Source organism: Vanellus vanellus (genome assembly GCF_965231255.1).
Source record: "Vanellus vanellus genome assembly, chromosome: 1".
Classification (NCBI taxonomy): Eukaryota; Metazoa; Chordata; class Aves; order Charadriiformes; family Charadriidae; genus Vanellus; species Vanellus vanellus.
In genome coordinates, this window is record NC_138905.1 from 87641737 (window position 1) to 87704749 (window position 63013).

Here is a 63013-nt window from a genome sequence, read left to right on the forward strand (position 1 = left end):
AAAACAGAGCTTTCTAACCTGTTTTAATATCTTCCTAAGGGAGAGTTTCAGTGGGTTTTGAACCCATTTGTTAAAAATGCAAGAACAACTGATTAACATCAGGGAAGATGGAAAATTGCTAGCTGAATTTCAACAGAAACCTTTGCATAAGTGGGATTGACAAATGAGTATCATGATTTAGTAAGTGCAGCCAACAATATACTTCTTCCATTTGGATTTGTGTGCCTTTGTGAGATACCTGTTTTCAGCTATGACAGCCATTAAGACCACGTATCAAAATAAACTGAACACAGAACTTTGAATCAGTGTATCAAAAAGTGTTAAACCAAGATTTTAAAAAATAATGAAGCATATGCAATCACTAAAAATAATTTTGCTCTCACTAAAAATAATTATTAGTAATTTTTTTAGTGAGAACAAAAAAAGGGTTTGTACCATTAATAAAATAAAATAAAAATTATTTTTTAAATATTGATTGTTTCTTCTTTAATCCTTTTTTAGTTTCTAGTTTTGTGTGTGGTTACACAATAAGCACATTATAGAAGAGGCCGTGGTAAGTATTTCTCATGAACTCAGAAGTGATAATTGTGCAATTCAGGGAGAGGCATCAGATACAAAATACAAATATAGGCATGTAAAGTGGGACATCAGACACCGGCATTCAAAACTGTAGTTGTAAAAACAGTTCAGCTGCTGCATAACCCCAGACATGTCTGTATTTCATAGCGTTAGGATGGCAGTGTGTCTGGTCTGTCACCTCTTCCTCTGCTAGTGCTAAGGAAAGTACCTGGTTTCCCAGTGATTATTGAATAGACACAAAAGAAGAAAAGGAAAGAAAATGCCTAAATCTCTCTCAATGGAGTGAAACAGATGTAGATACTTTCCCATTCAGAGTATTATTCACCTTGAAACACCTTTTCAAGGTAGAGAGAGATTCCTGTTCTTCTTGGTAATGTCACCTTCAAATAATTTCTGAAGTTATAATGGCTTTTTGTCACAGGAAATGAGGGAACGTCCCTGTATCTTTTTGCTCTACTATATAGCAGTTAGGACATTTAACTGAAAGTTGGAAGGCTTGGCCAGATTCTCTTCTGACCGGGGTGAGCAACCTATCCTCCAGCCCACTATGCTCCAGCATGGTGGGTGAATAAAAACAGGGACAAGAAGTGGGCTGGCAGCAGTCAAAGCAAAGAAACAAGGCAGTAGATCAGATCCACACCATGACATGTTAATCAGGAAGTGCAAATTGTGTGCTTGCTTCATCAACTAGCTGGTAGGAATGAGCTGCCAATCAGTGTAAACCATACCTTTCTTTTCAGTTGGCTTTGGTGTGTTTGGTCCTTAAAGGTATAGTTAGCCTGCTGGCTGCAGAACCAGAAGTGCTGGCTAGCACTTCTGACTGGTCAATACATAAACAAAAACCCATAGATTCAGGTTCCCTGATGGATGGGATGGTCTCCTTAGATAACATCAAGTATTCCATTACAAGTCCATAAGTGAACTTGAACCAAGGTCTGTATCCTTTGTTTTGTTAGGAAAAATCAAGCATATAGTAGCCAAGCTGTGAATGGTTTTTTTCTGCAAACTTAGGACCCACAGTGAGAATGGTTGTGAAACAGTTACAGGACTGAGGGAAGAGGAAGAATGTGAACTGCATGATGGCCAGATGTGGAAATCGGATCAGGCTCATCAAACAGTTTTAACAGACTTTAGGCATTTGGGTACAAAATTTAGCTCACTGAGTATTTTCTGATGTTGAAATTATCTTTCTGTCCCCCCAAACAGGGGTATGGGGCCCAATCCTAGCATGAGAGAGAATACACACATTTGAAACTCTTCACGGAATCACGGAATCACAGAATTTTCAGAGTTGGAAGGGACCTCTAGAGATCATCTAGTCCAACTTCCCTGCTAAAGCAGGATTGCCTAGAGCACATTACTCAGGACTGCATCCAGGCGGGTCTTGAAAATCTCCAGAGAAGGGGACTCCACAACCTCCCTGGGCAGCCTGTGCCAGTGCTCTGTCACCCTCACCGTAAAGAAGTGTTTACGTGTATTTGAACGGAACTTCCTGTGTTCTAACTTGTGCCCATTACCCCTCGTCCTGTCACTGGGAACCATTGAAAAGAGCCTGGCTCCATCCTCCTTCAACCCACCCTTTAGATACTTGTATGCCAAGTCTTCTCTACCTTTACGCACATAAACTCAGAGGGTTCTGTGAAAACTGGATGCCAACACATTTTTTAAAATGCATCTGAGCCCTTTAAATGCAAATCCTTTCTCTGAATTGAAAAGACTGAAATTGAATCTTTATCCAATTTGCATGCTTTGAGAAAGCAGCTGAGCTATTAATAATCAACAAAATGTAAAATAACATGAATATTAAATTACTTATTATCATACTTCTTCCTCTGAGATAAGTAGGTGAGCATATGCTGAAAGCAGCTAGTTGGGATTGGCATTGCTATGGAAATTTAAGGCTTCTAGGAGCCCATGAAAAGCTGAGTAAAAATTGTGAGTTCTTGAGTTGCTATGTCCACGTTATCTTCTCTCCTTTTTCTAACAATTGCTATCATTGAATCCATGGCAGGACTTCTAGGAAATGGAACTATCTTGGCTGTCAGTTCAGCTAACTGCATCAGGAGCAAAATATTGTCCTCATATGATATGATAATGATCTTTCTGAGTTTATCCAGATTCTTTTTGCAGTCCTGGATGATGCTGGATTTGTTCCTAAGTCTGTTTTGTGAAACCTTCTTTTATGAGGAAAATTTGTTTGTGATCTTCAAGACGGTTTTTATGTTTCTGAACTACTCCAGCCTCTGGTTTGCTGCCTGGCTTAGTGTCTTCTATTGTGTCAAGGTTGCTAGTTTTACTCAAGCTTTGTTCATCTGGCTGAAGAAAAGAATTTCCAGTCTCATGCCCTGGATGCTGATAACATCATCTCTTTTCTCCTTGGCAACCTCTCTTCCTTTCGTCTGGGATATCTACAACGTACACGACAACTTCACTGCTCCTTTAACAATGACAAACTCTTCAGAAAGGAAAGTCACAATGAAAGCTAGTTTGTTTTTATTGGTTCTTCTCTGTAATGCTGGTATGGCTTTGCCTTTAATAGTGTTTGTTGTTTCGAGTGTCCTGCTGATTAGGTCTCTGTGGATACACAGCAGGCAGATGAAAAATAATGCAACTGGCTTCCGGGATCCCAGCTTAGAGGCCCATATTGGTGCCATCAAGTCAGTCTTTTCCTTCCTTATCCTCTACGTTACATATTTGATTTCTCTGGTTCTCATTTTATCCAATACCTTTTTGCCTTTAAGCACTGAGGAAGCCATATGTATAGCTGTAATGTCTGCCTGTCCTGCAGGACACTCTATGGTCTTAATCTGGAGCAACCCCAAATTTCGAGAGCTGCCAGCTAGGATTTTGCACTATGTGAACTGTCGTGTCAGAACTAGATACACGTAAAAGACGCTGGGGTAGCCTGGGCTTTCTAGTTTAGATCCAAATTAATTAAATTGAAGTCACCAGAGGTATAAAATGGTAGAAGCATGAAGGAGTGGATTATGGCCCTGATATGGAACCATGAAGAAGCTGGGAATATGCTTTACGTGGATGTGACAGCAGAAAAACGAGGCCAAGGCTCAGACAATAATGTAATCACTTGAAAAGGTTTATGTTACAAATCAGACTGTCATGACACTAAGAGAACAGACCTGCTCGAGCACAGGCATGCTCAAATTTTATATCTGAATATGAAGCTTGAAGGCTGTTTCTGGTTAGTACAAGCACATAATGAGAATGCTAAGGAATTCCCAAGGATTTGGGAATTCCTTACTGATCATTTTTGACTGCTTGTTGATTCTATAAGTTGAAAAATATTTCTTGATTATGAAAGCATCTTTAAGATTCCAAAATGATTCAGTAAAGAATGACGCGGCCTCTTGAGCTTCGTGCTATTTCTGAACTATTAATCAGTATCTGTGCACCCAACAAAAAGATACACTGGAAGACTCTCCAAAATCCTGTGATTAGAGCTAATAGGAAAAAGAATTTCTTTAATAAGAGATTTTTCTGAAGAATTAATTAAAAGGTTACTATTTCGGGTTTTGTTAAGGAGAATATATTCCTCAAATCAGAAGCATGGATTTGTGTCATTCAAATATTGTGAAATATGTTTATATTACTAAAATATTAAAATTAATTAGTTTGTATTATTGCGAAAATAGTTCACCAATGTTTAAATATATTACTTGAAATTGTCTTTAAAAGTTTCTAGAAATTGCACATCTCCATGAAGTGCCTCAATTTTGACAAGGTGTGCCCTGTAATATTTTCTATACAAGAATTCCTTCAGCTTTGGAAATAAATTACGTTTTCCTCGACAAAGCACATATTTTGACAGAGTCCAAAACTCAGCACATTATTGCTACATTAGAACTGGAACTTTATGATCCTTTTCAGTATCAGTGGGAGTTTACATTCCTTTAAAGTGATCATCACTTGAAATAGATACATCTTGAGCCTTATGTTGATTAAGCCCATTCTGATTGAAAATATTCAGTTTTGATGTTGTCGGAGTCAATCTCTTTGAAGTAATGTATCTATTTAAACTGAATTTGTGCCAGAATTGGATTTTTAAAAAAATTAAGAATACCAAGTTAAAGAATTATTTCTGTTGGAGTCTTTCTTCCCTTTATGACATAAACTGTTCTACAGGTGACAGCAGTGGCTTGCAGAAGAATTTTATACGGCATTTAGCAGAGCTGGTGAAAATTCAGGATATGCCAACGACATCATGTTATGGTATTTTCACCATCTGTGAAAAATAGTGAGAGGTTTGGTCTATCTTCTGCCCCTCCATGGTGTCCCCCCATGGGCCTTAGGGAAAAAAATCTCAGATCTCTCTGACCACAGGAACAAGCAAGACACATGGGGTATGGTCAAGCCATAAAACATATTTTGTCCTGCTCCAGCCTGAGCTATAAGGTGCGTGGCTGCTCAGCAGGGATACCCTGAACAGCCTCTATCACATAATTTGGTTTACATTACATTATTTCTTTTCCATTTCCCCCCTCATGAATAAACAACCTAACCACATTCCTTAGTGGACATGAGATTTGAAAGAGGTCCCTGTGTTATTTTTCAGACTCTTTAAGTGTGCCTTCCCTCCACAGCTTTCTTTGCATAGAGCTAAAAGAAAACGTTACCTGTGCATCAACACGCATTTTGCAACCTAAGAGGTAAAGTAGACAGAAATACTGGAAGGCACCTTATAGGATCAGTCCTCTGGTAGACCTTTCTGTCTGTAACTGACCAGCTAAATGACTTGTCATATTAATAAAAATATCTTTAAAATTAGTTTTATAAACAGTCTACTAAACCCTTGTTGTTCTATTTGATAAATTATTAAATAAGATTGATAAACATTTGTTCTGGGAAAAAAAAAATGTACTAGTAGGAAAATAATAGTTACTAGAGTTATGATTCTTCGATGTCATGCATCTTATCTGACAGTAGGCATTTTTCTCTTTTCTCTGTTTTGTTTGTAAGCTGGAAGTTGGTTTGAGTCCCCCATCTTAAACTGACCAGTTTGCAACTTGAAGAAAGTTTGAAATTCATCTTATCAGACCCTTCTAAAACATCCCAACTATTTACACACACACCAATTCTAGCACTGGCAGCTCTTTTTAAAATTTGGTACAGTAAATTGGATCAGGAAACAAGTTCAAAGCTCATCCTGTTCTAACACCAGCAGAATGAAATGGTACCAATCATGTTGTCTTGTACCTCTTTTCATTGAGGATCCAGAAAAAAAATTACAAGATTTTCTAGAAAACTGCTCAAACGTAGCATAAAACAAAGAAGCCAGTATTTGACACAAAGCTTTTTTCCACTAAAGAGACTTTTCTGGATTTCTGTAATTTACTAGTTTAATTAGAAGCCTTTCTTTTTGCCTGAGGAGCAAATTCTTTGTAAACTCTATGTGATGTTATATCTGTTCCCTGAAGGAGAAGTATTATAAAATTGCAACATTATGACTATACTTTAACAAAGTATATGGCCTTTACATTCCTTTGTAGTGGACAGAGAGAAAATTAGTTGTGTTATACTTCATGGGACTATGTACTATCAGATACTGATGAAGCCATACACAGAAAAGGCCCCGAACAAAATGTTTAAGAAATGGGGTCACAGTCAGAACTACAGTTTTGTGATAATATCAATATATTGTATTAAGGTAGCCTACAGATGACTGGTAAATCATAAAATCCATCATAATGATTAAAAATAGCCAATGAGTGATTCAGAGAAAAAAGGACAGCAGTCTTCATTTGTTTTCTAAACCACAGTCTGGCCTCTTTTCCAAGTAATGAAACAGTAATTTGACTCTAGTCATTAGCTCAAGGCAAGAAATGCAAAGGTGTGCTATGTAATTGACAGATCACTACAGGATCCTTCTCAGATTTGCATACCTGTAAGCACAGCTGGAATTTTCATAACTGAAATTCTAGAAAACGTGCTATAGACTCTATTTTCAGTGCCCATCAGAACACAATTTTAAGAAACAGGAAAACCTATCAATAATACACAGATACAGCTCATTCCTCCCACATCTTCCTGAAATGAACACTACATATACACACCAACATACACATGCACATGTACATACTGGCAACTAGGCGTCTTGTATGATGGTTCTTTATACCTTTGCATGTGTAGATAAAAACATTAAACTGGATAGCTACTTAAATCAAAATATACATCTTTTAAAAGGGCATAGTTTATTCATTAGACTTCATTTTCTTTCATCTTCATGTGGCTTAATTTGCAGACATATGTAAATGCAGCTGTTACTCATGCCTAAAACAGCATACCTGATATGGCAGGTTGAGAGAGTCTTACACAAGTCCAATTTTGCTGTTTATTTCAGCCAATTCACTGAGCACTCTTTGCATCCACCTTCTTACTTTTTACTTAAGCAGTGATACCTCTTAGAACAGTATTTTTGTTGCATGAAGGGGAGTTAAAATGATGATACCTACATTTCGCATTGGAAATGTTTTCCTCTATCCTATGAAATGGAATTCTTTTCTTTTTTGACTCCTGAAACACTACGCTAAACTCAGAGATGAAGAATGGGCTTTCTATTATCTTGAGGTTGTTGCAACGATATATGTTTAATGAAACTAAAATACAGCATGGACAGAAATTCCAGTTTATTGGGATAGTATGTATGCGTTTGTGAAAGTCCAGGAGCTGTTAACATCAGTTCCTCCAAAAAGTAAGGACTGCTGTAACTGCTGTTATCTGGTGTAGTTCATCTGTACTAACACGTTAATCAAAACTCTTACAAACTGTTGTATGCACCTGCTCTCTGACCAGAGTAAGAACTCAGAGGTACCAGGGCTACAGGTACTACAGAGAGCTACATATTTACAGAATCACAGACTCTCCCAGATTGAAAAGACCTGTAAGATCATCTAGTCCAATCATTAACCTAACACTGACAAGCCCACCACTAAACCATGCCCCTAAGCACTATATCTACATGACCCTTAAATACCTCCAGGGATGGGGACTCCACCACTGCCCTGGGTAACACGTTCCAATGCCTGATGACCCTTTCAGTAAAGAAATTCTTCCTAGGAATTCACTTGAGAAGCAGTATTACCGGTCTCATGTATGGGCATCATTATGCAAGCAGGTTTGCTATTCTTGAGGAGTAACTTTTCTCTGGTTATTGTTGCACTTCTTTACATTTTTGTGACTAGCCAGCAATAATTCATCCGAAACAATGGTAGTGTCAAATATAAAGATAAGTCATTGTCACTCTATTAGGAGCAACAACCATGCTATTTCTGCAAGCCAGATGAGGACTTAACCCTTACTATTTCCTTTATATAACATGTTGTAAGAAAGCCAGATTTCAAACAGAAGTCCAAAAAAGCACTGGAAGAATCTCCTAAAATTTTCTAAAGTCTCTCATTACTTATCTTTGAAGTTTATTAGTGCCTAGAGTTTCAGTTCTGCAAGCACCAAGAAGTAATCTATGCTATTTCTGACTTGAATTCTGGTGGAATAAAAACAAAACAAAACAGGTAAAACAGCAGATACATTCACCATGCATTATGTTTGCCCTGCCCATATGCATATCACTAGAGTTGAGCAGCTTCAAAGATCTTTGTCACAGCTGCCTTATTTTTGTTAGTAGTTAGTAGCAGAGGAATGTGGTTCTCCTCCCTTTCCTTGCCTACTGTCTAGAATGCTTCTTCAAAGAAGAGAGCCTGGATTGAGTGTGTTGTGCAACCTGATAACATGCAAACAAACATACCAACAAGACGTTACTAGGCGGTAAGCATGAAGGGGGTTGGGCAAGTAGGAGGTTCTCTCCACTCGCTTAGTGGAGATGCTTCCTAGTATAATACCAATTGGACACAACAGAGAAAGTGACTGCCACAAGAGGCAGAGTCCTTGTTTCCAGTTCTTTTTCTATGCATGGATTAACAAATTTACATGAAACATTTGTTGGACAAAAAGCCAGTAGAGATGGGGAAAAAAACCTCAGATGAAATCCTACACATAGGAGCTGAAGTGTCTTCCTGGTAATCGAATGTCATGCTCATGTTTGGGCTACAAACGCTTGGCCTATGTTTCTCTGTAGAACAGTCCTAGGTGTTCTTTGTACATGGGTTATCATTTCCCTATGGGGTTCCTATCACTTTGCTTTACCAAATCAATTTCATACAACCTCCAGAGCCTTGGTTATTGATATTAGCTAGGTCAGCTCTATTCTAGGTGTATGATACTCAATTTTACTTTTATAGATTGTTCAGGCAGCAGCTACACAGCAGAGGCAGTTTAACTGGCACAGCTTGCAACGAATTTCTAATTTTTTTATTGCCTGTACTTTCTGGGTGCAAGATGGAATTGTACAGAAAGATGATACACAGGTATCATCACACACAGGTATCTCACATAGAGAGAGTGAAATGATCCAAACATGATATGCAAACAACCATTTACTGTAGTTTGCATTCTTGTGATTGGCCTTTTACAGTCAAAACATTATTTCCTGAGCTAAGACAAATGGAAAAACCTGTTGCATCTTCGAGGCTTCCCTGGAGATCCACAACTTCATCTTTATCTGGGTATGTATGTCAAAAGCAGTACTATCATCCTGATTTTAGTTTGATTAGTATCCATGCACAGATGGTACTTGTGAAAGGTGATAAATAATTTTAAGACGGTGTCTTGAAAATATGCCTAATACATATTGTATATAATATAAAAAAAAACTCTAGAGATTATTCAAAAGAGACTAATCATAATGATGTGAAAATTTTCACTGCTGAAATTATTTCCTTGAAAAGATATAGGCATTCTTCTATTCTCCAAACTTGAAAATGTAAGGATTCAATCAGGCATACATAATAGGAGCATTTAAAACTCTTGAATAGATTTTCTCCTTCTGTATATCAATACATGTGACATTAGGGTAATTGCAAATTCCACTTCCCTTGACAGAAGATTATGCCACACAGAAAAATATTTACTTTAAAGTCTTTAGGAATTAAGCCGCTATTTTTTTAGAATACATTTTGCATTCACACAGTACATACACTTCCCTCCACAGTTCCCTCTCTCTCTCTGTTTCTGTCTCACATACGCACCACACACACCCCTGCATATATTCTCACTTGTAGTAACCTGGTCAGAATAATGGCTGAGACCAACCCCAGCTGTTTATTCAACAGCTGTGCAACAGTAGCTTTTAGGTTGGTGTTCAGAAAATTCCTAAAAGGTTCCTTTGTCTCATCAAATATACATATATATGTATATGTATACCTGTATATGGGGAACAAACAAGAGGAGTTAGAGATGTGCACATGCCGGCAAGACTATGATCTAATTGGCATCACGGAGACATGGTGGGATGGATTCTATGACTGGATCGTTGAAATGGATGGATATAGACTCTTCAGGAAGGACAGGCAGAGGAGAAAAGGAGGGGGTGTCGCCCCCTCCTGTCAATGACCAGCAGGAGTGCATGGAGCTCTGCCTGGGGATGGATGAGGAGCCGACTGAGAGCTTGTGGGTCAAGATTAAAGGGAGGGCAGGGACTGGTGATGTTACAGTGAGGGTCTGCTACAGGCCACCCGACCAGGAAGACCGAGTGGATGAGGACCTCTATAGACAGATAGGAGCAGTCCCATGTTCAACAAGGCAGGGCTGGTGGGGAATGTGAAGCTCAAGGGCAACCTTGACTGCAGTGACCATGAGATGGTGGAGTTCAAGACCCTTAGGGCAGCAAGGAGGGCGCACAGTAAGCTGATTAACCCTGAACTTCAGGAGAGCAAACTTTGGCCAACATGGCTTCACTACGGGCAAATCATGCCTGACGAGCTTGGTGGCCTTCTACGACAGCGTTACAGCATTGGTGGATAAAGGGAGAGCAACAGGCTCCATCATCTACTTCGACTTATGCAAAGCTTTTGACACTGTCCACACGACATCCTGGTCTCTAAATTGGAGAGACACGGATTTGACAGACAGACCACGCGGTGGATAAGGAATTGGCTGGATGGTCGCAATCAAAGAGTTGTGGTTAATGGCTCAATGTCCAGGTGGATGCCAGTGACAAGTGGCTTTCCTCAGGGGTCAGTACTGGGGCTAGTATATTTAACATCTTTCTTGGTGACATGGATAGTGGGATTGAGTGTACCCTCAGAAAGTTTGCTGATGACACCAAACTGTGTGGAGTGGTTGACACGTTGAAGTGGAGGGATGCCATCCAGAGGGAGCTGGACAGGCTTGAGAGGTGGGCCTGTGCCAATCTCATGAAGTTCAACAAGGCCAAGTGCAAGGTCCTGCATGTGGGTTGGGGAAATCCCAAGCACAAATACAGGCTGTGGGAAGAATGGATCAAGAGCAACCCTGAGAAGAGGAACTTGGGGGTGTTGGTGGACGAGAAGCTCAACATGAGCCAGCAATGAGTACTTGCAGCCCAGAAGGCCAACCGCATCCTGGGCTGCATCAAAAGAAGCATGGCCAGAAGGTCAAGGGAGGTTAATTTGCCACTCTACTCTGCTCTTGTGAGACCCCACCTGGAATACTGCGTCCAGCTCTGGAGCCCGCAACATAAGGACATGGACCTATTGGAGTGAGTCCAGCAGAGAGCCACAAAGATGGTCAGAGGGCTGGAGGGTGTCCCTGCCCATGGAAGGGGTTTGGAACTAGATGATATTAAAGGTCCCTTCCAACCTAAACCATTCTATGATTCTATATTTGTATATAATCTCCTAGACTTTTTATATAACAGCTATTGTCTCCTTGGCTATGCTCTGAGCTATTCAATCTGCTACTGACACCAGTGTGTGCTGGTTACTGCACACCCATTCAGCAGTCTTCTTGTGTTCTGAATTTATCAGTTCCTGTGGAATCAACAGTACCACTGGTCTCTGGAGTGTATCAGTTTTTGAGAGACTTTCTCATGATACCTCTAAGCATGTAGTTTTCAGGTCTTCCACCTGTTGTTTTCTGGTAACTATTTTTCCACCTATGCCCTACACAAACTCACACAGAACAATTTTATCACGTAATGATGATAATTTTGTAAGAAGATCTTGTGCTAGAACAGCGAGCATGAAGGGATGCTCAGATCTTTTTTGTAATTTTTGTTCCCACTCCTTTGACTTCCTTCTTTCCTACAGTACCAGATATAATTGGGCGCTTTTTTTCTGTGTTTCTCGTGTACAAGTAGGATTCGCTCACACGCTCCTAATGTAATTACAAAAGGAAAGCAAAATTAAAGCATTAGCAATAGTCATTCACCAGCACTGAAGGAAAAAAATATGCAAACTTTGTGAGCAGCACTAGAAAGCTGATTATTGACTGATTTGCATCCCTAGGATCACCATCTGAAATCACTTTCTTAAGGTAAAACTGAGCTATTTTAAATCTCACTCTTTTTGAATCTTTATTTGATATCTAGGGAAAAAATCCTGAAGAACAGATGTACAATCATGCTCAAGTAAAACTTTTCAGCCCAGAATAATTCCTGCTGAAACTCTGTAGATTTTATCCAGGAAAAGGCTTCCTCCAGATAATCCAAAGTGCATTTCAAAATTCCTGCTGCAAAGTAAATTCCTGTCATCCCTAACACATCCTGAATGTTTACTTGAATCATGTAGAAACCTAGACACTGTGACTGTGCTAACAATGCTACTCACTTCAGACTAGAGGCTCCTTTAGTGTGATTTTAGCTGTGACCCTAAAGAGGTTCTAGTATGGACTGTGACTTGTAACAAATGTCATAAAATATTACTTTCATTACCACAGAGCTCCAAAGACACACTATTATAAGTTTATGGAAAGTTAACATTGAAAAACAGTCATTCTTCATTTTTCCATTTGTGTTCATTGGCTTTATTTCTGTTTCACAATTTTTAAGACTCATATCTACCATTCTCAATTAACCCAGGTCACAGCATGTTTTAATGGCAACTTGGAACCGTGGTTCCTTTTGCCCCTGGTGAATTTCTACATCTCACTTTTCCCATGTATGAGGTGTGAGGACAGTATAGCCTCCAGCACTACAGGGGGTAGTGCTTTCCTTCCTCGACCCTACAGAAGGCTGTTGCAAGTCTATAGGAACACACAAGACCATGTGCTTGACCCAATCTCCAGCACAGCCAGCATCAGCAGCCCCAGGTGCCTGTCTATACTGCTTTTCTGTGTATGTTTGGGGAGGGGTGCGACAGAAAGATATACATGAACTTTCCGGTGAAATTAAGGCCTTGGGTTCAAAACTATGAAGAACTTGCAGGAGGTTCGTGGCTTCCCATTTAAAGATCCGGCCACATGAGCCACACTGCTCACCAAAAATTGAGGTTATGAGCTACACATAGCAGTGCTGTCAACTCATCCATTCCCCACAAACTGGAAGGACAAGAAGCACATCCTGAGGAGGATTTACTTTTATAGTATATTCAAGATTGCTGGCAGATGTGGTAGGAGTTGCTCATGTTAATGCTCTTTCCTGTCTCTGCTCAATATTCAGCAAGACAGCTGTCTGGCAAGCTTCTTTTCAAGGGATTTGGGGTGGCTGATGGGAATTTGCTGGTGGTTTCTTGCATGTATATACCATAGTACCATGTGGGTACCTGAAAGAGAGTTCAGAGTGTTTTGGGGCACGGCTATCTCCACAATGGTCTTCAGGAGACACAGAAAAGATGTTCAGGACCACCCACCAGCTGGCAATAGTTTTGTGCAGTTGTTGGCCTGTACTGAGGTTCACACTCATATGGAAATGCTTCTCTGTAGTGAACCAAACTCTGGATATTCAAATGTGAGATGCCAAGGTCCCCTTTCAATACACTCCTTCACGTGTCTTTGAACAACTTTAGGGATCTGATGGGACTTCCTACCTTAGACACCCTTAATGGCTTTGGGGTAGCAGAAGTGAGGGTTCTGGAACCCCTGTTGTCAACGGTTGTCTGGAATTTTCCAACACTAGGCTTTATGTTATGCCACAGCCTGGTGCTTTTGGGTACTGCTAGCTTCTCCACCATACCCAAGTAGCTCAGGAAAAGAGTTTAATGCCACTGTCTACCTCATGCTTACTGGCTTTTTGGAGCAGAGCTGTCCCTGGGCCGGTATCCTTGTTCCTTCAGAAGGAAGTTTGCATCCATGAAGATGCCCCTTCCCTGGCATTTTTGGGCACAGATGATTCCACTTCACCCCCAGGAGGTCCACAGTAGTGTTTTGGTTTCAGCAGCTGGCTGACAAGAATTCTTATGCTTTCGCTGATTTTTTTACATTTAGGGGTGGTTTGTAGCCAAATTTGGCATTTTTTAGTGTGACACCACCTAGATGAAGATAGAAGTGATCATGGTTTCTTTCTCCCTTTAAGCCTCTCTGCCTCTTTATGTAGGGTCATAAGTCAAATCTGAGAAGTACTGAAGGACTGATTGTTTCTTTCAAGTCTTTGGTGATGTGTGTCCTAACAATAACGTTCTAGAAGTTCAAGAGTGTGTGCTCATTCAGAGTTTCTATATTAGTAGTAAATTTCAGAACAACTTTTTTAACCCTTTTAAGGATCAAGAATCCTGAGACACAACTAAGTTCATAGGATACGTATACTTCAGATTAATAAATAAAAATCTGTTAAGTATATCTGGCTAACAGCTAAACAAATACACAGAAAGCAATCAGAACAGTGACAAATCAAGTACTTTACCTAATCCCTCTGAATCAGCTACTGCTAAAACCAGTGAAGATCACTAATTTAGTAATTACCCCTGTTGTAAAACACTCAACGGTGATTCAGTTCTCTTTGGAATGCAATGCAAACAAAGGCAGACTACTGCATAAAGGAGTACGGAAGTTAAAATGGGGAGCTTGGGGGAAGAGGAGAATTTTGGGATTAAACAATGGAATTTTGGGAATGGAGAGGGTGAATTAAGGGATGTTTACTGGGAATGTGAAGGATCATGATATAGAGGAAAATGGAGGACTTGGGAAAAGGGAATGTAATAGATGTCATTGAACATAAGCAGTAAACTTGTCTGATCACTACAGACTGTCCTGTCTTCTTATTAAATTCTAGCTGTTTTTATGTGAGTATGATCTCTGTTTCTTCTCTGTGTGTGGTCTGCCAGCAAACTTCAAGCTGGACTTCCTGATGAGCAGAGTGAGAACTTTAGGAGATAGGTACCAGAGGCCAGTGAGACCTGATCCACTGTTTTTTATCTGTGCCTTCAAATTCATGGATGAAAGGTTTAAATATTTAGAGAAAAAGTTTAGAAACCTTATCTTACCAAAAGGGACAAACACAGACATGGACACATCACCTCCTTCTCGTTGAAACTTGAAAGAATCATTTTGATCTTCAGAATTGAGATCCTACCATTTAGTTAAAAACTAGAGGTGACCTCACAATTCTCTGAAGGTCATAGCATAATGCTATGCAATCATTAATGCAACTTTTCAGAAGCCATTGGATCAGTTGTTCTGTCATTAGTTTGTTCATCATGAAATCCTGGACAGTTACCTCAAGTTAATTTTACCATATATGGCCTGAATAAATAGTGATTTCATGACTACTTAGAATTAATAAAAGCTGGAGGGAAAAAAAAGTAACAGAGAATCATATCAAAAGATTATTATTTTTAAAGGAAAAATGGTACAGAAAGAAATAATAGCCACAAAAATAAACCACCAAAGTTTCCAAGTACCAATTAAAATGTCTCAAAGCGCACCAAAAATATCTGCCTTGGACCACAATTCAAAGATACCACTAAAACTTTACTTGGGGACAGGGTCATTCAACGGATCATAAGATGAAAATACAGTTTATTCTGAAGCTGAATGACATCTTAACTTTTCTTACAATAAATATCATATTGGCTTGCATGTGAGCCCTCCTTAAAAGCAAGTTTTGTCAAATATATATATTCCTTTAAAGTAAGCTTTCTCAAGTCTTAATTTTTTTTGAAAATTTCTGACTGCCACTTGTCCAAAAACATTTGGACCCACAAAACAGTAACAAAACATATGATTAGCTTTTGGAAGTTTTGGAAAAAATACATTCATAAAGATCCACAAAGGTAAATACCACTCCAGATTACTTCATTTGAGATGTTTGTTTAAACCATTGTCAGTTTGAGATACAGAGATTAGTCATTCTAAGAGCACAGGTTTAACTTAACCACAGGATACATCTTATTTCTCTGAAACTCAAAATCCCTCCAGCACAGCCCGAGTAAGGAAGAAAGTGGTTTCCTTCCTAACTGCTTGTTTTCCTTCAGACACCCCCATCTTTACCTTAACATCAAGTGCATTAGCACCATCTCTTAGCTCCATCTATGTTTTATTTCAAGATAACAACAGTTCAAAGACATATATACTTACATAGCCCCAAAACAAGTTTTGAAGTAGCCTATATTAACTTTGGACCACAAGACATGTGTTTGTTTGCGTGTTTATCTTCCTCACCCATTTTCATAGACCTATGGGACTGAAGGTCTTAAGACCTGGAGGAAGCTTTTAGAAATGTGTACAGCCTTCTGTACAAAAGGTTCATATTCTGGTTAAATCCATTTAATAGCACTGTAGGACAAATATTTAAGATACAGTGTTACCAACTTAGATAACTAAGATCACATCCTAGGATGCAGTGACTTCTGTGTACAAAGATAACATAATTATATACACACTTGCTGAAAAATGAGCCCTCAAGGACCTTTCTGAGGTCAGTTAGAAGCCCCTGGCATGACAGCCCTTTGCTTCTGGGACGGGCCTCCCTCTTCTTCTTCTAAACAGGAAACTGCCAGTGAGTGCCTGAGTGTGAGGCAATAATTGAGCATACATGGTACATAGTTATCTGCTATTAATAATGACAGCTTGATTCTACTAACATTTTAACTAGTAAAATATCATCTAACAAACATTGATTGTGATCTTTTTCTCCCCTGACTTGAACACCTATGAGGAAAATTTACAATTCTACTGATGAATCCATCCTGTCCTTCCTTGAGTCTTTAGGATTAGCACAGACTAATCAGTAGTTGTCTGCCTGAGTCCCACCTGTACCTCATTTGACCAATAAATATTCCATGAATACTGCTCATTCCCTGTTCACTGTCTTGCCTCCCTTGCATTTTGTTGGTCACGGTGTAGGAAATCTAAGATTTTGCATATCTACAGGGGTGAGTCCGTTGTCATCGGGTGAAAATGCTACATGGTCACTATGAAGGTCTTTTTGTCTACTCTACAGCAATCTTTTCTTGATAATATTCAGATTTACTTCTCTGGATAGTTCCAGGAAACAGGGGAGGTTTAGTTCTACCACATCTTGCACTATGTATTCTCTATGTTTTTAGAGCAAAAGTATAATTTATACAGAAGGTCTACTGTGGTAATTCCTGAATTATGGAGCAAGGGATTTAGGGTGATCACCTCAGTCATCAAGTCTATGTTTGTGTTAACCTTAAGAAATGGGCCCAGTAATTCCATTCAGTGATTAAGACCTTGGTCGTTACTACAAAAGTTTCTTCTATTACCATTTTTATTCAAAGCTTATTTCAGGACCTCATTTTTCCGATTGTTATAGAAGCCTCCTTGTGACATCCAGTCTTACATGTCTTCACAGCATCTTTATACTTTTCTTCACATTATACAGTCCTTGTTCTGGTTAGCGTTAACCTGTCTGAAAATACTTAGAAGCAGAAATTTGTTTTGTTCAACCAACATTTTTTGTTAGTCTTTTCATCGCCCTTTGACTGTAAGACAGACTTTGTATTCCTCTGATCATCCTTGAAGGCCTTCTTTGTATTGTTACAACCCTAGAACATTATTTTGCTACATGTGAGCAAAACTGTTAACTGTAGAAAACACTCTGTAGAGGGTTCTTAATAATCCTGATCTGTACTGCAAATTCTCAACTGATACAACCTAAAATTGCATTTGCCTATTTTTATAATGATATGGTTCCTGTTCATTGATTACAGAATGACAAGATCTAGGCATTTTTATCCCTTTTCTGTAGTAATGTGTTTCATCCAGTCACCTTACCCTCATCCTCAAGTTATCATCTCCTTCCTTCTTGGTACTGTTGATGCATCCTAACTTTGCATCACCAGCCCAGATTGCTCTTCCCACTGTCTTAAGGGAACATCATGCTTGTTTCAGTAGACTATCTTGACCATTTTACCTTCCAAAAAGTACTTTTCTTCTATATGGAGTTGTAACAGATCTGCTTTTAAAAATATTTCTTCAGAAGAACAATCTGAGAGCCAACACAAAGGGCTGTTGGTATCACATGGGTGTCTTCTTCATGAGAAGAAGAAGAAAGCCCAGAGCCTCATAACTGAAAAGATTTTGAGTTAAACTAAAAAACTCAAGTCCTAAAATCCATAGTAGAACAGAGTTTTGAAAGGGTTAATGTTGCAGCAGAACTGGGGTATGACATGACCCAGAAAACAGAGGTAAAATCTGAAATTAGGAATAGACAAAATTTACAATCCAAACAATTGCAGGGAACAAAAGGACAGGAGCTTTAAGGGAAAGGAGAAAACATAGCTCACTGTAGAAGAAGAAACTACTAAAGATTCAGAGTTCTCTTTAAAAGAGAACATAGAGAGCCTCTTGAATATTTAAAGCATGCCCTCTACCTTTGCTATACATACAAGCAGAAGTAACAGACAGCATATTAAACACAGCATAGTTTTCTTTATCCCTAATTCAAATAAACCACGTATTTTGAACAGAAAGGGAGATTTGGAAGAACTAGGACAAAAGATAGACATTTAAAGACCTGTGATAAGCTGCTTCTACGAAAGGAGGGAATTAAATGAGATTCACTATTTATTTAAGAAAACAAACATAAGACAGACATGGAAGCTGCCTTTCAATAGTCTGTTTACCATCAAGAAAAGAAAGAAAAACAACACAAAAGAAAAATTAAAAAAAGAAACATTTGAGTTTGGAGAAACTGGAAGACTTGTTCTCTAGACCCTTCACCAGCTTCATTGCTCTTCTTTGGACATGCTCCAGTACCTCAATGTCTTTCTTGTAGTTAGGGGCCCAAAATTGAACACAGTATTCGAGATGCAGCCTCACAAGTGCCGAGTACAGGGGGATGATCACTTCCCTAGTCCTGCTGGCCTCTCTATGCCTGATACAGGCCAGGTTGCTACTGACCTTCTTGGCCACTTGGGCACACTGCTGGCTCATATTCAGCCGGCTGTTGACCAACACCCCCAGGTCCTTTTCCCCCAGGCAGCTTTCCAGCCATGTACACTCATCCAAGTACACTTGTCCAAGCCATGGGCAGCCAGTTTTTCCAGGAGAATGTTGTGGGAGGCAGTGCCAAAAGCTTTACTACATTCTAGGTAGACAACATCCACAGCCTTTTCATCATCTGCTAAGTGGGTCATCTTGTCATAGAAGGAGATCAGGTCACAGTATCACAGTATCACAGTATGCTAGGGATTGGAAGGGACCTCAAAAGATCATCTAGTCCAATCCCCCTGTCAGAGCAGGAACACCTAGATGAGGTTGCACAGGAAGGCGTCCAGGCGAGTTTTGAATGTCTCCAGAGAAGGAGACTCCACAACCTCCCTGGGCAGCCTGTTCCAGTGCTCTGTCACCCTCACTGAGAAGAAGTTTCTTCTCAAATTTAAGTGGAACCTCTTGTGTTCCAGCTTGAATCCATTACCCCTTGTCCTATCATTGGTTGCTACTGAGAAGAGCCTGGCTCCATCCTCATGACATTCCCCCTTTATATATTTATAAATGCTAATAAGATCACCCCTCAGTCTCCTCTTCTCCAAACTAAAGAGACCCAGCTCCCTCAGTCTTTCCTCATAAGGGAGATGCTCCACTCCCTTAATCATCTTAGTTGCCCTACGCTGGACTCTCTCCAGCAGCTCTCTGTCCCTCTTGAACTGAGGGGCCCAGAACTGGACACAATATTCCAGATGCGGTCAAGCAGGACCTGCCTTTTATAAACCCATGCTGACTGGGCCTGATCACCTGGTTGTCCTGTACGTGGATGGTGTCACTGCCACAATTTTGGGGTTTTCTATAATGAGACGGGCTACGCAGTGCCAGGCTTGTTAACATCAAATGGGGTTTGCCTTTCTGAAAGGGGCAAGAGTGTTTTTGCTCACCAGCTAGCAGAGCTCATTCATAAAGCTTTAAACTAGACTTGATGGGGCAGGGGGGCAATATCAGGCTTGCGCATGACAAGCTATGGGATGACAGGCAACGGTTAGAGGGACGGGGTGCTAGCAAGGGCCTGCAGCATGTTGCTCTGAGGTGTGCTGGCTACTCTTCAAGGAGTTAGTCAATAGGATCTCCTGGGAAACTGCCCTCAGGGACAAGGGAGCACAACAGAGCTGGCAGATCTTAAAGGACGCTTTCCGTAGAGTGCAAGAGCTCTCAATCCCCAGGTGTAAGAAATCAGGAAAGCGGGGGCAAGAGACTGGCACGGCTGAGTTGATACCTGCTGGTCAAACCAAACGGCAAGAAAGAGATGGACAGGAAGTGGAAGCAGGGACAAGTATCCTGGGAACGGTATAAGGATGCTGACTGGTTGTGTAGCGATGGGGTCAGGAAGGCCAAGTCACAGCTAGAGCTGAACTTGGCAAGGGATGCAAATAATAATCACAGAATCACAGAATCACAGAATTATCAGAGTTGGAAGGGACCTCTAGAGATCATCTAGTCCAACTCCCCTGCTAAAGCAGGATTGCCTAGAGCACATTACTCAGGACTGCATCCAGGCGGGTCTTGAAAATCTCCAGAGAAGGGGACTCCACAACCTCCCTGGGCAGCCTGTTCCAGTGCTCTGTCACCCGAACCGTAAAGAACTGTTTCCGTGTTTTTGAACGGAACTTCCTGTGTTCTAACTTGTGCCCATTGCCCCTCGTATATATAATATATATACATATATATATATATATAATAACAAGGGCTTTTACAGGTATGTCAGGTAGAAAAGGAAGGTCAAAGAAAGCATGCCCCCTGATGAGTAAGACTGGCAAACTGGTAACAATGGACAAGAAGTGGGCCAAGGTACTCAACAACATTTTTGCTTTAGTCTTCACTGGCGAACTCCCTCCCCACACCTCTTGAGTGGGTGGACCACAAGGCAGGAACTGGGGGAGAAAAAACCCTCCCACTGTAAGAGAAGGCCAGGTTCATGATCACATGGGGAACCTGAACATACAGAAGTCTATGGGACCTGACAAGACACATCCCAGAGTCCTGAGGGAATTGGCTGATGCACTTGCCAAGCCACTCTCCATGATATTTGAAAAGTCATGGCAGTCAGGTGAATTCCCCAGTGACTGGAAAAAGGGAAACATTGCACTCATTTTGAAAAAGGGTAGAAAGGAGGACCCTGGGAGCTACCAACCTGTCAGCCTCACCTCTGTGCCTGGAAAGATCATGTAACAGATCCTCCTAGAAGCTATGCTATGGTGCATGGAGGACAGAGAGGTGATTCAGGACAGCCAGCATGGCTTCACCAAGGGCAAGTCCTGCCTGACCAAGCTTGAGGCCTTCTATGATGGAGTGACTACATCAGTGGACAAGGGAAGAGCTATGGATGTCATCTATCTGGACTTCTGTAAGGCCTCTGACACAGTCACCCACAACATCCACCTCTCTAAATTGGAGAGAGGTATGGATGAATGTGTGGACTGTTAAATCAATGAGGAATTGGCTGGACGGTTGCACCCAGAGGGTAGTGGTCAGTGTCTCAATGTCCAGATGGAGACTGGTGACAAGTGGCGTCCCTCAGGGGTCCATATTGGGACCAGTACTGTTCAATACCTTCACCAATGTTATAGACAGTGGAATGGAGTGCACCCTCAGCAAGCTTATGGACACCACCAAGCTGAGTGGTGAAGTGACATGCCTGAGGGATACGATGCCATCCAGAGGGACCCGGACAGGCTCAAGAAATGGACACGTGTGAATCTCATGAGGTTCAACAAGGCCAAGTGCAAGGTCCTGCACCTGGGTGGGGGAAATCCCCGGTATCGATACAGGTTGTATTGAGAGCAGCCCTGTGGAGAAGGACTTGGGGGTACTGGTGGATGAAAAGCTGGACATGAGCTGACAATGTGTGCTTACAGCCCAGAAAGCCAACAGGATCCTGGGCTGCATCAAAATAAGCATGGGCAGCAGGTCAAGGGAGGTGATTCTGCTCCTCTACTCTGTTCTCATGTGACCCCACCTGGAGTACTGCATCCAGCTGTGGAGCCCTCAGCATAGGAAGGACATGGACCTGTTGGAGATCTGTGGCCCAGACGACAGCCATAAAAATGATAGAGGGCTGGAACACCTATCCTATGAGGACAGGCTGAGAGAGTTGAGCTTGTTCAGCCTGGAGAAGGGAAGGCTCTGGGGAGACCTTATTGTGGCCTTTCAGTACTTAAAGCGGGCTTATAAGAAAGATGGAGACAAACATTTTAGCGGGGCCTGTTGTGAAAGGACAAGAGATAATGGCTTTAAACTAAAAGAGGGAAGATTTAGACTAGATGTAAGAAAGAAATTTTTTACAATAAGGATGGTGAAACACTGGAACAGGTTGCCCAGAGAGGTGGTAGATGCCCCATCCCTGGAAACATTCAAGGTCAGGTTGGATGGGGCTCTGAGCAACCTGATGTAGTTGACGGTGTCCCTGCTCATTGCAGGGGGTTGGACTAGATGACCTTTAAAGCTCCCTTCCAACCCAAACTATTCTATGATTCTATGATATGTGCCATGTGATGACACTCAAGATGATCTGCTCCATAAAACATAACATCATTTTACATGAAAGAAAATATGCATGCATTAGTACAGGTAGTATCCTAACCTGCTTTGGCAACCTTCACAGATATATGAGAAAAGGGTCCTTTTGGTGTATTGCAGCAGTGGACAAGACCTCCAAGGAAATCAATGTGCATCTGCCTTTCATACCATCCTCTGGCAACTCTGCAGTGTTGCCATAGCAGTCCTCTTGTCAGCCCCTGTGATTGCACTGGACCTTTCCATCAGTTCCTGAACTGGTTTCACTTTCTATTTCCTTCAGATTGGTTCTGATGAGGCTGCAGGTTGGCACAGGCAACAAAGATGGCAACCCTGCCTTCTTTTATCATGTCCCCACATATGTTCCAGATACCATCGGCCTAAGCCACTGCCTGGAGGAGCAGCTTTTCTCTCACCCCATTGCAATCCACCAAATGTGTGGATCTCAGTGAGGCAGCTGACATGATTCCAGGTGCTCCACGAGGGACCAGGCACTTCCCAGGGAGGTGATGCTTGTCTGTGCTCCCTTGTCACCACATGTTGCCGTCCCTGTGCCTTGAGCCACCCTCGGGCTACCCCTTTGGCTATGACAAGGCTGGAAAGAACTAAGTGCTCCTCTGCAGCAATAGTTTGGAAATTGCAAGTGGCAGGCCTAGCAGCTCACCTTTGTTTTTGAGAGAAAGTTCCTCTTCTAAATTTCTGCTGAGGCTGCCACTGGGTCTGCTGTGTGAAAGGTTCAGCAAAGTCTAGTACTGATTAGCCTAGAGCTGAGGAAGATGCTGGCATCTCTGTTGCTCCCTCACTACCAAAATTTCTGGCAGCAATAGCCTCAGAAATGGTGTGCATAAACATCTCTGGTTTAGCCCTCTTGAAAAGCCCTGAGATAGAGCTTGAAGCAGTTAGTGATAGGAGGGCTTCTTGGTATGCAGAGAACAAACCTGCCAGTGGTGAAGACAGAGACACCAAGCTTTTTGTGACCCACAGATCTGCTGATGTCCTGGATCTCCTGTCCCCATAGGTTCCTTGTGTCTACCTGCTGGAGAGTAGTATCACAGTCCTCTGTCAGTACAGCTGAGGCACCCATTCTGATTCTCTCCTGTCCCTCTAACTATGACTTTGCTTCACCTCTGTTTCTCAGAAGATGGTCTCTAACAAATGTTTTCCATGTTTCCTTTCCCATCCTCTAAAACAGGCTGTACTGCCTCCTTTGTTGCTTACCCTGCACCAGTATGCATGCCTGGAATCCTGCAAAGGCCCCTTTGTAGTCCAGGTGATGCAGCAGAGAGTTTGCTAATGGGTATTCTTAGCCATCTCCACTACAACTGCTTCCTAAGAGACCTTCCTCTAGATAGCTCTCTACTGCCAGGTTTTGAAAACTCTTCTAGAAAGAAAGTTTTTTACAGACTACAAGGACGGACTTTTCTTGCTGACTTTCTACTTTATATACCTCATCTTCATGTGCATGGGGAGGGATTCCCCGTGCTGCCATGAGGATGAATTCTGGGGCAGGTGTCAAGAATATCAGGGAGGTCTTCAGCTGGTGGAGAGAGAGATGGGAGGGGACCCTGTGGGTACCCCTACACTGCACAATAAGCAAGCAAAATCAAGCACTTAACCTCTGTCCATGGTGCAGGTTCTGGTTCAGTCTCTAGCTTTGCTTTGGCACACTTCAAGGGAAATACGATATAGAGGGAATTAATCCTATGCCATACAGGTGCAGGCCAGTCTGTGCCACTTGACACCGGACCCAGGAATCAGTCCCTGACCAATTTTTACTTAGAGCTGTAGGCAACACTTGTGCTGACTGCTTCAAAAATGAGATGAGCCTCTAACCACATCCTTTGCGGTTTGCTCCAGATGAAAGCCCCAGTGTCTCCATGGCACTTGGTGAGTCTGTGTGAAAACAGTCCCTACACACCTCTCATCTATGGGGTCCTGCCACATGAGTTTCCAACTACTCTCACGGCACAACCCGGGGGTGGTACCCATGCAGCCCGCTTCAAAGCCATGCTGCAAGAACATCGTTATGTGTGTCAGTTCCCTATGCTACATTTCTTTGCAAAAGGAGGAACACCAGACGGAAGAGACAACCCTCTCCTCTCTTCTACCCTACTAATCTCTCACTATACCTATGACAAAAACTGGAGATTTCCTTATGAAACAGTGGGCTGTTTATTGGGCTGCTCCCAACATGTGCGCCCATTTTGCGGGAAGGTAAGTATCTCCTATGTATGGACAGATCCTGAGAACAACAAAACTTCACTCTGTTGTGAAGTTTTTCGATATTTGCTTTTCTTCTTCCTTTGTTGCAAGCTGGAAAACAGTGGGCTCTGACACCTCTTAATTTTTTCTCATACCAAGGAAAACCGAATCAACATCAGATTTTTCTTACAAAAGAACCAAGAAGTAATTCTTAGCCAGTAGGTACCCCTAGAGCTGACAACAGGAGCCCCTGGAAGAAGGTGCTGCTTGGGGAGCAGTATGTCTTGAAGCATCTACTTGTTAAACATAGAAACAGCTGTGAACCAGTATCCTCAGACCTCATTTTCATGTCTGTGAAGAAGTATACTTCACTCCACTCTCAGAATGTACAATAGGGAAGTCAGATAATTAATACCACTATGACGTTTCTCGTGCAGCCCAGGAAATTCTCTCTTTATTTTCTTCCTGCATTCTCATGCAATCTAACTATTGGCTGCAAAATTTCACAGTTTATTAGGGGTCCTGTGAGGGTCTTCTATCTCTTCCAGATTTAGACACCAACACCTGTTACATCTTCCTGTCCAAGGGTGTGTGCTAACCAGTGTCCCTGCAACTCCATATGCAATATGATTTTTAGTTACAGAGTTGTAAAGTCTGTTCTCAAGCACTCAAGGCTGAGTCTTGTCCCCAGCACATTCTATTGTGTGCCTCCAGACCAGGATTGGGTTTTGTGCATCTTCCCAGACTTTTCTGTCTGGGAAGCCAATTCTAAAAGAACCTTCATCAGTGACACAAACCATCCAGAAGTCCCAGAACTCACGTGGAGTGGAAAAAAGAGCACCAAGAATTCAGAAATATATGTTTGCATTGGGAAAACTGAACCTAAAGCAAATATACTTCAGTATTTCTTCATAAGTCCTGAAGTCGTTCCTAGTCCTCCAAACCCACTCGACTACCTGCTATCAGCTGTCCTTGTTTCCAACTTTCAGTTCCTTTTTTTTGCCTATTTTTGCTGTGGTGGTCAATTCCTTGAGGATGATAGGGCATCTGCTTCTAAGGCTAACAGTGGGAATATAGTGTGGAAAGCATCAGAGAATACTTCTGAAAAGGTGAGGGATGAACCTCCAGAGGGATGAAACTGATGGCAGAGAAACCTTTCCAAACAGGTACTCAGTTTATGACAGATGAACTCTGCTTTAAAGACAAATGCAAGATTCCTGCGCAGCATCCCTATTTCCAGGAGAGAAGAGACAGAATTCTCTGCCTGTGACTAGCTTATAAGTGGCCAGGGAATGAAGTGAAGGGAGACAGTCTGACCGGGTAGGGCAGTAGGTGGGTTTCTTAGAGAAGAAGGAGTTGTTTCATCCATCTGAGGAAGAAGCTGAACTTCTGGATGTGTAGACCAAGATATTTGTGCTTAGTGGAGATGGTGCTGGTTTTTCTTCTGCTATCTGAGCATAGATGGTGTCCCAGAATTCACCTCTATCCAGAAAAAGGATACAGTTATGATGGGCTGTGCAATGGTAACCGATGGGTTACTTTTCCATATAGGAACACTCCGTATCCAAGCCTAGTGAGAAGATCCTTCACAAACATTGCTAGCTGGATAAGGCTGGATGACAGACATGATGTCATGTTTCCATTGAACTTGTCCTTGAATAGAGGTCTTCTCCTGGCCATTTAACTAGAAGCACAGCCTAGTGTCACCTGAGATATTCAGGACTTGTTAAAGTCATCATGGGGACTGGGGTTCTTAGGTAAGTCCCAATGTCCATTGGGCACAGGAAATCCATGCTGCCAGTCCCAACCCAAGTGAATACTGATCCTGATGACATCCTTGTCTGCAATGGGAGAGGTAAGAAAAGGAGAGCACCAGCTTCTCCCCAGCTGAGAATTCTGGACTTCTAACATCCTTGGACGCTGGCATGTACCTGGTTAATTGGTCATAGTGCCTATGAAGGAGACTTTAGTCATCAAGGGTCAGGATGCTGAGAAATAGGTCTCACTCTTAGACTTCCTAGAGTGGGTTTAAAACATCAGTAACAATTCTATTGATGGCTACTAATTAGCAAGGAAAAGAGTGCTAAGTGAAACCACTGAATTTCAGTACAGGAACAGACATTATAATGGATATCTTTTCTATCTCTCATTAACACATCTGTAGTGTTTTTTTCACCACCCTGACCAGATTTCCAATGGAGTGGAAGTGACTTCCTGTTTTTCAGGGGTCTGTATCACGAAGCAGAAGCAGGCTGCTCTGCAAGGGAAGGTCAGCCAGGAAATGAAGATGACAGCAAGCCAGGCATGAGGCAGGATCTGCACTAAGGTGTGCAACCCCATAGTACCCGAACAAGAAGACCAGAATAAGTCCTGTGACTGTAGCCAGGTTAAGTCAGCAGTCCAGGCAATCCAAACAAGACCACACTAAGGTGGTAGGACCAACATCAAGCCATAAAGTCAAGCCAGCAGATCAGCTGACTAAAGTCAGTCAGTATCAGCAAAGTTCATGGCAAGGCCCAAGTCTGGTTGCCGTATAGCTCTAGCAGAGACCACAGGCAAGCGTCTGAGCTCCTGAGCAAAGAATGGGCGGCCTCTAGCCAGACTTCTCTCTGCTATTCCTTATGCAGTGCTTTCCACAGCAGCGTGGCCCGAGGTTACACTGCTGCAAAGTTATACTGAATAGGCAGTAAAAGCCCAGTGAGAAGGGGAAGAAGTTGCAGAGCTTATTGGTGTACTAATGACCTAACAGTTTGGATGTCACTGAACTTGGTATTCTGGATAAATACCAGATAGCTGCCATCAGACAAAAAGAGCGTGTGTCAGTGTCATAAAGAGGATTGTGTGTCCAGACTGGTATAAACAGATAGCACTGTTCCAGTTGCCAAGAATGAGTCAAGTAGCCACAGTTTGATTAACAGCAGCTTTTATTTCCCTAAATTCATCATTCTGGAGTGAATGAGACAGCGAGAAGAACTACCAGCAATGGTCACACATAACCTGAAACAAAAAGAAACTCAGCAGAGGAAACAGGAAGTCCTGTAATTCGCATCCTAAGGAAGATGGTCTTTCAAGAGCTTCTGCCCATACAGTTCTCATGTTTTGACCGAATAAGGAAACCCTAAGCAATGCTTGCCTCAAAGACAGGGCTGATGTCAACTACATCTGTCGATTTTAAATCGCTCCCAAGGAGACAGATAAGCTACAAATCTAGGGATTTTCTTTGCCCTTTTCTCTTCCAAAGTGATTCGTAAAATGATCGGTGTTATGTGCTTTCACATTGCTTTGTCAGGTGAGAAATAACCATTTTGCGTACTGCTCTGCCTGTACTACCAATGTTGGTCCCATAGTAAAATAAGACAATACGAATGATGACATCAGAAGCGCAATGATCCTTCATATATGGTCACAGGCACAATTTTTGAATTTTATTGGAGGTTTTGGTTCTTTCAGATTTGAGATTAATCTGTTGATAATGTCTAAAAAGGTGAACAATATTTCTATTGGTTCCTTCATGTAGTTCGTGCTATCATGTGAATCTATATATTTCCTCCTTTGTAGTCATTTGTGAGACACAGAGAAGCCCTTGCAGAGTTTGGTCTAGGCAGTGCCTAATAGAGAGTGAAGCTTCATCTGGCTACGATCAGAATGGCAACAGAAGGACATCTTCCTACTCCAGTGTTGTGGCTGCTTCTCCTCTCCATTCAGGTCTCCCTGGGTAAGTGCATACTTTATTTCACATAAGGCAGTGAGGTAGGAAAATAACGTAAATTCAATATAAATAGGTGTTATTCCATCAACCTGTAAGGTAAAATGTCAAGAAGGTCTTTAAATGCATTTCTGTCTTTGATTCAATCTCCTTGGTGATCCTGAAAGAGAAGGGTAAGACATTTGTAATAGTTTTGTATTTTACGCAGACATCAGTGACTGGCCATTCTCATAGGAATTCAAGTCCAAGTTTAGTAAACGGCCAAGTTGTAATGGAAGCCAGCTGGGTATTCTTACTACTGTCTTGCCTTCCCTGTTGAGCTCTGTGTAGACAGAATTAATAACTCCAGGTCTTTATTCAACACCAGTTAAAATTATGTTGCTGTGCTCTGTGTGTCCGCTGGAGTTTGGCTGGGTAACATACCATGCCCTCAGTTGTTCCAGTATATCCGAAGCTTATTGCTATTTGTCCCTCTGCTTTTCTAGAGCTATGTGTACATGTTTGAGGCTGATGATGAGAGCCAGATTCTGAAATCCCCATTTTTGACTCTATGCACATGGAGGTGGCACTACGGCATTGTGACTGGTGGTTGCATCCTCATATGATGAGAACAAGACTTCATGGTTGATACTTTGATGTAGCATCACCCTAGTCTTAAAGGTTCTTACCAGTTGTGTGGATGCAGTCACACTTCAAGTGGATGGGAAGAGAAGGCACAGGCCTTTCTGTGCAAAGGAGTGTGAAGAACAATATTAAATATTTGTACTTAGACATCTCTGTAGCAATGTTTGAGTGTCAACTGAGCAGTACTGTAGAAATAAGAGCGAGTTTTCTGCCAACTTCTTTTTAATAGCAGGGAGCAGTACCAGAGTGACACATTGGCAGATGCAGACAAGAGCAGCTTTACCTTGACACTATCGTCAGCACTGTCAATCCACGTCTCTGCTCTGGCAGTACTTGCACTCTCCAAGCTGCCACAGCCCCCTGCTGTTCCCCAGGAAGGGCGCAGCTCACAGGCAGTGCAGAAGGAATAGCCCTCAGGGAGTGAGTGGGCAACCAGGGACCAAGGCAGCACACGGGCGCTGAAAACCTCCACTTAAGGTCTGGGTAGAGGGGTGCCATGGCTCATTCTCATCCCTGGTCTATGAGGGGAGCCAGATCTTCAGCTGGAGCAAGCCACAACCTGATGCCTTCTTATCCAAGCAGAACCTCACTCTGTGACTAGTACCACCGAATTCAATGAAGGCACTTGTGGGACATGCTATGGAGTGTGAGGAATACAAAGAGTGTGCCTGTCAGTATTAGAAGAAAATCACACAAGATTGATTACAGCAAATGATAGTTTTGATGAGAGAATATTTAAACCTGTTGATCGGGTTATGCCTACCTCTGCATCCAGTGTTAGCAAAGAGGTAAAACTTTTGCCTGTGTATAAGAGGTGATCATGTGTCAAAGCTATATTGTTTGTGTGTGTCAAAGCTATATTGTTTGTGTGTGTGATGAAGCAGGGCAGAATCAGGCTACAGACCATATGGAGATGGAGGCAAAATTGCCTTTTAGTTGTCAACTGCCAGTGGTTTACTCTGGAATGAGAAATGGAACAACGGTTAGTTACTGAAGGAAGTGGCTGCATTAGCATCAGTCCATGGGCTAAGACTGACATACTTATGGGGAATAGAGGAATTAGATTTGTTTTCAAATGCAAAGAAAAATTATATATTCTTATTTCACAATCTCAAATGACAGCAAACAGTGTGATATGTAGGAACACCTCTCTCTTTTGAGGAAGAGAGGGATGGCGATATTTTCCACACCAGATTGTTGAAAAGTCTTACTGGAAAACCAAAGGCTCTTAGTGCAAATTAATTATCTTTTGTCACTTATCAAATACCATCATTGATAGGAGATGACCTCTGAGAGGTGTCTTTCTGGAGTATTTGCAAGATGTGCACAACTGCACTCTTTTCTGTTCACATCACTGCCCAGTGCTGGGTCATAATGAGTACTGCAGGTTTCTCTTGGTACCTGGCCAGGTTATGACACCTTTCTTGCTTCCAGTGCGTCTACTTCACTAAGAATTGTGTCTGTCTTAGCTAACTGTGTCACCTTTGTAGAGGTGACTCTTACGAGTCATCAGCTGTAGAGCTGGTGTGAGGGTACAGCAAGGGCCAGCTGCTCCAGTTGTGGTGACATGTCTGGCAGAGCAGGGGCCTCACCAGCCAGGGCTCAGCCCTGCAGCACCAAAGAGCAGCAAGAACAGCAGATCTAGGGGTGGTAGTTGGGTTCAACTCTTGTTGCCAACTTGCCTCAGATCATCAGGCAAGTTCATATTGATGAGGCAGGTCCAAGGTCAAGCTAAGAAGTCAGCCTGTGACTCAGAGGGCAGATCAACAGTGCCCATGGCCAGGCACGGCTGTGCCTGAGTTGAACACATGCACCAACAACATAGCTCAGGCAGGGACAGAAGGTCTGGGCCTGTGCTTTATTGGAGGCCTGGGTCCATGGGCAGAGTGTGTGGTGGAGACCCCCATTGGGGAAGCTCAAGGCCTTTAAAGATTATTAATGCAGTCGGGACTCTGACAGTTGGATCAAACCTGTCCTATAGATGTTTGCTTTGATTTTCCGTTGTGTTTCAGGTTTTGAAACAGTGCTAATTTGGGGCCAAAGTTACCAGGCTGTTACATGACTGTCCTGTAAACTTTCTCTAGCTATGTGGTCAATCTGAAAGATCCTCCAGGACCCAAAAGAAGTTGCCAGCCCTCTTCAGGGATTTACTTGTTCCATAACAAGCTGAAATTCAAATCTGATCAAATTGAAGACAAGTCTCAGATGAGGTGGCCAAACTCTTCCTGATTCTTGTGTGCACTTAGTTTGTAGTTTGTCCTTAATACAGTAATACCAAGGTCTTGCATGTGGGTTTATACCATTTGATTTCCCACCCATTTTGTTGTGTTCTCTTTCATGCTCTAAACTCAAGTGGCTTTCAATTCACATGGTTCAGTAATGCCAACACAGCAGGTTTTTTTCCATTTTTCTCCTTTTAAGTTTTCTCCTTGAGAAACACACAGGTCATATCCAACAACTTGGTTCCCAGGGGTGCATGAGCCGACAGCAGCAGTTAACAAAGTTTTCAAGGGGCAGACTTAAGGTTTCTTCGTTCCATCACAAAAGCTGAAGCGCCTCCTTTCCTCTGAAACATAAAATTTCTTTCAAATATGTCAATATTCTATATATAATTCAATTGGGCATTTATATCCAGCAAATAATTCGATACCTGTCTTGATTTCAGGTTGGCCTGTATCCCAAGGTTTAAGGCATGTATCTTTTTTCTGTTATCACTGCTTTACTATCTGATTACTGCTTGATAAATCCTTCTTGAAAACCTTTCTTGTGCAGGGGTTGTTGAAACTGGTAGCATGATAGCTACAAAGCAGTTACAGCTCTATTTCCTGAGATCCAGCTGGTAGCAAGGCTAACTTTTAGTCCCAATAGGTGCACACACATGTAACACACACACATTGATTTACAGATATGCACACACACACACATATACATATGTACATGGCTGGCTACATAGACATAAACATGCACTAGCGACACAAACACAAATAGCACCAATGGCCTTATCATGAACAACTGATGTCACCTATCTTAACTTCTGTAAGGCTTTTGACATGGTCCAACACAACGTTCTTGTCATTAAACTGGAAATATATGGTTTTGATGGGTGGACTATTCAATGGACAAGGAATTGGCTGGATGGCCACATCCAAAGAGCTGCAGTCAAAGGCTCAATGTCCAAATGAACATCAGTAACAAGTGGTGTCCCTCAGGGGTCCATACTGGGACCAGTACTGTTCATTATCTTTATTAATGACATAGATAGTGGCATCAAGTGCACCCTCAGCAAGTTTGCAGATGACACCAAGCTGAGCGCTGCAGGTGATACTCTTGAGGGAAAGAATGCCATCCAGAGGGACCTTGAGAGGTTTGAGAAATGGACGAATATGAACCTCGCTTCATGTTGTTCAAGGCCAAGCGCAAGGTCCTGCACCTGGGGTGGGGCAATTCCCAGGATCAGTACAGACTGGAGGATGAGTGGGTTAAAAGCAGCCCTGATGAGAAGGACTTGGGAATACTGGTGGGTGACAAATTGGACATGAGCCAGAAATGTGTGCTCTCAGCCTAGAAAGCAAATCATATCCTGGGCTGCATCAAGAGAAGCGTCGCCCCAGGTCAAGGGAGGTGATTCTTCCCCTCTACTCTGCTCTCATGGGACCCCACTTGGAATACTGTGTCCAGCTCTGGGATCCCCAGCAGAAGAGAGACATGGACTTGTTGGAACAGGTCAAGAGGAGAGCCACAAAAATGATCAGAGAGCTGGAACACCTCTCCTATGAGGACAGGCTGAGAGAGTTGGTGTTGTTTATCCTGGAGAAGAGAACGGTCTGGGGACACCACCTTGTGGCCTTTCAATACTTAAAGGGGGCTTATAAGAAAGATGGAACGAGTCTTTTTACCATGGCCTGTAATAACAGGACAAACAGAAATGGATTTAAGCTGAAAAAGGTAAATTTAGATTGGATAAAAGGAAGGCATTTTTTACAATGAGGGTGGTGAAACACTGGAACAAGTCGCCCAGGGAAGTTGTGGATGCCCCAACCCTCAAAGTGTTCAAGGTCAGGTTGGATGGGGCTTTGAGCAACCTGATATAGCAAAAGATGTCCCTGCCCATGGTAGGGGGCTTGGAACTAGATGATCTTTAAGGTCCCTTCCAACCCAAACCATTCTGTGATTCTATGATTCTATGTTTTCTTCTCTGGCTGATCAGAATAGTCAGTCTGGCTGATCAGAAGTCCATCAGTAGGAAATATGCAAGTTCATACAATTTTGATTCCTCCAGACACTCAGCCCATCCAGTATCTGGTCCTGGATCCTTTGTCTCTGTATCTTCCTCATGCACTGACGCACATGCAAATGCATCTTTGAGTTGACACCCTGACCTTACCATCTCCCCAGTATTTGGCCTGGACCCTCTGGTCCCTCTGGTAGCCAATTTCTCCAGTTACCTCACTCCCAGAGACACATACACATTCTTGGCTCCCAAGCCAATTAACTTACTCACTGGTTAGTCCAGCTTGATATTCACTAGCAATCACACACTGGCATGCGGTACCCTCACTCATTCCAGTTGCTGGCATCTTTTGTGGTTTCACACCAGTAGGCAGCTAAGCACCACATAGCCGCTCACTCACTGTCCCCCGGTGGGATGGGTGTCACAATCCATTTGGATCTCTCAAATTTACAGGACAATTTACTCTGGGAAGAGAATTGGAAGGGTAAAAGTGAGAAAAACTTGTGGGTTGAGATAAAGACAGTTTAATAGGTAAAGCAAAATCTGTGTGCATAAGCAAAGCAAAATAAGGAATTCATTCACTACTTCCCATTGTCAGGCAGATGTTCAGCAGGACAGCAGGGCTCCATCATGCATAATTTCTTCTTGGGAAGACAAACATCCAAACACCAAACATCCCCGCTTCCTCCTTCTTCCGCAGCTTTTATTGCTGAGCACGATGTCATACGGTATGGACTATCCCTCTGGTTAGGTGGGGTCAGCTGTCCCAGCTGTGTCCCCTCCCAACCTCTTGTGTACCCCCAGCCTACTCACTCGCAGTGTGAGAGGCAGAAAAGGCCTTGATGCTGTGTAAGCACTGCTCAGCAATAACTAAAACATCCCTGTGTTATCAACACTGGTTTCATGACAAATGCAAAATATAGCCCCATACAAGCTACTATGAAAAAACTTAACTCTATCCCAGCCAAAATCAGTACAGCACCAAAAACACGTGCTTCTGTGACTTGTGGTCCAGCTCCAGCTGCTGGCACTTAGAACTCCATACACACACATGCACACTGAATAGAGTCACGTCAACCAGGAAAACAGTTGGAAATAGATTTTAATAAGAAGACACAATGGACCGTGCTGATTAGGTGGAGGGTACAGCCAGACAAAAATACTGACCAGCAGTCTGCTTACCCACCACCACACGCTTTTCACAGAATCACAGAATGGTTGAGTTTGGAAGGGCCCTCTGGAGGTTATCTGGTTCAACTACCCTGCTCAAGCAAGGAAGCCAACTCCATAACCTCCCTGGGTAACTTGTTTGAGTGCTCAGTCATCCTCATGGTAAAAAAGTGTTTCCTGATATTCAGATGGAAACTCCTGCGTTTCGCTTTGTGCCCATTGACTCTGGTCCTTTTATCCACTTACCCTTATATTTTCCCATGCTTGCTCCTAACAAAAAATCCTTGATCCTTCCCTTACCCTACCTTTGATTCCTCTCCTAAACATCCCATAATAAACCTTATGCAATTGCAAGATGCTCTTCTTTTGCATCCCATGTGCAGAAGGAATGTGTCCCCTATATCATCTAGGCAGTAGTCCCCCTTAGTCTCTAAGGTGACACAGAAAGCCCTCATGTTGATTCATCTGATGGGTTTCACACCTGGACAATGGGGCTGATCGGTCTGCTGGGAGAACCCTGGAAGGGGTGAGGGCAGGACTCTTATTAGATTATTGGGGTTCCACCACCTGCCATTGTTCCTCTGTTCTCCTTTGCATATGGAGACAAGCTTTCTATCACATAACCTAACAAATGAATGCCACCCATACTGTTGTTTAATTACAACAGCGACTGTTTTTGATGGAATTTGGCAGAAGGTTTGGGTTTTTTTTTTGTTTCAATGTCTGTTTTCACAAATGTCTACAGAAAATCATGGTCTACATCAATTCAGAATATTAACTCAACATGTTATATGATTCTGTAATTCTGTTGTCCCAAATCTGGGTTCTTTACTTGGTGTGCAAAAACCAAGCGACAGACAGAGTCAAGATATTCGTTTTATTCCAGTTCTGCGCAGAAAAGGGTGCTAGGCAATAATTCACAAAGCTAGCACACCTGTTAGGAGACACCTAGGGTCTTTTATACAAAAAGGCAACAAAGGAAAATCACATCAAAATAGCTGATAGGCCACTTGTAATTATATAACAAAACCTCATTTGCGCATGTCCCAACTCCTGACTGGCTCATTATACTAAGGTGGTCTTACATTTACGTATAAAATCTCCTCCTAGAGGTGTGATTTTTAGTATTAAAATTATCTAAGGTAACTAGAAGTTATACCTTCATCCTATCAGCTACCACTAGGTTACTGTTTAACTTTCTGTTCTGTTGGGGCTCCACTTGGAACAATGATTAACTTCAGGATTGGATTATTTATGTTAATGGACTTTTTGTTTTAGGGACTTTCTATTTCCGTTGCTGTGGTTTCAGAGTAAGCCATCACATCATGGTTGCTTGGTTTTGTGGATTTTAAACTCTTTTCAACATCAATTCTGCATATAATTTTTACTCAAGCAGAGTTTTACTTTTCTGCAGATAAAGAATCTTTTTTATGAAAACATGTTCCAAAACCCTTGCTTTAAAATTTCTAGCTGGGAAAAAGAACTTAAGACAATTCCTGAACAAGTCCACTTTTTATCTTCACGTGTCATTATGTCTTAGGCTACATACTTCAGTTTTTCCAATGTTTACTGTGCCTATGTTAAGACACAGACTCAGACCTGTTCCCCCGTGTTTCTTGGGTCCTAGCAGGCCTTTGTGTAGCTTGACTTCCCAAGAACTGCTTCTGTGTCCCACCATCATTCCTGCATGTGAATGTAACAAAATTCTCCCTGTGTTTTCTATCCTATAAGTCCATGTGCTAAGCTACTATATAATTTTTGAAGCATCCATAGTAGCAGTCCAACACCGTAAAGCAAGAACCAACACGTCCAGCTCTTTATCAAGGGCTCTGTGCTGACAGTAATGTTATTTTGCAAGTCCATAGGTAAAAGGACTGGGAAATGTGTATCCATACCAAAGGGAAGAGGCAGACCTGGGAGCAGAGAAGGAAAAGAGGGTTCTTTGGGCACCAGCCCTGCCCCAAGAGATGGTGGGGCGTAAGGAACAATATGAAGACCTACCTGTCTGTCTTCTGTTTATGCTGCTGCATTTCCTCATGCCACCCCTCTCTTCCTTCATCGGGTACTCCTGACTAGGGGACCCCATGGCTAGGGCAAGAGAGGAGAGAAGGAATAAAGAGTATTGGGACACTGAGTTCCAATTAATAGTTTGTCTGAGAGGAAGAAGTCAAGACAGACAAGGGAAATTGCTTCTTCACACCACACTGAACACAGAAATGAAGAAACTGGTGCCCAGTGAATATTTTCAGCTGGATATCATCATGGCAGAACAATAAAGAGAAAGGAGGAGTCTCTGTTGAAGCCTTTGTGAATCACACAGCAGGGACATTACTCATCATTTCCCAGCCCTGATAGGTCAGAATAAGAGAAAGCGCACCTGTCATTAGAAATAACTTACATTTTAGCAGTGCGATTAGCTCAAACTTGTAAATACAGACACAACTCCCTGCAAGAAACCTTTAAATTGGACTATTTAGAAAGTTGAGCCAAATAAATCTGATTTAAGAGTAAATTAATAATAATAATAATAATGTCATTAACCATCTGATAATGATAATCATGATTAGGCACTGTCCTTTCCATAATCTTGCTCTGTCTCTGTGTATGAAGGTGCTGATGAACTGAGGCTGTCAAATGGAACTGGCCCCTGCTCTGGGAGAGTGGAAGTAAAACATGAGGAGAAGTGGGGAACTGTGTGTGATGGTGACTGGACCATAGAAGATGCTGAGGTTGTTTGTAAGCAACTACAATGCGGATCTGCTGTTAAGGCCCTCAATCGAGCTCCTTTCGGAGAAGGATCTGGACCAACATGGCTGTATCGAGTTGATTGCCGTGGTGATGAATCTGCTCTCTGGAACTGCACACATACAGGATGGGGTGCCTTTACCTGCCCTCATTACTTTGATACTGGAGTGATCTGCTCAGGTAAGAAGTCATCCAACCCTGTATAACAGAAAAATGCAATGAGGCGGAAATCAAACTTTGTCCTAGCTGGATAAAGCCAAGTATTGCACACAGGTGCAATGGCCTCTACTCAACCAAAGCAAGTTGCACTAGCATTAAGTCTTCTCCTGACTGCAAGTGTACATCTACATACATATTGGGGCACAGCAGTGACACAGAATCAAAGTAGACATAGTCAATGACACAGAATCAACGTAGATATACATAGAACAGAATACAAAGTAGATATACATAGAACAGAAAAAGAAACACTTTCTTTCTACCACAGCTCTCCCAGGCAACAGGAGAGCAGTACTAAACTCGTTTTTGACCCGCAATAGGGGCTACAAAAGCAGGTGTAAATGGAGAAGCAAGAAAATGTTGTGTTATGCCATACAACTGCCCTTCTTCTCCAGATCTTCGTATAAGCTAAGACAGGACAGTCTACAATGGCAAACAAATCCAATGTATGTCTCGCGCCCTTCCTCTGCAAGATGTGCATGGTTTTGCTCTTTAGATAAAGTACCATTGCAAGAGGTTTTTCCTTCCCAGCTTCAGGACTTTACATTTGTCCTTTTTGATTTTTATAAGGTTCCTGTCAGCCCACTAATCCAGCCTGTCTAGGTCCCTCTGAGTGGCAGCTCTGCCCTTGGGGTTATCTCTCCACACTCCCCAAATGCATTCCATCACCTCCTCCAGGTTTTTGATAAAGATGCTGAACAGAACACGTCCCAGGAAAGACCCAACAAGTGGTATTCCCCTTGTTGCCAGCCTCCAGGTATAGCGCAACCCACTAATCACTACTCTCCGAGCCTGACCACCTAATTACCTTTTTAACCATTTATTTTTCCACCCACCCAGACTCTAACATCCCAGTTTGGACACAAAAACATTGTGCAAGACAGTGTCAAAGACCTTGCTAAATATGAGGTAAATGACACATGCTGGTGTCTCCTCATCCACAAATCCAGTCACGTTTAGCAGAGAAAGTAATAAGGTCACACAGGCATGATTTACCTTTGGTAAATCCATGCTGACTCTTCCCATTCGCCTTCTTGTGCCTAGAAATGTTTTCCAGGAGGACTCACTCCATGTTTTTCCCAGGTACCAAAGTGAGGCTGACCAGCCTGTACATCTCCAGACTGTCTTTTTTGTCTTTTCTGGAGATGGATGCAACTTTTCCTCATTCTGGGGTGCTTCAGCTTCCTATTTATTTGAATAATGACGTCTCAAGGACACACACTAGTAAATGGCTATTTTTTTTTTTAATTATTTGGGGATTGCTCCTTCTCAAGCATTTGGCAAATGTTCAAATTTCCCTCCTTCTGTAGCCTCCCAAGGATTTAGTATTTTCACATATTAAGAAACCATCATTCCCACACACCATTTTCTCTCTTGTCAGTGGCATACAGGGATTGCCACAATAGTTACTTAAAAGTGTCAGTGGTCCTCAGAGAAGTGACATGTGTCTTGTCCATGAAGGCATGGGAGTTATTAAATTAGGTCAGTACAACCAACCCTTGATGCTGGATTTCTTGGGGATTTTTTCCAGGTTTCTCTGAACTGCGTCTGACTGGAGGGGACACTGCCTGCTCAGGACATCTGAAAGTAAAGCAAGAAGAAACTTGGGCTACTGTCTGTTTTTCACACATTGATTTCAAAACTGCCTCCATTATATGTAATGAGTTAGAGTGTGGCCAGGCTGTGGATATCTTGAGAGGAACTCACTTTGGAGACAGACATGAACTGATCTGGCAAGAAGAGTTTCACTGTGTAGGGAATGAGACTCACCTTGCACACTGTCCCCGGATACTGCACCATAGTAAGACATGCTCTCATGATGCCACTGTTGTGTGTTCAGGTGAGACTTTGGACTGATGGATGTGATTTACATGTGTCCTTTATGTCTTCTTCCTGTCAACCCACAGTTCAGAGCCTCTGTATATTTCTGTGGTCTGCAGGGTTCTTCAGTGCCTCCCTTATCACACCTTGAGCCATACAGAGAAGGCCGGGAAGCAATACAGAGCAGTCCCACAATCTCTCATTTACTCTACCGAGAGTCTGTATTTAACTTGGGCTGTTCTAACCACTTCATTTCTGCACCAGGGATGTGGATCTCAAAAGGGCTGTAATTTCTTTTATACTACTAGAGGTAATAGTAGTATAGTGCTGAGAATTCCTTCCATGTCTTTCTCATACACATAAAAGGAAAAAACATAAAGGAAAAAACTGCCAAAGTAGACAGGCAGGAACATCGAGAAATGAACTTATTTTCTGTGCTGCCAGTGTGTATGTTAATCCCTGGCACTTTAGTTAATTATAAAACTGGGAGAGGTACCATACCTCCAAAAAGTCAAAGGAGGGACAAGTTAAAAATTTAAGTTATTAAAAAAAAAGTAAAGAAAAAGTTGTCAGAGGCCTGGATGGCTTTAGTTGTGACTGCAAGGTAATATTATTTAAAAACTCCATAGAGTCAAGACTGCTAGGGGTTCTAGATACAGCTAACTTATTGCCACCCACTACTAAAGTGATGGAACCTAGCAAACACAACTTTTTTTTGAGGGCACAAATCAAAAGGGGTAAAGTGAACATTGGGCAGAGCTGCTGGCAACACGCTGTCATAAAACAAGCCTGGATAGGACTGCAGTTCACGTCTATTTCCCAGTCAAAGGGCTGCAGTCCGTTTCAAGACTGCCTTGGACGCTGTCCCACTGGCCATGGCTACCTGGAGTGCTGGCTGGGGAGCTGCAGTCACCAAACAGCCCAGTTAGGGCATCAGTAACTGACAGGTCTTGGCTCCTGCCTCCATCTTGCAAGAGTCACAGCAGAGAGCGGAAATCCAGGTCTCATTGGGGGTGTGTGATGCAAGGACCAGGCAAGGGTAAGAAGTAACCGTGTAAGAAAATAGAGCGACTGCATAGGGCTGCCAGTAGGACACCAGTCCTACCCATGCTGCACTTAAATTATTGTGACTATGCTGATGAGCATGGCCTGTTGTGTTCAGAACCTTATGCTGTGGCATGGATGAAAGTTGAGAAATGCACACTGCAGGTGCTGCTTACCAGGTAATGTGAGACAACTGAGAGAGTGCTACTAGTGGCTCCTCCTCTGAGCTTCTAACATGCTCCAGTGCAAGGCAACGCTGGAACTGCCTGCGCAAGGAAAGGTGTTGCAGGTAGCAGCAGTATTGTGGGGGGAGGATAGAGCAGAGCAGAGGAGGAGAGACTGAACTTAAAGAGTCAAAAGACTTTTAGTCATGTAGTGCAGGCTACAACATGGACAATAAACCCCTTTTTTTTTTCCAGAGCTGGCTTATGAGTATCCTGTCTAACATGCTTCCCTGAGACATAGTGAGTGCTAGTTCCTTGCAGCTAGTTCCTTGCAGCTAGATCTCTCTTACAAATTTCAATACAATATGACAAACAGAAAAAGTAACTCCTAAGTTCCTTTATTCTTCCTGCAGGCTATGGTGGGTACAGGCTGGCAAATGGCAGTACCACATGTTCAGGGAGAGTAGAACTTCTTCACGGAGGCACGTGGGGAACCCTGTGTGACTACCTGTGGGATCTACCAGCTGCCAATGCCCTCTGCCAGCAGCTGGACTGTGGAGTTGCCCTACTGATACCAGGTGGACAGTCCTTCAGGAAAGGAAATGAATCTCTCTGGAATGGGACATTCAGCTGCAAGGAGAATGGCTCAGGCCTGAGAGCCTGTCCTGTGAGTGTCCTACGTCATGATGAATGCCCTGATGGAAAAGATGCTCGTGTGATATGTTCAGGTAAGCAGCAGGAAGGTCTAAGAGGAGAACTGAAAACTTCTTTGAGGAAAAATATGGACCCAAATCCAATGGGTGCCTGTGGAGCCAAGCTCTGTCTTTTATCTGCTGCTACAGGCATTTCCAGTATTTGAGGCTGCACTTCACCCGTACCACAAGGCTGCCCTCTGTGAAATGCTCCTAGTGACAGGGAACAGCAAGAACAGGGCTGCTCCACAAGGTAGGATGAGCTGGGGGCAGAGGGTGAGGACAACACAGGCGGTGCCCTTACCCATCAAGGCACAATCCAAAGCATCTGCACAGAGGACAGAGGAAGGTCCTGATAACAAGGTCTATGGACAGTCACAGACAAGGCAAAGTAATCAATCAGATGTAGACTCCAACTGGAAAGTAGTCAGGAGAAGCAGGAGACAAGACTGGAGACAGTTACACCATTCACAGACTGAAGGTCTGGTCCAGTAAGATACATAGCTGCAGGCCCCAGGTGAGGCTGGTCAGAACAATTAAGGTCTATTGGTTCACCCAAAGACCTGAAACCTAGTTTCTTGAGTTTAATAATTGCAAAGGGGACCAGATCCTTATTTTTAGTCATTCTTCTTAGTAAAATAAGGGGGACTTAAGTCTAGTTATGAGTATGGAAGTTCCAGTGGCCCAGTGGAGTAATTTTTACTACTGAATGCTAAGGAAAACTCATTCCCATTTCCCAGTCACTTTCAGGTCATGCCCATGAGCAGTTACGAACATGACATCTCAGTACTCACTTTCTCTTATATTCAGGGTGCCCCGGGGGCAGGTTAGTGAATGGCACCACATGCTCTGGCAGAGTGGAGATCCGCCATGGAGACACATGGGGAAGACTCTGCCGTTCCCACTGGAATTTGCGAGCTGCCAACGTTCTCTGCCATCAGCTGAACTGCGGCTACGCAAAGTCAATCCAGACAGGAGACCGTTTTGTGGACAGGAACGGGCCTGTATGGAGAGATGCTTTTCACTGTGAAGGGACAGAGTCCTGCCTGTGGGATTGCGCTCAGGTGACTTTGGGCAATCCAAGCTGTTCAGCCGGAGATGCAGCCACTGTTATTTGCTCAGGTAAGTCAGAAGTGGCCTTTTATGGGCAGTGCAACTTCAGACAAAAGCAGCATTAGTGATCTCACTCTGCCAAGCAAGTCTGGTACATCAGCCTGTCTCTAATGCTCTTTCCTTTCCCCCACCTCTCCAACCTTTGTTTCAGCATAAAAAAATTCATTTAGTAAAGGGATTCACATTGTTGAGATGTGCCTGACTCCTCAGAGGACCTAGTCTTAGAGCTGAGGAACCCTTTCTCACTTCCCATTGCAGAGTCTTGTGTACATGAAAGCAGAGAAAGCCTTAACAGAGGCTGTCTCCTTAACCAGTGGTGAGAATTATTTTTTTACCAGCACAGAAATCTGTCTTCCATTTCTCTCCTGCATGTTATTTCTTCTGCAGTAAGAGCAGTAGATGTTATTCAATACATTTTTCAACTGTCTTGAGCCCAGGTCTTGCTGAAACACTCAGACTCTCAGGTGGTGAGAGCCACTGTGATGGGCGAGTTGAGATCTCTCTCCATGGCACATGGAGCAGGGTCCTGGATGATGACTGGAACATTAAGGATGCTCATGTGGTATGCAGACAGCTCCAGTGTGGAAATGCCGAGAAAGCCTATTACCTTCCAAGGTCTGAGCGAGGCACGGGTCCTGTGGGCTTAAGAAGTGTCCAGTGTGCTGGAAATGAGACTCAGCTGATGTTCTGTAAAACCTCCCATTCTCAGACAGTGCCAATGGGAGTTGCTGAAGACGTCGGTGTGATTTGCTCAGGTGAGTTACTGTGTGAAAGGAAGAGAATGCTTCCTCTAGCCCACCTTGTCCTGTGGTCTCGCCAGATCTTAAATAGGCATGGGTCTGAGCTTGTGATACCCACCTGCTTGAATACTGTAAGGGACAAATGATAGTTAAGGAAGCAAGTGTAATTCACATAACGCTTTCTTCATCTGATTTTCTTAAAAAAATTATCTCACAGAATCATAAAGAAATAATAGAATACAGAAGTCATAAGAACAGTAATTTGGCCGTGACTGCCACACATTCTGACTGTCACTTGCAAATTAAATAGGTTTTATTTTGTGACATTTCTGTATCTATAGACATCTGCAGCCTTTCTAAAGTAAGTTAGAACTGTTCCCACTCTTATTTTGTAACCCATCGGTAACGGGAACTGTCTCTGTCTAACAAAATGAGTTTAGATAGAAAACAGCTTCTCAGGCTTTATAAGATAACGTGATCTCCACATATACTTAGTATGACTAGACACACCTTGTTTGCAACATCTCAGAGGAATTATTCAAACATTTACCTGATGTAGGAGTAGGCCTTTCCCTTTATGAGGTTTTAGCATCACGTGAGTCCTGCCAAAAAAAAAGGTAGCAGAAGAACTGGAATATAACAAGAACACGATGCCTTAAAAGTGCTTTAAACATACAGCCATTACGCTGACCTGTGCATTGTCATTTTATTGCATGTTGACAGCTGGGTTTTCTTCCTGCAGGTAGCAGACAGATCAGGCTGGTGAATGGAACAAATCGCTGCGCTGGGAGAGTGGAGCTTTATCACGATGGCATCTGGGGCACCATCTGCGATGATAAGTGGGATCTATCAGATGCTAATGTTGTTTGTAAACAGCTGGGATGTGGACATGCCATCACGGCATTTGCCTCTGCTCATTATGGCGAAGGCTCTGGACAGATCTGGCTGGACGATGTGAACTGCACTGGGGCTGAATCTGATCTCTGGGCATGTCCCTCTAGGGCATCGGGTCAGCACAACTGCCAACACAAAGAGGATGCTGGAGTCCTGTGCTCAGGTTTGTTCAGAGAATCATTTTCTGAGCCTGTGGGTTGAAAGGGGGGGGTTGCATGAAGGGGAAGCAGAGAGTAGTGGAGACTTGTTTGGACAGCCTCTTGCTCTCTCTTGACAACAAGCACAGTTGGTCAGCGCATCCCCTTGGTCGCACCAAGATGCAAAGGGTTTACAGAAGTCTTTATTTTGCGTTAACACTTAAACACAAAAAGTGTGTGGTGGGGTGGGATATTTGGGGGATAAATTGGAGGGTTTCCAGCAAGGGGCTGTGGGTGTTCCTTGTGCAGGAGGAGGTCACCCACTGCCATGTACCCATTACAGTCAGTTACAGCTGGCTCTGAAACCAATGGGAACAACCTATTGTGCAACAAAGCATCAACCAATCAGAGAAGCATATGGTGGATCTGCTTCTGCATATTTAAGACAGAGTGCCAACTGCAAGAGGGAGGAAAAATGAAGGAGAAGTAGAAAAAGACACTGCTGGGGACATGGCTGGAGACATGGTTTCCATGCCAGAGGAGGTATGCCTTTGAAAGGGCTGTGGCCTGTGGATAAACCACACTAGAGGAGGTACAACCCCTGAAGGGGCTGCAGCATGTGGGGGGCCCATTATGGAGCAGGTACTAATCCTGAAGGGACTGCAGCCTGTGGTCAGCAGTTGCTCAGCCATGTTGGACCAAGTACAAACCCTGAAGGGACTGCAGCCTTTGGAGAGCCCACAATGGAGCAAATACAGCCCCTGAAGGGACTGCAGCCTGTGGAGCATCCATGCTAGAGCAAAGGAAAATGAATAAGAAGCAAGGAGCAGCAGGAAAAAATCACAACGTCCTGCACTGCCACCCTCACTGAAGGAATTGGGAGGGAAAACAAAGCAAGTTAGGACTAATAGAGTGGATCAAAAATGTTTCCCTCAGTGTTTGTTTAATTGTTAATGTTTTCTTTTTCTTGCCCCATTACCCAAAGCAATAATTAAGATTATGCTAAGGGCAAAAATTAAAACTAAGTTTCCCAAGTGGAAACTGCTTTGCCCATGATAGCAGACAGTAAACCTGGGAGAGGGAGACATTCTAGCAACACTAGTACCTGGCATGCCCTGAGACTGCAATAATTTTAGTGACTTCAAAGCTCCAGAGAATCCTTGATTCTGATATTGGAAATCTGTCGTGGTGTGGTGTAAGTGGTACACCCATTAGTGGGCGGGGGGGGGGGGATGGGGCAGGGGAAAAGGGTACAAACTTGTGTAAACAAGTGGGAAATTGAGAGTGTGACAGACCTTGTTAAAGTGGAAAGTGATTGGGAAGAACTCCAGTGGCCTGGAGCCTCAATATTTTGGGAGATGCAAAGGGGTTATGCTGCCCACGAAACACCAAAAGAATGGTGTGTTGCCTTGCTGTGGGCTACACCAGAGCCTACCATGCTCACAGCAGGGCTTCAGGAGGCACTGGGACAGCTTAGCAGAGCCAGGCGATCTGGTTGACAGTCTCAGTCAGAGTAACGGTCTGGTAAAAGTGGTGTTAACTAGCTCTTAGCACAAACGGGAGGATTCTGATGAGAATTCTGATGAGAAGTTAGCAGCTAGTAGCACTGAAATGGTCAAATTGCAAGCTTCAGGCTTCTTCTGGGAGCACCTAGAGCTTAAATTGACCGAACTGGACACCTTGGAAGGCAAAAGTAGGGACTCATGATGAATTAAATAATGAGTCCTTTCAGGCAGCCCTAGTTACAGTAATTAAGGAGCCCTACAGGAAAGGGTACGCTGGTCCCCAGAACTGTGACCACTCAATGGGTCTTTACTCTGATTGAACAGAGAAATGTGGAGAAACTTAGAGTCTCTGCTCTGCAATGGCTATGGCATTTCTGGGACACCAGAGAAGATGAGATATAGTTGAAAGCTTGAGACAGCAGGACTTTGGGGAGTCCTATGCAACTTGCTGTAGGTGACCCTGCTCAGGCAGGGGGGTTGGACTAGATGATCTCCAGAGGTCCCTTCCAACCCTGACCATTCTGTGATTCTGTGATTCTGTGATTCTGAGTTTGGGCCCTTGTAAACACTGTCCTGAACAATGTAGGAGGGCTCTGGGATCAGTTTATGGAGAGATATGTTGAGCGGTGCCTAATTGTGCTGATTCTACAAATAAAATGCCCCTTTGAAAGGAATGGGAAGAAGGGGATCATCAACTGAAGTTTCCTGGACTGCTGGAGTGTGGTTACAGGCAAAGGCAGAGGGACCCTGAAAAGTTTGTGATCACAAATGCTAGGGCTTGAAATCTCCAATGGCTGGGCACAGTTACTAATGCCCCTCTGGTACCATCTGGTGGGATGCCCTGTTGATCAAGAGTGACCTATTTATACCATCCTGGAGTAAGGATACCAGAAGAAGAGTGCAAGCTAACAGCACGGATGAGGATAATACCAAGGATGCAACAGTATGATCAACCTCAGGAAAAACACGAAGAGCGAATGAGAATTCTGTATGTCCCCTTCCTACACACTGGGACTTTAGGATGTATCTGAAAGAAAAGGGAAACAATATGAGAGACTGGGAAGAAAAACCCTTCATAGACCTAGCATTGTGAGCACAGGTGAAAGGTGAGAGATTATTTAAACTATTCCCTTCTGCTCCCCCGCTTCTGGACCACATACTGCTCTGACAACTGATTTGAACTTACTGCATCAGGAGGGTTCTCCCCTGGCCTGGCAGAGGATGAAGCTAACCAAATTAATTAGACTGTTCAGACAAGGCGGCCAGGCATCCTTGCCTCAACAGTGTTGTACCCTAGTAGATACCTAATGATAACAGCGCCCAGTGCACCTACTTGTCCTCTCTGTATAGCAGTGATAAACTAATAGTTCTTGGAGTAACTGGAGGATGAACATGCCCAGCTCTGGAGGAAGGGAACCTAAGCTTGAATAGATGGGTTTGGTACCCCTTACTTGTGGCCACCAGCCCTACTGCCCCTGTTATCCTTGGCATTGACTGTCTTGACCACTGGAGATGGATAGATGTGGCGGGAAGGCTTCGGGTTTTTTGGAATAGGCAGTGTGGCTTGCACAGGTGAGAACCAGCTATGGGACTCCCAGGACTCTCTAATCACCCAAACATCACTGAATTTGCTTAAATAGACTCAGGTGTTGGTCCTTTGGCAACTCCAGAAATACTAAGTAAAGGGCTATAGGAAATCATTACCCCTCTCAGTCCTGGATTTGCCATTAGGCACTCCAAAGTAAAAAGATCCCCTCAAGAAATACAGGTTTTAGGCATTTCAAACAGATGGAGATATATGCCAGCTGACCAAATTCCTTGGATAAGCACCGTGGACCTCCATGCAATAAACAAGAACCCAGGCCTTCTTGGGCATTACCGTATTTTGATGTACACACATCCCTTGTCACAGCCAATTGATCAAACACACATACCAAGGGACCTGAAATAAGCCTCATTTTGGATAGGAAGAGGAACACCAGCAAGCTTTGGAGCTCATCAGCAGAAGATAGTCCATGCCATGGCATTAGAATCAATATGGGTAGGTAGCAATATAAAAAAAAAAAATTGTTATATACACATGCAGGAAAGAAAAGCATCAAATGGAGTCTGTGGCAATGCGCATCTCAAGAGATGAGAGACACTGTTGGAACTCCGGAGTCAGAGCCACAAAGGAGCAGAAAATAACTACTCCCCTCTAGGACAAGAAGTCCTAGCTGCATACACAGAGGGTGTCTAAGTGCCACTGAAGTGAGTGCAGAGCAGTGACTGTGGTTATGCCCTAGCTAGCTGTCCTGAATTTTAGATTCAAGGACTCAAGGCTACTGAGGGAAGAGCAACCACAGCTACCTGGCCAAAAAGACTAGCCCTAGCATATGATGAATTAAGTACTGAAAATAAACAACACTGTTTGCTCACTGATGGATCCTGCAAAAGCCCAGCAGGAAAAAGGAGGTGGAAATCCTTGGTTTTCCTCTGCAGCAGAAGCTGTCATCTGGAAGGAGACTGGAAGAAGTTTGAAAAGCCTTGAAAACAGCCTTGGAACATACTCGGGAGAATCAACAGACCCACATATACAGACTCCTGGATGGTGAATAATGTGGTAAGGAAATCACTTAAAGAATGAAACTGTGATAACTGGCAGCAGTGAGGAAAACCTTTTTGAGCAGAAGTATGGAAAGTAGTACAACAGCTGCTTGAAGAAAGACCTGCTCAGTATGTCATGCTAATAATGCATATATCCCAAATTCAAAGACAGCTCAAGAAGAGAAACACAGCAAACTGGGCTGACCAGCTGGCTCAACCCATTGGTAGGGATTTGGGATGGGAGCATAAAGGAAAAGTATTTTTAGATAGATGAGCCTATGAAACTGCTGAGCATGCTGTGAGGGATCAAGGACAGAGAAGGCTGCTGACGCTTGTCTTGGGAAGATACAATGCAAGAAATTAGGCTGTGTGATGTCTGTGGAATAACACAATATACACTGTGAATAATTAAACAGTATGCACAGTGAAAGAAATGAATGTTTGGAGATGCCTGGCAAGTGCAGACCAACCCCTTCCTCCCCAGCACCACTGGCAGATGTGATGTTCTTGTAGTGGTAGAACATCACAAGGGTGGCTAGAAGCTTTCCCCACTCAGACAGCAAACGCAGGTAGCACCCTAGAAGGAATAAACAAACATATCTGTTGGCACCATGGAATGCTCCTTGGGCAGGAATCAGACAATGTAAACCATTACAAAAATACAACTGTTCAAGAATGAGTAGAGTGGGTACATCACCAGGTATCTGGAAAAGTAGAGCTGTGCAATGTTTTACTTAAACCCATGCTAAAAACACTAGGGAAAGGGTCTATCAGGGAATGTATGACATCCTCACCTTCCTCACCTCCAAGAAGCTGCGTGCCTAGCAAGAAGCTCATCATAGCAGCCCAAAACAAAACCTGAGCTCAACTGGGTGATAAACTACCAGCCAGCCCTGAGAATGGTTGGATTCAGAAGCCTGCAACAATTAAAACCCTAAGTAGTGTATTTTTTGAAGAGCAAGGGTTTACTTACTGGTTGGTCTTTGGAAAAAGAACAATGAAATGTGTGTCTTTACATCAAGTAAGTAGAAAGGAGTAATCTTACTTTACTTCATAAACTACATTCTTGTTCATGTGTGTTTCAGGCACAAGGTCTGAATTTTATAACAAATATATGTTGAGATTGGTATGATGTTAACTCCTATAACGTGGTTCCCAGAATGAGAGGTAGCATTTCGTTGACTATATGTGCACATTGTTACAATGTCAATGCCTATTGTCTGAGACTAAGGGTAGAGTTTATAATGCATGTATTTTATGATTATGGTAGAGTTTATAATGGATGTATATTCAAACACTACCTTTAAATAGGTGTTTCACAGAGGTGATAGGTGAAATGTATCAGCTATAACTGGCAGGGTTTCAGTCACCGGGGGCTGCAGGAGTGCCCTGTGCTTCTACAGAGGAGCCATTCCAGCAGGCTCTGAAATTATTGTAAACAAGTCGTTGCACAGCAAAACTTCAACAAATCAGACGAGCATATGGCACTTATGCTTCAACATACCAAAGAAATATTCCTCCAGCTGTGGGGTGTGCCCATCACTGTTGTTTGTTTATGTGGATGCTGGTGAATGCTGACTAACCAGAAAGGATCACTGTACAATTTTTGGGTTTAAGTGTTTTTGTAGTGGTTTCCTCTGGAACTTTCTCATTCAGAGTGATGAACAGGATTGCTAGCAGATTCTGGATTTCACTCATCACAGCCAAGTTCCTAGCAGAGTCAGGCCCCTCTAATTCCGTTTTTATGTCTTCACTTCTAGAGTTCCTGTCTCTGAGGCTGGTGAATGGCGATGACTGTGCTGGGCGCCTGGAAGTTTTCTACAATGGGACATGGGGGAGTGTTTGCTCCAATCGTATGTCTCAACTCACTGCAATAACTGTGTGCAAACACCTGAACTGCGGAGATGGTGGGGAAATTGCAAGAGACTTCCAGTACGGCAGAGGTTCTGGGCCCACATGGCTGGACCACATTGAGTGTACTGAGCAACATAGCTCTCTCTGGCAATGTCAGTCAGACCCCTGGGATCCTCAGTCATGTGATAACCGAGCAGAAGAGACACATATTTCTTGCACTGGTAATTAGAAATGCATCTGTACAGGACTACACAGACATATACATAAACCTATGCATGCATATATGGACATTGTAGTAATTACCTCACGTTCGTTTGTTGTCTGGCATATATTACTTCTAGTATCATGTAAATTGCAGAAATATTTTTCTTTGCCTATATACTTGATGTAAATGAGTGAATTAAAATTACATTAGTGTCAACAGGTGCAGTTACCCAGTAGAAATCCCAAGGAAGTCCCTGATAGGATGGTGCCATTGCGTATTTTTAAAGCAAAAATCTATGATACGCAGTCAGTCTGTGAGATCTGAGTTAGGGTCAGACTTCTCAATAAGTATAGAGGCATGTATGTGTTCCTACATGGATGGAGGCATACGAGTGCACATGTACATGTACGCACATGCATGCACACAGCCATGGACAAGTGTATGAATTAGTTCAGTTCTAAAGGTCCATTTCTAATGCCTGCTATTATAACAATATTTCATACCTGTGGGTTCCCACTATAATATAAATGAATTCTAGATGACATTCAGATCTCCTGGAAGGGATTGCAACTGCTTCACACAAGAACAAAGAAAGCACAGTCATCGGGAAGACTATTTAATTCACAGCAATAGCCAAAGAGTGATCCACCAAGTACTAAATAGGCTATACATATATTACAGGAAAAAATTTACTTGATTAATTTTCAGGCATTTTATATGCCCTTGCTCTTTTCAGAGAATAATTAATTTATTTCAGTATTTAAATTCTGCAGGAAGAAAAGAGACAACGTCTCCAACCACATTTGCTGAGTGTCCAAACTCTACAAGTTGTTCAGGTACCTCTACCTCTTTGTTTCTCTTTGTTGGTCCCTACGGACCTTCCTATGGTTTCAGCAATACAGAAGGTTTCTGTGTTTTGCAGACAGGGAGAAGTTACGAGTCATAGGAGGAGAGGATGGATGCTCAGGCAGAGTGGAGATTTGGCACCAAGGTTCTTGGGGAACAGTCTGTGATGATTCCTGGGACGTGGCAGATGCTAATGTTATATGCAGGCAGCTGGGTTGTGGATCTGCTGTGTCTGCTCTGAGTGAAGCTGCCTTTGGAGAAGGGACTGGTCCCATCTGGTTGGAGAAGGTGCACTGTAAAGGAACAGAGTTGTCTCTTTGGGACTGTCCTGCCAAGCCATTGTTCGGCAAAAACTGTGATCATAAGGAAGATGCTGCTGTGAATTGCTCCGGTTAGTGACTGATCCTTTGGTTCATTACACACATCCGGGAAAGAGGTGGATAGAGGAACCTTATGTCAGCTGTACATCCCAGTGACTAGCCCCTTCATAATTTTGACTGCAGAAGCCTCACAAATGATGTGGAGATGTTCTCCCTATTTTTCACACTTGCCTCTTCCTTAATCTGGACTCACATTCCTTTTGCAGGTATCACGGAAACAACAGCACCACCCACCAGAGCAGGTAAAACATTCCTTCTTCCCCCTTTCTTTCTCCCATCAAATGACAATTTAATGTCCCCAGTACTGCATAGCAGATAAATCAGCAGTTTATTCCAGCTCATCAGAAAGCAGTCTTTTGTAAAGGAGAGCCGAGTGGCGCTCTCCCCAGCTGCTGAATTCTGGCTGCTTGAGCAGGACCCACAACTGGGCAGCTGATGATCTACCCTGCTAGCATGGGCACAGCAGGAGGCTACAGAGGAACAGAACCCTTTGGGTCACCTGATTCTCTACCTGTTGCCTCTTCATTTCCATTCAGATCCTCCCCGTCGCCCTGCAACAAACACTACGAGAATTTCAGTGCCGGTCATCCTCTGCATTATCCTGGGGGCCATTCTCTGCCTGGTCCTTGCCATTCTTGCTGGACAGATCCGAAGCGCCAGGGCACAGCAGAGAGGTAGGTCCCTCAGGACTGGTATGAAACGCCTCCTTGAGATGGCTGGAGAGTGTTTAGTTGGCTGGGGAGGCTGGGGGGATGGGTGACTGAAATGAATGGCATCTGTTGCCACCCAAAGATTTTCATTTACCATCTGGCAGAGAAAGAGCCCGGCAGTGCTTGTCCTCAGCCAGCACCTCTCAGTGACTTTCTGGGTACCAACCAGGCCATGTAGACTCATTCAGGTCACTTCTCCTTTTAATGACCCCCACCTGAGCATGAGCAGAGACTGTGTGAGTGACCATTGCCTTTTACTTTCAGGCGCCAGAATATCCTATGACCCCTTCTCTGAGGCTGTCTATGAAGAGATCGACTATAACCTGATGAGGGAAAAGCAGAGCATGACTGGCCTTGCAGGTCTGTATGTCATGTTCTTGTCAAAGGAAAACAACTGAGGCTAATTCCTCCTGGTGGCCCAGATCCGAATCTGATACTTTGCAGCTCCCAAATCTATTGGGAAATGGAAAATTCCTAGATTTGAGGAGAGGGGTTTCCTGCCCACTGGACAACTGGACGCTGCCAATTCCTCTCCTAGGGACAATTCATTCTGTGCTGTCCTCACTGCAGCCATAGGACATAGATCAGTATAGGCCAAGCAACCAAACAACTACACACACACACACACCAAAAAAAAAAAAAAAAAAGGCTTTTGCTGCAATTATTGCACGCATAAACAAATAAAGGAATAATCTGGATCTCCCTCCCAGCAGCTATGTGTCTCTGTAGGCTTCCTCCTGTCAACTGCTTTCCTCCCTTCATGGCTTGCCTCCCCCATGAGCCACAGAGAGGTGTTATGGGGCCCCCGAGGGATTCTGTAAGCACTTTACCTTGCAGAAGTAATACTGACTACCCAAGAATCTTCTTGACTTGCGTGGTATTACTGTATCTTTTCCTTATGGTGCAGTGTTAGCAGCTAAGGAGAGTTTAATCTGATATCATACTCTTTCTCATTTGCCCAGATTCTTATTCAGAGAGCTCAAAAACAAAAGCACAGTTTTATAGCGGGGACAGTGACGCAGAAAATGGTCCTGGAGCAACTCAAGGTAATGGAAGATCGGTATCCTGCAAAGAAAGAAACCCCAAATCAGGGTAGCTTTGTATTTCCAAAGCATCATTGGTAATTAAACTTTTTCCTTGCTGCACTTCATGTCTGCTACTGATGTTTTGATGTGAACCAAAAACTTCCGTTTAACTCTTGTGGTGGAAGGATTTCATACAACCTCGTATACAAGAGCTAGTCTTCTCTTCTGTGTGAGAAGTCGAAAACAAATATTTCCTGGTATTACTGCGCTCTTCACCCAGCACATGAATCCAACAATTTGACAACTGCTTCTCCCAGAAATTGCAACTGCAACAGCTTGTAAGATGTTGCTTCATTTCTGAGATAAATGGGGAGAATTAAGACAGAAGAATGACATGCTCTGAATAAGAACATTGGCATATCATTGGAGTTGATTAGTGAATTTTAATCTGACTGATGTGAAAAAAATGCAGTTTGCCAGATGTGGGTTGTGGTTTTTTTAACTTGAAAAAGCTGAGCGTGAGGAAGTCTTTGAAGAAGAATTTCATTTTCCTAGAGCTGATCCTAGCTCTTAGCTATTGCCTGGTCTCAGAGTTCAACTGCCAAAGGCATGAGCAGGTTTGGACCACAGCTGCCCATATCCCTAACTCTCTGCTGTGCTATGTCTTTAATTTTGTTTCTGTTTTTTTTTTTTTATATTAAGATGGGGTTTTTTATTTAAAGTTAAGCTAAAAACTTTTCCTTACTTGCTTTGAAATGCTTATCAAGAAGATAATTATTCCAAATAAGATTTCTTTTTCTTATTCAAATTGAATATTGAGTACTAGATAAAAAGTGAAATAGGAGTGCTTTGACTGACTTTTAATTTTATACACATCTTATATGTATGTCCATGTGTGCATGTATATACTATAAAACAGCGAAAATTAATATTCTCTGAGGGATGGCTTCCAGTTAAGTACAGACCACAGAGCTGGCTGCGCCTGAGGAATCAGAGAGCTGGCTACTCACAAAACTGAGTTTGATGAATGAATAAGGAATTGGCTGGATGGCCGCATCCAAAGAGCTGCAGTCAAAGGCTCAATGTCCAAATGAACATCAGTAACAAGTGGTGTCCCTCAGGGGTCCATACTGGGACCAGTACTGTTCATTATCTTTATTAATGACATAGATAGTGGCATCAAGTGCACCCTCAGCAAGTTTGCAGATGACACCAAGCTGAGCGCTGCAGGTGATACAACGGGCACAAACTTGAGTATAGGAAGTTCCGCCTAAACATGAGGAGGAACTTCTTTACCTTGAGGGTGGCAGAGCACTGGAACAGGCTGCCCAGGGAGATGGTGGAGTCTTCATCTCTGGAGACATTCGAAACCCGCCTGGACGCGTTCCTGTGCAACCTGCTCTAAGGTGGCCCCGCTCTGGCAGGGGGGTTGGACTAGATGATCTCCAGAGGTCCCTTCCAATCCTATGATTCTATGTTTCTATGGTTCTATGATATGCTTGAGGGAAGGGATGCCATCCAGAGGGACCTTGAGAGGTTTGAGAAATGGATGAATATGAACCTTGCTTCATGAAGTTAAACAAGGCCAAGTGCAAGGTCCTGCACCTGGGTTGGGGCAATCCCCAGGATCAGTACAGACTGGGGGATGAATGGATCGAGAGCAGCCCTGATGAGAAGGACTTGGGAATACTGGTGGGTGACAAATTGGACATGAGCCAGAAATGTGTGTTCGCAGTTCAGAAAGCCAATTATATCCTGGGCCAGCAGGTCATGGCCAGCAGTGTGGCCAGCAGGTTGATGGAGATGATTCTTCCCCTCTTGTGAGACCCCACCTGGAGTACTGCATCCAGCTCCGGGAGTCCTCAGTACAGGAAAGACATGGACCGGTTGGAGCAGGTCCAGAGTAGGGACCTCAAAATGATCAGAGGGTTGGAATACCTCTCCTATGAAGAAAGGCTGAGAGAGTTGGGGTTGTTCAGCCAGAGAAAAGAAGCAGAACAACAGATATTTTTCTTCTAAGGTTTGGCCTAGGTTTGCAGCCACATGCCCATAGGTGTCCTTTTCATCTGGGATAGAGTTAATTTTCTTCCTAGTAGCTGCTATGGTTTGGATTTAGTATGAGAAGAATGTTGATAACATACATTGGTTTAGATGTTGTTAAGTAATGTTTACATTAGTCAAGGACTTTTTCAGCTTCCCAAAGAAGAGAGAGCGTAGACAAAGAAATGTTTCATACCATAGACGTCATGCTCAGTATATAAATGGGGGTTGGCCAGGAATCTGTGATCAGTGCTCAGCATGGGCTAGGTGGTGACCATCGGTGGTGAGAGTGACTTGTGTTGTATCACTTTTTTGTGTACATTCTTTTACCATTATTATTAATGTTATTTTCCTCTTCCTCTGCTGTTCTATTAAACAGTCCTTATCTCTACCCACGAGTTTTTTCCCTTTGTCCTCCTTTTCTCCCTCTTCTCCCTGCCCTACAGAGGGTGGGGAGAGTGGTGGAGTGAGCGAGTGGCTGCATGGTCCTGGTTGCTGGCTGGGGTTAAACCATGACAATAAGCAAATGGCTAAGGTTGCCTACTTAGCTAGTCCATTTCAGAGAAATTTAACAGAAGGTGGTTAAAGTAATGAAAAGACAAGGAAGCAGGTGCTACACAGAGATAAACAAGGAGTAATTTGTCACTGTGCAATTATGAAATGCAACGGGGAATCTTACTCTGCAATAAAGCCTGTCACTAACTACCTCCTTCTCCAGATCTTCTTCCCCCTCCTGTCCCTCCTCCATGTTGATTTTCACTTTCTACTTGTTACGGCAATGTATAACAATTATTGGAGCTATATCATTGCTGTCTGGAATGCCTTAGAATCCTCAGGAGGATCTTGGTTCATAATTGTTCATTATCATCATGATAATGTCAGTATTAGAGGCCCTTATCACTGGATCATCAGCTACTGCTTTCTCTAGTGGAAGATCTCCCCCTGTTATAGTTAATACCTGTACTGTTCCAGACGACTCTCCACTGCCTGGAAACGCCCTGGAAGATGGTTATGATGATGTGGCAGAAGCTTCTGGACCTAAAGATGCTTCTCTTTCTGGGCAGAATGAGCAGGAAATCATTGGGATCCCTGAAGAAAGTGAAGAAAGTGACAGAAACAAGGATTCACAGACAGGTGAGGCCAGATGAGCAGTGCTGTTAGTTTTCATAATCTATAGTTACTGTACTGAACTCAGGGAAAATCAAGGTGGAGGGTACTTGAAGGGTTCACCTAGGTTTTATCTAACTACTGTCAGGAAGGAACACTATTTACCTACATGGAAAGTGTAGGTTAGACATTTGTTATTCTGTTCTTACAGCCACTCAGTAGCAGTGTTTCCACCACCTCTGCAGGTAATCTATACCCATGCTGTGTTTTCCTTACAGCTATAAAATTCTTGCCTGTGGCCTAACCTAAGTTTTCACTGCTGCACATTAAATTGTTACTTCTTATTACAATGACCGTGGGAATACAGGAGTTGCATTCATCTTTGGAACAGCCTTTTAAGTACTTGAAGACTGTTAACATATCTCCCCTCAGTTCTTCTTTGTATTTTCTTTCTCTAGATTGCCGCAACCTAAATTAGTCAGTTTTCTACTTAGGTCTTGGTGACCAGACCTCTGCGCATTCTGTATGTCTCCACTCAGGCTGCGTCAGTAGGTCTATATCATTCCAAAAGTGTTTCAAACCCAAAATTTTACAGTATTTCTGTACAGTATAGTACTATGACCTTACTAGTGACCAGAAGGACCACTTCATATGTCGTACAAGATATCCTTCTCTTTATGCATGCTAGTGTGATGTTTCCCTTTTTTGCAACATCACAACACTCCGGAGAGTATTCAATGTCTGGCCCAATACAACTTCAAATCCTGCTCTGTAAAATACTACATACCATTAGACACTGATCTTTCTAATTATGCAGCTGATTGTTTCTCTCTTCACCTGTAGTCTTGCAAGTGTCCTTATTAAATTTCATTCTATGTTCATGAAAAGTTTGCCAGCATCATTTGAATTACAGTATAGTATGGTATCATCTGGAAAACGTAATAAGAACATGTATCTTTTATCTTAGGACTTAATAAAAATACACAGTTGTATCTAGGGCTGTCAAACAATGAGGATGAGATAAACGTTTCTCAGGGCTTTCACAGCCATGCATATCTATGGTTCTAATTGCTGGAGAAGACAACGGACAGCCCATGCTGCCAGCTGCACAGCCATTTAAAGGTAACACATACAGGATGTACATTTATCTGAGTGTTCTCCACTTGATGTTTTCAGACTGGAGTCCTAATGTGTCAGGAAACAGGACCTCTGAGGCTGAAAGTTGTTCATCCCCTGTTCTTGAAGATAGAGGCTATGATGACATTGAAGAGCTGGGACGCTTCTGAGCTGTACTGACCACTTTTGGAAATACACCTCTGTTCATAAAATGCTAATCGGGTACTAGTAGAACCAGAACAACCTGCATTTAGGATTAGTTTACCTATGTTTGGTTTATTTTCAGCATGACTGTTAAGAAAATCTTTCTCATTTCCCTTATAGTTTCTTGTTGCCAAGACTGCATAGACACTTTTGCTTTTTATTTATAAATATATTCATTGTAATTTTTCTATTCCGCTGAGTTAATTTTTCAACTTGTGATATTTTCTTATTAGAAACTTCTCAAATGTATGCTTCCCCTCCTAGATACACAAGGGACCTTTCTGGAGATTATTAGGAATGGAGACTGAACTGCAAGAAAATAATCAAAGTTCTGTTTCATCTTTTGGATATTCTTGCTTGTCACACAGAATGTGAGGACTAGAATTAATTTTCTACCTAGCGCTTTGCGAGATCAGAAACTCAGCAAGAGCTTATTCTTGTCCTCACTTTAGATGTAGGTCTGTCGTTTGAATTATGTACAAGTGAATCATGCATTTGATTGGAGGGCAAAGCTACTCTTCTCTTTTTTTCCCTCTATACTATCATGACTTATTGTCTCCCACAGTCATACCAATTATATAGTAAGAGAAAGTTTAATTTCTTTCCACACATGGGAAGTGGTGGTCATACCTATAGGTGTCTGTCAGATAATTTCTTCTAATCATATGAAGGCAGACTGAAAAAGTCCGCATGTTGATGGAATAGAAGGTGAAGTATTGTTGTCTTGGCACCTAATGAAATTTCATTCAGGTCTTTAAACAAAAAGCCTCCCTTGCATTCTGTCATCTCTCTTGGCCTCCATTTATCCCTCAATATCTGACCCCTACCCTTCTAGTAGGCACTCCCTCTCTGCCCAAGAAAGCTGCTAATTTATTCAAGAATGTGAAGGAATTTTGTAATGAACCTTATTCAGATCAACTATCTCAAAAGGAAAAGGTCTGAAACTTCAACATGGATATGATTTTTTTTTGATAAATGTAGTGGAAACGCAGGCTGTTGATAATTTGCCTAGAGTATGCCAGTGTAATGATGTGTCTAGAAGAAACAGCTGTGAGAGTCACCATAATCTGGATGAGACTCTCGTTCTACATGAAACCAACAGTTGTTCTAGTCATCATGGTACATGAAGAAATGTGAGTTTGTCCCAAGCAGTTGAGAAGACACACAGAGAAGTAAATCCTTTCCCAAACAATCTCACTAGCCTCATTAGCCCATCATCAGGACACCCTACAATCCTCTGCCATGGACTGCAGCAGAAGAGGTGGCACTGGGATGAACCAAATACTTCTTGTATTCGGTGAGTATCCTCTCAAATCTACATTTCCCTGGACGTCTCCCTCTCAGCACTGAATGGAGCTTCCCATGGAATATAGCAAGAGCATAGGAGTAGTCTGTACTGCTGTGATTCTGTAATGCATAGGATGTTTCTATCTGTGTAACTTTATCTTTTCTGAGCTAGACTGGAAGTAGTAAGGAGGAAATTCAAGAGGGAAGACATGTCTGGCAAAGACAAGGCACTTTCTTAAAAGAGATCCTAAGAGAAAGCAACTACCTTGACATTTAGCTCCAGGCAGGAGTGCTTTACTTCTTCCCTGGTTAAACCTGGGCTCACAGGAGGAGAGAAAGCCATTGCAGCAGCCAATTCTTTGAGCACGGAATTCTTGCTGATTGCTTCTCCAGCAGCATCAGTAAGACCTGACAGGCATGCTACAGGCATGCTGTGAGACACAGAAGGAAGGAAACACATACATCCATGTAATTTATTTGCATCATGCTGTCTGCTTTTCCTGGCTCACTAATAGGAAAACTAGGCAAGTGGAAACAGACAGGGTTTGCAAGGAATAGGAAAAGGCAGCACAAACTGCCGGGGCAACCGTTCCTATGCCAGAAACAGGTGTAGCAGACTATTTATCCCTGTCAGAATTATCTATACAGGAGAGGACCTCCCCTCCCTGGGTGCATGAGGCTGGGCTCTAGCGACTGGGAAAGAGGAATCCCCTGGGACTCACAGATGGCAACAACTGATGTCATTGGCATGACCTAGTTGAGCTGGGTACTCCCCAGGTGATCATATGTAAGGGTATATAATCCTCAATGTGGCAAGCGGTCCGATCTTGGAAATGTCCCCGTAGTGTTAAAATTTGTAACCAAACTTCTATAGCACTACGGGTGCAGCTTAATGGGACCTACCCAAGGAAATTTTTAGGATAATTAGAGTAATTGGATTGAAAGCATATTAACAGAACACAAGAATAATAAGTGGTGTAAAATGGCTTAACTGTGGGATCTATCAGGCAAAATGTCTACTCTGAGGGCTGAAAACAGATGCTTACACAAGTATGTATAAGACATCCTATAAGTAACAGATCACTTCAAATTATTATGAGCAGGATGAAAACCATGAGAATCAGGCTAAGGTTGAGCTCATTACAAATCCATCTTTAAAATTTGTGAAAAAATAAGGTACAAAAGGAAAATACACAATTGTGAAGGTATAGCCTCAATTTACAGAGTAAAACTCCTGAGTATTGCATGCAAATTTCACCCTCACCTGATTTTACTGTTTGATCCCTCTAATCCTCCCATATCTATTTTTCCTTATACTGCTTTACTGTTTCCCTGAAACAACACAACTACATAAATAATGTAAATAATGTACGTAGTGGAAATACAAATTTCCCATAGCTCCTGTCATTAGACAAACTCCCAGACAATCTGCTAGGAAGCAAGAAATGTCTGGACAGGACAACTCAGGGTCAGCCAGTATTATTTTAGCAGCATAAAGGCCGGTGTTTCTGAGGATGCTTGGATAAAGGTCCTGACCTAAGGAAAAATACACAGTTTCTAAAGAGCTTGGACCCTCCTAGGGAACTTTAAAGATTTTGCCCTTTGAAGAACAACAGAAATATGGATGCAGAGGGTGGGTCAGGTTACAGTTTATGTGTGACACTGCATGACATCCCACGCATCGACATCCCCCCCCCTTCCTGATAACTTAAGTGCTAAAATTAACAGCACTTAAAAGGGGTCAGGGCAGGGGAAGAGGGTTGAAATAGCATTCAGAGACCAGCACCACCCCACCCTAGAGTGCCAAAGATGCAAGTTTCATTCACCAGAGCAGAAGGAACTATGTTTTAATTGGTATTAAAATCACTCTAAATTAACTACTGAACCACCACAGACTGGGATGAGATACCGGAGTCGGGGACTGAAGGATGGAGATATTGGGGTCAATCAGTTGGAAATGAGGCACCCCACTCTGATACACCCTTATGCTGTTACCCATACAGAATCACAAACATGACTGAGAAATTATTAAAGAGACAATAAGACTAAAATTCCTCAACCACTAGTTGATGGGCCATCAAGAATCTACAGGAATAGCCTTGAAGAGAGTTGACTTGGACTTTGTAACTGATAAGAAGGGGGAAACGAGAGCATGAGTACTATGGATATTTGAGGCGGCCTGGGGAACTATGCAAAACATTCACTAAGGAATGTTTGGGGAAAGAGTCAAAGGTAGGGAAAAAAGGAAATCAGAGAGGAACAAAGGGGAAGAATGAAAGGGTCCATTTTTGTATAAGCAGCTGCTGGTCAGAACACTTGTCTGAATGAGCCCTGTGCCTGATCACAGTCTATTCTCTCTTTCTAAGATTTATTAAGTATATTTCTATTTAATTTCACCCTCTACCCCATGTGACCCTGTTCAAAGGTCCTGGTGACAGCAACTGGAGAGACCAGACTAACTGAACCAAATGCAGCAATTCAAATTAGATCATGGTTGAAAAAAGCCCATGTCTTTGTGATGCCACCAACCAACTTCGTGGCGCCAGCAACCAACTTTGTGGCTTGTCTCAGCATTAGCAACAGAAGGGACCATGGGTCATAGGGCACATGTACCTGGGATGCCAGCAACTGGAGGGACCTGTCCATTTATATTTTCCCCTAACCTGATGTGCATGGGTGCATATGTGTAATTTGCTAGAAATCTTCTGGTAGGGACACAGTGAATCTGGTAGCTTGACAGAAGCACGGCTGCCACAGCTCCATGACCCCAGGTACAATCAGTAGTGAGGCTGAGAATGTATTCCTAGCAGGCACAGACACAAACACACATAGACAACACAGATCAGCACAGTCAGACACACTCAGCACTCACACAAACACAAACAGAACCAACAGCCCCTGCTCCAGCTGATATGGATGAAGACCCACTACGCACGATGTGGAATCTCCCCCATAACTGGGCTAAGACACTCAGTCTTCCAAGTAGCTGGCCACCGGATCCCAGTCTCTGCAGTTGCTGGCACTTGGTCACAGAAGCCCCTGAGGCCACAGCCTCACTCCAGTTGCTGTTACAGAACCTCTTAACTCACAGACACACACACACATACATACACTCACAACTTTCCAGCAATTGGCTGGGAGTCCCCTGGTTCCCTCTGGTAGCCAATTCCTTCTATGCTTTTGCCCTTTGAGACATACAGGCACACGCACACAGAGCTTACTGGGACTCTCCTGCTCCCTGTGGTAGCCAAGTCATGCTTACATATGACCAGCCCTTTTTATCCCCTTACACCTCTATTTCCCCATGCTTGTTCCTCCCCCAATCGCCTAGATTCATTCCTTTGGTTACTCCCATAAACACTGTATAAATCTATTGTAAACCCAAAACGATCTTCCCTTGCATCCCAGACACCTTTGCAGCACCTCCCCCCCCCCCAAAAAAAAAAAAACAAAAAAACCAACAGTCCTGCTCCTGCTGACTTGATGGGTTTTATATCTAGGAATAAATCCTATCAGGGCTGATGTCTGTCCTGGGACAACCCTGGGAGGAGGCCAGGACAGAGTGTTCCACCTCTCCAAGAGGTGGAATTTGGGTTCTCACATGCCATTGTGCCCTGAGCACCTCCAGGCTTACAGAGATGGGCCTGTGACATGGTCCTGTGATAGGCCTGGAAGCAGCCAGAGCTGCTTGTATTACTTGTGCTCCCTCACCCACCATTGTCTTTCTGTGTTCCTCTCTGGATGTGCAGATTAGAGGGTTTTTTTATCAGATAACCTAACAACTTCAAGCTGTACTACCTGGTTCATAGGCAGAACACCTGGAAGGACTCACATCTGTGCTGGAGGTGGCTAAGGGAGCTTAGAGCACAGACCCTGGGCCAAGGTGAGAGCCTTTGCTGATAATCAAAGGAATCATGAGCACAAGGGTGCTTGCGAGACAAGTGTGTAAGGGCATGCCTCTGCCAGCGAGTATGGAGCTGGACTAGCTGGCAAGTAGAAGACCCATATACTGGGAAAGAGGGCTAAGGACCAGGGCACGACATGAGAGAGGCTGAGGGCCCACACTGATATTCAAGAGATCTGCCAATGTGCATGTGCTTGTGAATCTATAGGGTGAAGGGGTGTGTTTTCAATAGTGAACTTAACCGTGATCAGCTACAGAGCAACAGGACAGGACTCTCTATACTTACACTTTTTTGAGTGCTGGTAGTGCTATATGTGAGTGTTGTTACCGGCAGCATTCTGGCCGTTGCAGTCCGGGTAGCTGGCCCTGTGAGCATCCTCTGTGTGTGTGTGCATGGGCATGTGCACACACAGGTCTCTCCCTGCGACACACAC

At 43.1% G+C, this 63013-nt stretch overlaps 2 protein-coding genes across 2 annotated transcripts; both read left to right on the forward strand.

The window, feature by feature from the left end:
- Positions 1-2532: 2532 nt before the first annotated feature.
- On the forward strand, positions 2533-3519 carry LOC309683633 (taste receptor type 2 member 40-like; the record flags this gene model as incomplete). Its single annotated transcript, XM_082497956.1, has 1 exon — positions 2533-3519. One exon carries the CDS (start codon positions 2533-2535, stop codon positions 3466-3468), a length of 936 nt encoding a protein of 311 aa, XP_082354082.1. The 3' UTR covers positions 3469-3519.
- Positions 3520-27781: 24262 nt separating this feature from the next.
- Positions 27782-57354, forward strand: LOC309672770 (antigen WC1.1-like; the record flags this gene model as incomplete). Its single annotated transcript, XM_082484360.1, has 17 exons — positions 27782-27912; positions 28155-28225; positions 36852-37166; positions 38737-39045; positions 40648-40962; positions 41737-42048; positions 42477-42794; positions 43522-43836; positions 49662-49976; positions 50734-50796; positions 50883-51197; positions 51393-51428; positions 51723-51860; positions 52161-52256; positions 52859-52942; positions 55934-56095; positions 57245-57354. Exons 2-17 carry the CDS (start codon positions 28156-28158, stop codon positions 57352-57354), a joined length of 3273 nt encoding a protein of 1090 aa, XP_082340486.1. The 5' UTR covers positions 27782-27912; position 28155.
- Positions 57355-63013: the final 5659 nt, after the last annotated feature.